The sequence below is a fragment of the Paralichthys olivaceus genome, chromosome 12 (assembly GCF_024713975.1).
Source record: "Paralichthys olivaceus isolate ysfri-2021 chromosome 12, ASM2471397v2, whole genome shotgun sequence".
Taxonomy (NCBI): domain Eukaryota; kingdom Metazoa; phylum Chordata; class Actinopteri; order Pleuronectiformes; family Paralichthyidae; genus Paralichthys; species Paralichthys olivaceus.
The window spans coordinates 2,482,380-2,554,468 of NC_091104.1; the positions used below are offsets into that span (position 1 = coordinate 2,482,380).

The window sequence follows — 72,089 nt, forward strand, 5'->3', positions numbered from 1 at the left end:
CCTTTTCCCTAACCCTAATGATTGACATTTTAAATTTAAATTTTAAAAATTTTAAAAAGGGGATGAAAATGATGACAAACACAGGACTAATGCTCAAGGCCGTAAGCCAAAGAATGGAACCAACAGGTTCTGTTCATGACTGTGGCCAGAACAAACCTGGAGCAGATTCTCCCCTTTAAACAAATAAAACAAAAATAGTTATGAAACAAGATGGAATAAATAAACATATTTTTTTATATATGTGTGTGTGTGTGTATATATGTACATATATAGTTGTATGTGTGTATACATGTACGCATACATTATTATTTTTTATTATTATTATCATTATCATTATCATTATTATTATTATTATTACTATTATTATTACTATTACTATTAATATTATTTATCCAATCTAATTTAAATCAATTGAAACAATTCCTAAAAAAGTTAGACATTTTTTAAAACAAAATCACTTTCCTCACCTCTCTTCCCTCATGAAAGTGAGGGAGTAGGGGGAGGCAGAGTTCACAGCCCGAACAGGCGGGGGAGGGCTTACTCTGCTACCCTTATTATATGAATGGTATAAAAAAATATGAAAAGGAGGATTCCAAACCAAATCACTTTTATGAATTTTTTTTTTTATATATACGAATTAATTAATAAGGAGATATTTTAAATTTTATTCCTAATTCTATTTTACAACTCAAACTAGATTGTAAACAATATTTTACATACAACAACAAGTTTTAAACTTGATAAAAATAACGTTTTCCTCTGATTGGCTCCACTACTCCCAAAGGATCAAGGGAGTTGATTAAATAATGAATTTTTCTCCATTCATTTCCCTTATATCAACCACCAATCCTAAAAAAAAGTTGGAATCATAAACAAATTACTATCCCAATAAGGATTTCCCTAAAATTAAAAAAAATATTTTAAAACATACTCAGAAATTTCAATTACTTATGAATTTTTTACAACTTTAAAATAATTTTTTCTCCTTAAAATACACATCCCACTCTCAAACAATAAGAATTAAACTTTACAAATATATTTTATCCACTAATTAACCAAAAAATGGTAAATACACTGAGATTCTCAGATGTTTTGTTTTAACCACGATAAATAGGAACACGTGTGAGCAAGACTTCCCCCCAAAATACATGACAAAACACAATAGAATGAAATACAACAATAAAATGAAATACTTGTTCTACTACTACTACTACTTATGGTGAGTATACTGATGACATGATGCTATTGTGATTGTTAACAACAGTATGTAACAATAATACTATATAATGATAATATTTATAATAATATATTAGAAATATGTGTTGTGCTTCTGCTGCTGCTTCATTGGAAAAAAAAAACATTCAGCCACTCGGCCCTGTCCATGATGAAACACTAAAACACTTGACTTCGGCTAACAATAGTCTTTGGCTTCCACTGACTGCATTTCCATTGGATTTGCACTCAAAATCAATGCTTTTTAATGCTTTATGAGTGTGGGAATCATGGGGATTGTGACTTGATCAGGTGGGTGCAATTGTTTTTTTTGTCCACCAGATGGAGGTCATTGACCACTGAGCACAACAGTTTTTTCAAGCTTCAACATCTTGAATCAACTTTATCAGTGTTCAAGTCAAGTCAACTTGTCACTTATCAATAATGCCATGTGTGCAGGACATACAGACAATTGAAATAGTGTTTCCCTCTTATCCCCGGTGCAAACAACATTCAACATGAAATATCAAATATCAAAAATACAAGTCATTCAAAGATAGAAACAGGCAGTGGCAAATCTAGATGATATCAAGAGTATAAATATTGCAGATATGGTGGGATGAACAGAATGAACGGTATAAATAGAAACAGAATTATCAGTGGAATATCAATAGAAATGTGGAAATATGAACAGAATTACAGTAGAAATAGAAATGGGATGCTCTCCAAATAAAATCCACCACCATGACTACAAATTACCTGAAACGTGCTCCTAACACTATTCTGGAGGAACGATTTCAGCCTCCACACTTTTTTCACTCCTGACCGTCGCATTCATTATCATGATCATTTATTGTTCACTTAGTTTGTTGTTGCTGCTGCTGTTGCTGCTGTTTGGTGTGATGTTTTAAATCCATGTTTTATTGTGCTACAAAGGACAATGCCTTGAATACATTGATTTTATTGCATTAAAATACAATACATAATACAATAGAATGAAATACAACAATAGAATGCAATACAACCATAGAATGAAATACAACCATAGAATGAAATACAACCATAGAATGAAATACTTGTATTACTACTACTACTACTAATGGCAACCGTACTGATGACATGATGGTCGTGTGATTGTTAACAACAGTATGTAATAATGTAATAATAGTAACACACTTTGAATCTGTCTGTGTGTATGTAATAATAATAACACTATATAATGATCATATTTATAATAATATAGTAGTAATATGTGTCTGTTGTGCTGCTGGGAACGTGGGTTTCATCTTTCTACGAGCTTCCTATCAAAAGCGGTTCACTTTGGATCTCTCTGTGCAAAGCCGCTACAGTCTGCACCACATGTGATGCTCGGTCTCAGGGAGGGCCGTGCCCGCCCTCCGGTGGCCGCTCAGAGACCCACTCCCGAGCTAATTTTTTAAATCAAGCCTCTCAAGCCCTTTAAGGCCTTATCTCTGATAACTCATGGAGGCTTCGGGCAGGGGATCTGAAAAATGAGTATGCTTGTCAGGGGACGGGGTCTGACCGCTGTGCCGAGTTTCAGACCCGTGCGACCTCCGCAAAGGTCAGACACACCCCTCTTTTTGTTCTATAAAGCCTCTCAGGCCCTTTAAGGCCTTATCTCTGATAACTCATCGAGGCTTTGGGCCGGGGATCTGAAATATCCGTATGCTTGTCAGGGGACGGGGTCTGACCGCTGTGCCAAGTTTCGGACCTGTGCGACTTCCGCAAAGGTCAGACACACCCCTCTTTTTGTTCTATAAAGCCTCTCAGGCCCTTTAAGGCCCTTATCTCTGATAACTCATGGAGGCTTTGGGCAGGGGATCTGAAAAATGAGTATGCCTGTCAGGGGACGGGGTCTGACCGCTGTGCCGAGTTTCAGACCCGTGCAACCTCCGCAAAGGTCAGACACACCCCTCTTTTTGTTCTATACAGCCTCTCAGGCCCTTTAAGGCCTTATCTCTGATAACTCATCGAGGCTTTGGACCGGGGATCTGAAATCTCCATTTGCTTATCAGGGGGCGGGGTCTGACCGCTGTGCCGAGTTTCAGACCCGTGCGACCTCCGCAAAGGTCAAAGGTCACATGATGGATGGCTTATCTCAGTGTTTGTGCCGTCTTCTTACCCCCTCTTGCCCCTATACCCTGACACCCTAACCCTTATGACCTGAAACATGCTCCTAACACTATTCTGGAGGAGCGATTTGGGCCTCCACACTGTTTCACTCCCGACCGTCCCATTCGCTTATCACGGGGAGTCGTTTTTCGCCCATATCTCCGCAACCGTAGGTCGTAGCTGCCGGCCACTGCCAGCAACGGAAAGAGCACCCCTAAAAATGGGGGGGTGGGGGTAGCCAATGTCCCGAGTCTCTGGCACCCCGGGAAATAGCATGTCTGCAGAGCCGGACGCGGACACGCTTTGTGAGTGTGAGAATCATGGGGATTGTGACTTGATCAGGTGGGTGCAATGGTTTTTTACGTCCACCAGATGGAGGTCATTGACCACTGATCACAATAGTTTTTTCAAGCTTCAACATCTTGAATCAACTTTATCAGTGTTCAAGTCAAGTCAACTTTATGATCAATAATGCCATATGTGCAGGACATACAGAGAATAGAAATAGCTTTTCCCTCTTATCCCCGGTGCAAACAGCATTCAACATGAAATATAAAATATCTAGTATGTAATAATGTAATAATAACAACACACTTTGGATCTCTCTGTGTGTATGTAATAATAATAACACTATATAATAATCATATTTATAACAATATAGTAGTAATATGGGTCTGTTGTGCTGCTGCTACTGCTGCATCATTCACTACTGACCGTCCCATTCGCTTATAATGGAGAGTGTTTTTCCCTGAATATCTCAGGGACGGAAGGTCGTAGCTGCCGGCCACTGCCACCAACGGAAAGAGCACCCCTGAAAATGGGGAGGTAGCCAAAGTCCTGAGTCTCTCGCACCCCGGGAAATTACGTGTCCACCGAGCCGGACGCCGACACGCTTGGCTATTATCCCCCTACCTAACCCTAACCCTAACCCTAACCCCTAACCCCTAATCCTAACCCCCCCCCCCACACACACACACACACTCATTTATTTATTTTAATAAATATCAATTTTTGTACAGTTTACTGAATATATTGCGGCCCAGATGGCGGCGCGTGTAGACGCAGCGACCACCCACGCTCCCGAAAAAGCGGTGTTTTGTTTACTTAATAAGTGTTTGTCCGAAAGTTTGTCTTGTTCGTCTCGTCTGTATGCGTTGGATTACAAGTACAGTCAACAGGCTCTGCTGAACATCCGTAAAAGCAACAATAACAACGTGTTGGACACTACAACAGAGAAAACAATCAAGGAGCTCGGACTACTTCGCCAGCCCTGGACTACACCGGACCCACACCGGACTACACCGGACCCACACCGGACTACAGCCCCGATCAGGAGACGTCGGAAGCGGTGTGCGAGAGTGCAGAAGAGGGGCAAGCGTGGAGGTATCCGAGCCAGGCTAGCGGCTAGCCCAACTCGCCCAGCCATACCATCCATCCTCATGGCCAACGTAAGATCCCTGGACAACAAAATGGACCACATACAACTGCTGAGATCAGCGAACCGAACAGTGAGTAACTGCTGTGTGCTTGTCTTCACTGAAACATGGCTAACTGACAACATCCCGACTCTGCTGTACATCTTGAGCAGCTAACATGCTATCGAGCGGACAGAGCCCACGTTAACGGGTGTAAACAACGCGGAGGAGGAGTCTGTGTTTACATTCGTGACGCGTGGTGCCAGGACATTGTGGTAGTATGCAGACACTGTTCACCACTGGCGGAGTTTATGATTCTAAAGTGCCGTCCTTTCTACCTGCCGAGGGAATTTACTGCGGTTTTGATAATCGCGGTTTATATCCCTCCAACCTCCAGCAGCAGTGACAGGAATGCGGCACTCTGTGAATTACATCAGGCCATCAGTGAACAACAGACAGCACACCCAGATGGATTCACTATCGTCGCTGGAGACTTTAATCATGCCAATCTGAAAACACTACTCCCCAAACTTCACCAGCATGTTAATTTCCCAACAAGGGAGAAAAACACCTTGGACTTGGTTTACACTTCACACAAAGGTGCATACAAAGCCTCCCCCCTCCCCCACATCGGACTTTCTGACCACATCACTGTTATACTAATGCCAGCATATCGGCCCAGAGTGAGAGTGGAAAAACCGGTTCGGAAAGAGATTTCAGTGTGGCCGGAGGGATCAATGAGTGCTCTTCAAGACTGTCTTGAGACAACAGACTGGGACATGTTCAAGCAAGCAGCCACTCACAACAACCTCATTGACAATGAGGAGCTCACAGACACTGTTTGCTCTTACATCCGCAAATGCATGGATGATGTGACCCACACAAAGACCATCATCACTCGGGCTAACAAGAAGCCATGGCTGACAGGAGCTGTCCATCAGCTGCTGAGGGCCAGGGACAAAGCCTTCAGAGCCGGGGATAGGATTGGCCTAAGAACAGCGAGAGCCAGCCTGTCCCGTGGCATCAAAACAGCTAAACAGGACTTCACAAAAAAGATTACAAGCCACTTCAAGGACAGCAGAGACACGCGCAGCCTGTGGCAGGGCATCCAGACCATCACGGATTACAAGCCTGCATCACAGACCTGCGACGACAACATCTCTCTGCTCAACGACCTCAACAGCTTCTTTGCAAGGTTTGAAGCAACCAACAACACAAGCCCACAGAAAACTCCAGCCCCCCCCCCCACGACCAGGCTCTTTGCCTGTCTGCAGAAAGTTTGAAGAGGGCACTCGCCACTATCAACCCCCGAAAAGCAACAGGCCCAGACAACATTCCAGGCCGTTTACTGAGGGACTGCGCAGAGGAGCTTAAGGATATCTTCACAGTTATCTTCAACACTTCTCTGAGTCAAGCTGCTGTTCCATCACATTTCAAGACCTCCATCATCATACCTGTACCAAAGAAACCGGCTCCATCCTGCTTCAATGACTATCGCCCTGTGGCACTTACCCCCATCATAATGAAGTGCTTTGAACGGCTAGTCATGTCACACATCAAGACCATCCTCCCCCCCACCATGGACCCCTTTCAGTTTGCATACCGGGCCAAACGTTCCACAGAAGACGCAATCTGCTCTGCTCTCCACCCAGCCCTCACACACCTGGAAAAAGCAGACTCACATGTGAGAATGCTTTTCATAGACTTCAGTTCAGCTTTTAACACCATTATCCCACAACAACTCATCTGTAAACTGGACCAGCTGGGGCTCAACACCTCCCTTTGCAACTGGGTGTTGGACTTCCTCAGCGAGCGGCCACAAGCAGTACGAGTCGGCAACAACATCTCGAGCAGCATCACACTGAGCACAGGGGCCCCACAAGGCTGTGTGCTCAGTCCCCTGCTCTTCACCCTGCTGACTCACGACTGCACACCTACCTACAGCACCAATCACTTGGTAAAGTTTGCGGACGACACTACTCTGGTGGGTCTCATCACCAAGAACGATGAGACCTACTACAGGAAGGAGGTCAACCTCTTGACCACGTGGTGCAGAGACAACAACCTCCTGCTGAATGTCAGCAAAACAAAGGAGATTGTGGTTGACTTCAGGAGAAGACACACTGAACACCCACCACTGACCATCGATGGTGCTGCTGTGGAGCGAGTGAGCAGCACCAAATTCCTGGGGGTGCACATCAGTGAGGACCTCTCCTGGGCCACCAACTCTGCATCACTAGCGAAGAAAGCCCAGCGGCGCCTCTACTTCCTCCGCAAGCTCAAGAAAGCAAAAGCCCCCACTCCCATCCTGAACACATTCTACAGGGGTACCATTGAAATCATCCTGTCAGGCTGCATCACTGTGTGGGGCAGTAGCTGCACTGAATACAGCCGAAAAGCACTGCAACGCGTGGTGAACACAGCTGCTAGGATCATTGGTGCACCACTCCCCTCCTTGCAAAGCATATACACCACCTGCCTCACCCGGAAAGCCACCTCGATTGCGAGGGACACCAGCCACCCCGCACACAGCCTTTTCAGCCTCCTACCCTCTGGAAGAAGGTATAGGACCCTCCGTTCCCGCACCACCAGACTCAGCAATAGCTTCATCCACCAAGCTGTCAGGAAGCTAAATTCTCTCCACTCACTCCCCCCAGCCATATCCGACCATCTGACAACAGGCTGAAATCCCCCCCCCCCCCCTCCAAAAATCACTCAGGACTCTGAAACAAACTGTCTCTGCACTTTATCACTTTATCACTTTATCACTTTTTTATCACTTATCACTTTTACCTCTTTTAACTTGCACTGCTGTAATGTAATGTTTATCTGTTGTTTATCTGTTGTGCCTGTGCACTTTATATGTTTCACTGTGGGGAGAGTGGGAAACGTTCTTTCGACTGCTTTGTATGTTTACATGTGAAATAGTTGACAATAAAGCTACTTTGACTTTGACTTTGACTACTGCTCAATTAATTACTATTATTATCCCATCACCTATTCAATTTGTAACCCATGTCAAGATATGATATAAATAAGAATAAATAGTTTAAAGGCTGCATAAATAAGTTTAAAATTAGTGATCCATTTTATGTAAGTCAATTCATCAAAGTTAATTAGAAATGTTCATACAACAATAATTTAATGTCTATTTAAGATTAAAAGTATGCTGACAGAAATTTCATGCCTGCCCCTTTAAGGGACTAGTGACACTCAACGCAGCGCCTGCGTGATGCTGCAGCAGAGACCATAGGGAGAGAGCAGAGGAGAAAACGGAGAAAAACGAGCTGCGATTAATAAGCATAAAAAAGAGTGAAAAAAGTTGATTTAGCAGTTGAAAAATATAACTTACCTGGTCGGGAACTGACGGGGATTTTATGAGAACTAAGTCACACCGGTTTTGGTGAGTTTTGTGTTTATTTTCTTGCAATTTTGCTGCGTTGTACCTTTTTAGCGGAAAGCTAATGCTAAAAACGTAGCTATTCACAAGGAAATGCTCCGTCATAACCTGTTTATCAGTTATTTTTTTGGGTTTATGAAGACTGTAAATGTTACAAAAGTGTGTGTAAGCTGTATAAATGAAAGGTATGCGCTGTAGTTTGTGTGGGAGACGGAGCCGTGAGTTGAAAGAGACCGCTCCGCTGCCATTTTGAGACGAAAAAACACCGCAGCAGTAACGTTACAACTCAGAAACTGTGAAACATTTAATTGTGTGATTTGAGGATTTAAAAAGAGATTATTTGTGTTTATGACATGTTACACAGGTCAGGGTTTTTGCTCGGTTTGAAGCTGGGTCGGAGCAAGGACTGTGCACACACAGACGGGATTCAAGATGGCGAGCCAGACCCAGACCTTCACCTTCAACTCATCTACTCCTTCGCGCCAGTGAGGAAATCTTCGGCGTATGGTGACTCAGTGGTAGGAGTATCAGGAACTAGTTTGAACTGAACTGATTGATTTGTTATTTTTTTCGGACTAAATTGAACTGAGGAGAAAAAAGACTGGTCTAACTTAACTTAGATTAGCTACGAAAGGAAAAAGTGAAATACTCTTTTCAATTATACTTGCCTTAGTATTAGGAACCTGCAGGGTATTTGTTTTGTTTTGTGTACTGTATTTTATATGTGTGTTTTGCATTCAGTAAATTGCCGGCCTTTTGTACTTAGAGCAACGGTCTCTGGTGTGATTAGTCTTGCTTCCCACTCCTTAGAACAGGGGTGGGGAATCTTTTTCACATCAAGGGCCATTTCAATTTTTCCAAAGTCCTCAGAGGGCCATACCATTATGAACACATAACTAAAGATGAAAAAAAAGACAAAAAAAGTCTATAACTGCTGCGTTACTAAGCCTCATGTTTGCTGCATGTCTAGACTCACCTAATGTGATGGCTGGAACTGTTTTTCTCTAGCAAGGCGTCTGATATTAGCTGGCAGTGATGATGATGCTACTCGAAGCTGGTTTTCCAAGTTTGAGTCAGTCAGTCTTGAGCGGAAGCAAGTCTTTGCAAGAGTCAGTTTTGAAAAGAACTGTTCACAGCGATACGTTGTCCCAAACAGAGATGCAAACTTCAGGGCATGTCTCCTCAGGATGGGAAAATCCTCAGCACGAACATACAGTTTGTAAAAGTCCAGCAGAGAAAGGTTGTGGTACTTGGCTTTGAGCTCGTTGTTGTTTTGCAGATCAATTATTTCCATTTGGAGGTTGTCTGGCACATCAGACGGTTGCACATTAAATGGTGTCGCAAACACGTCGAGTTCCTTTTGTATATTTTTCACATCATGAAACCTCTCATCAAGTGCCTGGATGAGTTTTGCACACTCACCAGCATATTCAGTCGTAACATCAGGCTTTTGTTCTTGTAGGGTGGGAAAGTTCACAGTGTTTCCCCTTTCCAGCTGTCCTTGCCACAGCCTTAACTTCACTTCAAATGATTTCACATTTGAAAGCAGAGAGCTGATGAGCTGGTTGGGACCTTGCAGCTTGATTTTTAGCTCTGACAGGTGCTTGCTGATGTCCACCATGAAGGCCAGATCACGGAGGAACTTGCCATCACTGAGCTCCATGACAGGTCCACCCTTCATCTCCATGAAGCGTCTGACTTCTTCCCGCAGTGTATAAAACCGTGCGAGCATATTTGCACGACTCAGCCATCACACTTCACAATGATAAACCAGATCACCATACTCTGACTCAAGCTCGCTGAGTAACTCCTTGAACTGGCGGTTGTTCAGCCCTCTGCTTTTAATGAAGTTTATGGTGGACACAACTGTTGTCATCACATTGTTAAGCTTCAGGGAATGTGCACACAAACTCTCTTGATGTATGATACAGTGGCATACAACTAAATCACTTGGATCCAGACTCAGTCGGCTCATTTCTTTTTTGACTAAAGCAGTCAATCCTTTTTGCGCGCCAACCATTGCGGGAGCTCCGTCAGTGGCGATGCCGCTCAACTTCTCAAATGGCAGTTCAAAATTGTTCATGGCCACAATAACTTGATTGAACAAATCCTCACCTTTAGTAGTGCCATGCATGGCTTGCAAAGACAGCAACTCCTCCTTTGTTTCAAACTCAGACGTAATCCCACGCAGAAAAATGGCAAGCTGCGCTGTGTGTGTGATGTCTGTTGTCTCGTCACAGGCCAGAGAAAAATACTCGAAGTCTCTTGCAGTGTTCTTGAGTGTTTTTTCAATATCTTGCGCCATATCAGTAATCCTTTCTGAAACGGTTCTCCGGGACAAACTGACGCTTTGAAATGATTTCACTTTGTCGGGGGCTAGCAGCTCCGCGGCGGCTACGAGGCACTCCTTCACGAACTCTCCTTCAGCGTGAGGTTTCAGCTTCGTGGCTATCAGTTCACTCACCACAAAACTTGCACGCGTAATATTCTCTCTGTCAGTCTGTGGCCGTGTGATAGCTGCCTGTTGAGCACCCAAACTCCGACGAAGAGCGTTAATTTTATCCAAACGCATTTGTCCTTTCAACTCGTCGAGTTTAGCATGTTTCGAGCTGTAATGGCGCTCGACATTGGCCTTTTTCATCACCGCAAGCGCCTCGCCACAAACAAGCAACACTGGCTTGCCTTTCACTTCAACAAAGAAAAAGTCATTTGTCCATTTTTCCTGAAATACGCGGCATTCTCCGTCCACCTTCCTTTTCTTGACAGTCGCCATGATGCATCACTTGTTTGTGTCGGTACTTGTCATGTGTCAGTCACTCCGACCCAATGCAGTGGTACGTACATCACATGCTGTGTTCACTGACCCTGACGTTGACTCGGACATAGGACTCTCTCTCGGAAAACTAATGACGGGCGATATTTTTTTTTTCCTGATTTTTTTTTTTATTCATGTATGCATATATGAAGATATAAAATATAAAAATTGTATTGCATTGCGGGCCAGTTGAAATGGCCTCGCGGGCCGTATACGGCCCGGAGGCCGGACGTTCCCCACCCCTGCCTTAGAACCTAGAACTGGTCCAGTGGCGCAGTAAGTGGTGTGATACCGGTGCTACAAATTCAATTAAATTTTATTTGTATAGCACCAAATGATAATATACATTATCTCAAGGAGCTTTACATAGAAGGTCAAGACATTAAAATATTGTTTAATATAGAGAAACCTAACAGTTCCCACAATGAGCAAGCACTTTGGTGACTGTGAAGAGTAAAAACTCCCTCACATACAGGGAGAAACCTCTAGCAGAACCAGGTTCAATGTGGACGGTCATCTGCCTCTACTGGTTGGGGTGAGCAGAGAAAAATGGGGTGAGCAGAGAAACAGTGGGGAGGGGGAGGCGAGAGACCAGAACACTTGAGCAACATCAGGTAGCAGCTCTGACTAGTTAAAATGTAAACGATAACAGTGTAAAGAAGTTATTGATTATTAATGATAGCAGCAACAATTAATATAATAATTAATTAAGTATTGTTGTTAATAATAATAATGATAATAATAATAATAATAGTTGTTCTCCTTCAGTTCTGGAGTCAGAGATACCTGCAATGAGAGAGAAACAGAGAGAGGGACATGGGAGAAAAAAGACACGTCAATAACATAGTTATTGACATTTATTAAAATAAATAAATGAGTGTGTGTGTGGGGGGGGGGGGGGGGGGGGGGTTCAGGACTCACCTGATCCAGCCAGGCTTTATCAAAAAGGAATGTTTTAAGTTTAACCTTAAATGCACAGAAGGTGTCTGCCTGGTAGCTGAATGCTCTACCTCATGTTCTACTCTTACAGACTCTTGAAACCACAAGAGAGACTGTGTTTTGGGAACGAAAACACCTACTGTAGATGCTTGAGAGAGAGTCTGAGCCAGGGACAGTAAATATGGTTGAGGTTCCATCAATAAGGTGAGTAATAAAAAATGTGATACCTTACTCTGATGTAAACTGTGTTCTGAGAATGTTTTGTAAATCTGTGGGGATTTATGTAGGTAACATTAATTTGACAACTTGTACCATTTCTATTGGGGAGCCAATTTCACGGCTATGCTCAGTATCAAATTCTAAATCCACATTAAAAAATTGGGGAGTAAAAACATATGAAAAGATGAGGAGGGCAGTTGATTTTCATGTGATTTTTACTATGTTGTAGACTGGTTTGTTTTAAATGTCCCCATGCAAAATGGAACGTGCATAACTTGTAGGTACTACAGTACCAGTATAGTGCCTGGAAAAGATAATATTGGATACATGCATGATGCCTCGAGCTGCAACTGACAAGTAACACAGAAAGTGAGGGTAAACAAATGCACGTAAGAGGCATTGTCATCATCCACAGGGTCTTCTCCTGTGTCTTTTCACTCTGTAATGTGTATACTGATGACTGCCGCAGCTGGCATGACAACAGATTACTTTTCAAACTTGCTGATGACTCTGTGACAGTCAGTCTCCTCCATGCGGATGAGAACAGCCATGGTCCCATTGTGGATTGTGAATCTGTATTGCTGTGACTGCATTTTTACTACTAAATGTGACAAAAACCAAGGACATGAGTTTTAGGCATCAGCCCTCAAACTCTGAGTACTATCATCAAGGGGCAGGTGATAGACTTTGTAAAGAACTACAAGTACCTTGGGATGAACATTAACTATGATCTCTCTGATGACTATGTCCCTGATGATGGCTGTTTGTATTACGGATAGCATGTGGCTGATCCCTTATTCAGTAGAACATGTAGTAACATGTCCATGTTCCATGCTGTTTATTTAAAAATAATTTACTTGTCTTCTTGTACAATGCTCAATGATATAGATATCCATTCCAGATTTCTGCAACATACCTTGGAATTGTATCCATAATTAATTATGAAAATAAATCCAGTTTATGATTTGTGATATATGACAATTTGATTCTGACTGATCATAATTCAAGGTCAGCTTTAATTTGCCTCAATTCAAGATACCTTAAATGAAGTTTAAAGTTAGAATGTCATTGTGGAAATCCTAAACTAGAATTGTGATTAATGAAGCATTGTGTTAGTTCATGCAGGACACGGAGTCATGTGCTCAGCTATACCGATAGGTTTATGGGTGCTCGTCAGTCACCCACCAATCACAGCCCATTCTCTCACCAAAGCGGTCCCTTTAAATACAACCTCATCCTCACTGATCCCTGCTAAGCTATAACACTTTTAGCACTGTAATGGAAATTTTACATTTGTGTGTGTATAAATGCATAAACAGACATGTATGTGGAGGACTGACCAAATGGTTGACCAAATTGTTCATCTAAAAGGGCAACTTTAAGGTTTACGGTGATGGCTTAAGAAACTTGAGTTTTATGGCCTTGAGAAACCACAACTTTATGGTATCTCGTATCTCTGATTGGGATCAAACAACTGGGATCTCACAGGGGGGGGGAGTCATCCACAGAACATGTAAACAAAAGGACAGGATGTCTCCTCCACTGAGTGAAAATACAGAAGGGTAATATATACCTTTGCATGCTTAGTGGGAGGGGGCTGTGATTTATAAGAACACAGATTCTCCTATGTTCTTTGCTTATTTGTGCATGTCATTAAGGTGATGTGTACCAATGAGTCCATCTGCAGATGCTGAATTAAACTTAAAGAAAGAAGTGTTTGACTTTGTGCTTGTTTCACAGAAACTGCCACCACAGCACCAAGTCCAAACACGGTTGTGGTAAATCATCTTAAACAAAGGTACCTTGCCTGCTACGCCCACTGGGGGCTCTGCATATGTTCCCTGTTTTATCTCAGCACGCTGCTCGGCTAACCAGGGAACATCCATAGAATGGAGCCTTCAGCGCCAATCATAACTGTGTCCCCATTTGCAACAAATGGGTAAATCATGACAAAGAGTTCCTGACTGAACTCGGAATAAAATGAATTTCTGAAACTATAATAGTTCAAATGAATTGTAGATATCTAATGTTATTTTAATTCTACCATTACCTGTCTTGACATGTACTGTAGATGCTTGAGAGAGTGTCTGAGCCAGGGACAGTAGACATCACTGAGGTTCCATCAATAATGTGAGTATTGAAACGCATGATATTTTACAATATACTGTGATGTAGATTCTCAGAAAGTTACAGAAATTTGTGGGGGAAAATTGTTTGCAGATGCTATGAATGTCGTGTTAATTTCTGACACTCAGTTCACATTTATAGAGTTGGCTTGTTTTGTCAAGAAATCATCCATGTAAATTAAAAGAAAAGGGAACAAATTATTCATCATGTATTGCTATATTTATTTCTTTACCATTTTCACTTTCAGTGTGGCCAGAGGCATTATGTTTTCAGCTTGTCCATCCATCTGTCTGTCCCATTCATGTGAAAGCGATATCTCATGAACAACTACATTATGTAAGTCAAAGGTCGAAAGGTCAAGCTCACTTGACTTTGCATTGTTTTGAATACAAAGGAAATATCATTACATGTGGCACAAACATTCACTTGGACTCAATGATAACTTGAATAGAATTCAGTTGTCAAAGATCAAATGGCAAGGTCACTAGGACCTCACAAAACACACTTCTTGCCTTGTAAATGCGATATATCCGAAATGCCTTGAGGGAATTCTTTCACATTTGGCACCAACATTCGCATGACATTGGATTCAATTTTGGTGGCCAAATGTCACAGTGTTCTCACAAAGTATGTTAATATTTTTCCTGAAAATGATATCTAAAGATCAGCTCATGGGAATCTCGTCAAACTTGGTAAAAACACTAACTTCAACTCAAAGATGAACGATTTTATTCCCTTCGAAGTTAAAGGTCAGAGTAACCTCAAGTCACTGTAAATGTGATATGTTAGGACTGTCAGTAGGGAATTTCATTATATCTGGTAACTTGGAGTCACTGCTTGAGGGAATTTCTTATCAATGTTACATGAGTTGTCTCTTGGATTTTAGCCCTCTACCTGGTCAGGGGCCTAAACAGGGGCCAAAAAGACACGACTCAGAAACTTGTAGGCATTTTACATCTAGGAAAAGTGCCACCAATTGTCCAGCAGGCATGCCTCACAAGGTGCTTCCAACTTGGGTAGTGTGACTGGGTTGGCAGCCTCTTGGTTCTGGAGCTTTTGGGAAAATTAGGATCCCTTTCGGGGCCTTCCCAAGGGCCTAGGAGCCCCATATTTGACCCACTGGTCACGAGAGGCTCTTTGAGCCTGCATTACCCATTTTCACCAAAACCGCAGAGGGGCCCAGGTGACCTTTGTGACCTTTGGTATCAATTAAGCCAATTTTTGAAGTTCCATTTTGACAGCAGTACCTCAAAGTAATGGTTAATATTTACCAGTGTGTTAGGTGAATGTGTATATGTGCTCAGGAAACTATTTGTAATACGGTCTGTTCGTGTAGCGTGAAGTAATATTGATAATTACATGACGACGATTAAGTCAACATAAGGCACATTAATCTCCTGCAATGCTAACTGTGCGCCGTCTGTGGAATAGTAGTACACCGTGGCTGTGGAAAAACTATATGACTAGTGTTGTTGCAAGCAGGCTATTTTAAATTTATTTTTTCAGAAATATTTGCGTTACTGAGTGAGTGTACTGTTCTAAATTGTGAGTTGCAATATATTATCAGTATATTAGAAGTAAGCCGAGTTAAAGAATATTTTGTGAAATGCTGTATTTGTTTATCTTACATGCTTATGTTTACTTTATTACTGGTATCCAAAGTTGTTTGATGAATGCAAGTGCTAGGTGACAGATAAGACATGTTAAATGTCTGTCTGGATGTACATTGTCTATAGTAATATTTCAGTATAGTCTATTGACGTATGTAATATTTCAGTTCGGTAGATATTCAGCAGTAATTGTACACATTGTGGCATTTGTATTTACGGTAGGTGGTTACCCTGATAATGAGTCATAATACACATGATCTGAGAAAGGTATGTGTCCATTTATCGTTCACTCAAATACTCCCTTTTTCAGGTATTTTACACTATAAAAACAACTTCCGGCTACGGCGACCCGAATGTAGTTGTGCTTCCTGGGTCCCCGGGGGAACCTCTACTGAAAACTTGGGGCCCCTGGGTGGTTTTGGGCTCGAACTGAGGTAGGAGGTAGGTGGAAAAAATTAGATCTCTTGACCTGCAACACCCAGAGCTTTAATAACACATATGGAGCCTTCTGGGGTGAGAGGAGATCCAGTGTGCAAAATGTCAGAGCTCTAGCTGGTCAGGGGTCCAAACTGCGAATCTTTGATATCATCTAGATTTGCCACTGCCTGTTTATATCTTTGAATGACTTCTATTTTTGATATTTTATATTTCAAGTTGAATGCTGTTTGCACCGGGGATAAGAGGGAAACACTATTTCAATTCTCTATATGTCCTGCACATATGTCATTATTGATCATAAAGTTGACTTGACTTGAACACTGATAAAGTTGATTCAAGATGTTGAATCTTGGAAGAACTGTTGTGATCCGTGTTCAATGACCTCCATCTAGTGGACGGAAAAAACCATTGCACCCACCTAATTAAGTCACAATCCCCATTATTCCTACACTCACAAACCATTAAAAATCAATGATTTTGAGTGCAAATCCAATGGAAATGCAGTCAGTGGAAACCAAAGACTATTGTTAGCAGAAGTAAAGTGTTTTAGTGTTTCATCTTGGACACTGCCTTTGTTATTTGTCTGTAGCCATGTCCAAACTATTCCATAAAGGGCAGAGTGGCTGAATGTTTTCTTGCCAATTCAAGATGCAACAATTTTTACTGTCAAATACACAGCAGAACACACGTTCCCCTGTGAATTGAAATTCTTGTGCTGTCCTTTCTGGAAAACCAGCTGACCAAAATTGACATTCAAATACAATATTGACATCAAATACAATAAGAATATGAAACATGTTTAAGAGTAAGGTGAAAACAAGGGTAATGAGGTGAATAGGGTGAGGATTTTGCAAAACTGAGCAGTGCAAATGTATGCAATGTAAATGTAAACAGTACAAATGGACATAGTTTAATAATGGAGGCAGCTCTCCTGTGAACCCTGCCTGCGGTGGTAAATGCTCTGCAGAGAGGGCAGTGAGTTCTTGATGATTTTTTCTGCTGTCTTCACCACTCTCTGCAGGCGTTTGCGGTCCATAGTAAATGTGCTGTCGTACCACACGGTGATGCAGCTGGTCAATATGCTCTCAATGATGCAGCTGTAGAAGTTGCTGAGGATCTTAGGAGTCATCCCAAACTTCCTCAGCCTCCTCAGGAAGTACAGCCGCTGTTGAGCCTTCATGACTAGCTGTGTGGCGTTTAATGTCCAGGTGAGGTTGTCACTGAAGTGGACCCCGAGGTATTTAAAGCTGAAATGATTGAAGCAGCAGCAGCAGCACAACTGACACATATTACTACTATATTATTATTAGTTTGGCAAACCCCCCCCCCCATTTTCAGGGGTGCTCTTTCTGTCGGTGGCAGTGCCCGGCAGCTATGACCTTCGGTCCCTGAGATATTCAGGGAAAAACACTCCCCATTAAAAGCGAATGGGATGGTCAGTAGTGAAAGTTTCACCAAGTGTGGAGGCCCAAATCGTTCCTCCAGAATAGTGTTAGGAGCACGTTTCAGGTTATTTGTAGTCGTGGTGGTGGTGGTTTGTAGTGCTGGACTTTTTTGGGAGAGCATCACATTTATATTAGTACTGTAATTCTGTACATACTGCCATATTTATATTCCACTGATAATTCTGTTTATATTTATACCATTCATTCTGTTCATCCCGCCATATCTGCCATATTTATACTCTTGATATGGTCTAGATTTGCCACTGCCTGTTTATATCTTTGAATGACTTCAATTTTTGATATTTTATATTTCATGTTGAATGCTGTTTGCACTGGGGATAAGAGGGAAAAGCTATTTCAATTCTCTGTACTTCCTGCACATATGGCATTATTGATCATAAAGTTGACTTGACTTGAACACTGATAAAGTTGATTCAAGATGTTGAATCTTGGAAAAACTGTTGTGATCCGTGGTCAATGACCTCCATCTAGTGGACGGAAAAAACCATTGCACCCACCTAATCAAGTCACAATCCCCATTATTCCTACACTCACAAACCATTAAAAATCAATGATTTTGAGTGCAAATCCAATGGAAATGCAGTCAGTGGAAACCAAAGACTATCGTTAGCAGAAGTCAAGTGTTTTAGTGTTTCATCTTGGACACGGCCTTTGTTATTTGTCTGTAGCCATGTCCAAACTATTCCATAAAGGGCTGAGTGGCTGAATGTTTTCTTGCCAATTCAAGATTCAACAATTTTTACTGTCCAATACACACGAGAACACACGTTCCCCTGTGAATTGAAATTCTTGTGCTGTCCTTTCTGGAAAACCAGCCGACCAAAATTGACATTCAAATACAATATTGACATCAAATACAATAAGAATATGAAACATGTTTAAGAGTAAGGTGAAAACAAGGGTAATGAGGTGAATAGGGTGAGGATTTTGCAAAACTGAGCAGTGCAAATGTATGCAATGTAAATGTAAACTGTGCAAGTGGAGATAGTTTAATAATGGAGGCAGCTCTCCTGTGAACCCTGCCTGCGGTGGTAAATGTGAGTGAGTTCTTGATGATTTTTTCTGCTGTCTTCACCACTCTCTGCAGGCGTTTGCGGTCCATAGTAAATGTGCTGTCGTACCACACGGTGATGCAGCTGGTCAATATGCTCTCTATGATGCAGCTGTAGAAGTTGCTGAGGATCTTAGGAGTCATCCCAAACTTCCTCAGCCTCCTCAAGAAGTACAGCCGCTGTTGAGCCTTCATGACTAGCTGTGTGGCGTTTAATGTCCAGGTGAGGTCGTCACTGAAGTGGACCCCGAGGTATTTAAAGCTGAAATGATTGAAGCAGCAGCAGCAGCACAACTGACACATATTACTACTATCTCACCAGTTACAGTTAAAGCTGTAAAGTTACCCAGATTAACTTCATTATTTTCATTTAGTCAATCCAAACAGTAAAGTGGACAGAATAACCCTAACCCTAACCCTTTTAGCAGGGAGATAACACAATTTCTATGCCAAGATAGAAACAACAATAAGTTTTCACAACTAATATTCAGCAATGAGATGGTCATGATCACCCATGGGCATCATGTAAGAAAACCAAAATACAAATACAAAGTAGAAAAGATAAACCATAGTCTTTTACAAATTTGGGTAAATAACCAAGAATTAAGAATAGCCTTGTCCATGCCTACAATATGAAGAGCCACAGTGAAGGTAGAGGTAATGAGGTAGGATAGTAATCAAAGGAAATATCGTGTTTCAGGGCCATTCTGCACCCATCAATTAAACCTCAAATGAAACCATTTGTTACATTCACAGACTGACATTTCTACAGATAATTACATCTTGATGCCATACAATATAATATGGTTTACGGCAAACAAAAGAGAAGTACTTAAATGTCTCAGAGAAACATTGTCTGAACCATAGACTGTATATAAAGAGGTCTGAACCCAGTTATCTTGCATGGCTTAAGCCTGGCCCCCAGCTTTACTGTGGGGAACCTTGGAGTTACATGAAAACAAGCCTCTGGGACAGCCTTCTTCCACCTACAAAATATGAAAATGAGAAACATCTCGTCTCAAAGAATGCTGAAAAAGTAGTCCATGCATTTGTTACCTGTCGACCGCTTGGGGAATTCTGTGAAAGAATAAAAATGTTGTGGCTTGTTCAGATGTGTTTTACTCACTGCAGAGTGGGGAGAGACATCACACAAGGCGGTACAATTCTTTCTAATGGACAACATTCAGAGTTTAGGTTTTTGTATCATCACTTAAATGGATAGTTCAACGCAAAAAGAAAATTCACTCATTATCTACTCATCTCTTTGCCGATGGAGGGGTCTCTGTGAAAATAAATGTGAATACAACTCCAGGAACTCCTGGACAGGCTAATTTATTATACAATTATGCTCCAATCATTCACTAAGTCATGTGATAAACACCTTCACCACCCCTGCTGATGTGGCATATCTGTATGCATTGGGGGTTCAAGTAAATTGAATTCACACTGTGATGTGAGAGCTTGTGAATGGTTTGTATTTATATAGCACCTTTCTAGTCTTGATGATCACTCAAAGCACTTTACAATACAGTTTGCAATTCACCCATTCACACACATATTCATACAGTTTTTTTTTCAATGAAGGGCAATTTGGGGTTCAGCATCTTGCCTAGGTATACTTGCTTGTGTGTCTTGTGTTGCAAGATCCTGCTTTGGCTGGAGCTGGGGGCCATCAGTGAAGTAGAGGTAGCTGGCCACTGCCTCATATAATAATAGCCATGCTCATCCTGCCATTCAGATGAGTTTTGATTTCTGTAGCATTAATTTGATCTTGTTTTGGTCTGGAATTCAGTTCCTGTCAGCCTTATCAGTTGAATTTCTTTTTTGTTTTAGTTCTTTGAAAATTACTTTTTGTTAGAAAAATCTGATCCATCATGTGTCTTCCCTTATTTAGTGCCAGATGACTCTGATGCGCCAAACCAAGTTATAAATTGCCTGTGAAAATAAAACTGAAAATCTTGTAATGTTCAAGGACAAAAGATTATCGGCAAAGTTGGAGCAGCAAAACAAATCAAAAATAAAGAACCTGGGTGTTACTCAGGACTAGATTTTAATCCACACATAAACAATGTCACAAAGATTGCCTTTTATCATTTAAGAAACATTGCAAGAGTAAGACTGTACCTCACTTTGGAAACTGCCAAAAAGTTGATTCATGCTTTTATACTTTCTCGCCTGGACTACTGTAATGCACTATATTCAGGATTACCGAAAAAATCCATCGATCGCCTACAGTTTTTGCAAAATTCAGCAGCCATGGTTTTAATGAGAAATAGGAAAAGATTCCATATTACTCTTATTTTAGTGTCTTTACACTGGATTCTAGCATCACTGAGGATTGATTTTAAAATTATTTTGCTTGTTTTTAATTCTCTTAATGGTACAGCACCGTCATACATCTCTGACTGTTTATGGGAATATGTTACGAATCATTCCCTCAGGTCGTCTACAGCGGGCTTGCTCAATGTCCCCAAAACAAACTATAAAAGGTTTGGGGAAGCAGCTTTCTCTTGCTTCTCTTTCCTATGCTATGCTATCCAAAGGTTTGGAACAAACTCCCACCACACATCAGACATGCTTCTTCTGTTGATAGTTTTAAGAAACAACTCAAGACTTGTTGCTATGATAATACATTTTAGCTGCATTTTATGTATAAATACATTTATTATTATTATTGTTATGGTCTCAGCCAGCCAGGCCATAACAACATGTAATCAGGAAAGCTGTCTCAAAAGCCATCCTCCTGGGAAAGTAGATACAGTAAACACAAAGATCGATGTCATGAAGAAAAGCAGGAACTTGAAAGGTGCATAAAAATATCAAAAGAAATAGAGAAAACAACAACAATTTTCTTCTACAACTCCCAACATGCACTGAACTGTGCCTGTGGCCCCATATTTTTATCATATTACTTCATGTAACTAAAGTCCATTGTTTGTGCTTCCATCTATCTATCTCTCTCCCTCTCTCTCCAAATTTCACTACTAATACTACCACCATATTATGATTATGATGATGATGATAAACTGTTATTATTAATAATATAATTGCATCTCAATGTATCACTATTCATTATATTTATATTTTTATGACAACAACAGTCTCTCTCTGTCTCTCTCTTCTCTCCCCTCTTATCCACTCATCTCTCCTCTCCTCCATTATTCTCCTCTAGTCAAGGCAGATGGGCGCCCACACTGATTCCAGAAACTTGTTGTAGTCACTCACTCATAGTAAACTCACTTGAATACTATAATAATAATAATAATATTGATACTACTAATACACTTTATTCATATAGCACTTTAAAAAACGGAAGTGCTTTGACTGAAAAGCAAGCAAAGTAAATACAAACTTGAACAAATAAAAGCAGTAATATGACAATCAAATATTAATTTGGTCCAATTTTTTGTGAAAATGGCAGAGCAGATGTTTTGGTTGCAAACCTAACAATGCTCTACTTGGCTCTACTATTGCTCTACTACTTACTTGTATGCAAGTAGAGCTATATTTTATCCTGCACATTGAGGCCTCCATCATGAAATACAATGCACAACAAAAGACATAAAACAGTTTGTATTTTGTTACATGTGTCAAACATTACATACAGTACAAAATACTATGAATATATCTTAATATATACACATTTCACTTAATAGTAACATGCCATCGCCCAAAGATATCAGTAATCATATCTTCAGTTTTAGAGCATGCCATTACTTCTGACTATACGTGTTGGCAGCTCTGTGCAGTAAACACATTTCCCGTTAGTCTGCATGAAGGTGACTGTCATCTTATGCTCAGTGACCTGGAAGTAAGCCACGCCTCCTATTGTGTGATTGACAGGACTGGAGTAGAGCTGCCAGGACTGAGGAACACTGTCCTTGTGAGTGGTGTCAGGATCGCTGACCACCCCACTCCCACTGACTACATATGAGCTCCCATCATCCTCTCTGATGAACTGTTAAAAGTACAGAGACAGACAGCATTAAAGGCATCAATGTTGTGCTCAATTAGACCAAGATACAGCGACAAAATTCATTAAAGGTTCAGTGTGTAAGATTTAGGTGAAAGGGAGCAGAAAGTGAATACAAAGCAATCCTAGTGATGTTTTCACTAGTGTGTTTTATCTAAATTGTATGATTGTTGTTTTCTTAGAATGAGCCATCTATATTTAAATACTTTATATTTACATGGGGAGCAGGTCCTCTCTACAGAGGCCGCCATGTTTTTACAGTAGTAAAAACTGGACAAACTAAACGCCTCTTGAGTTTTTATGACAAGTGAAGGCTGCCACAGGTTCTCTTTCATGTTTGGAAGAGGAGGGTAAGATGAGGGGTATTCAGCTGCAACATGAAGCTGCACAGTATAAGTAGGAAGTATAATTCAGGAAAACTTTCTCATAAACCGTTCCTGGCAGAGGCCGTCCACAAAGAGCCCAGTTCTGCCGGAGGTTTCTTACACCTGGGAGTTTTTCCTCCCCGCTGTTGCTCATGCTTGCTCGGTGTGGAACAAGTTGGATTTTGTGTTTCTTCTTGGACTTGGACTTTTGTGCAGCACCCTTAGACAACTGCTTGTTGTGATACCATGCTATATAAATTTGAAATTTGAAATATTCAATTACTCACAAATCTATCTCTCTATATATATTTTTTCTTATTAATCAGCTGATTGTGGGCATTTTGAATGCCCATTCAGATATTGCCGCAATCTCATCCAGCCAGTCGTGCGGTTGTGATCAAATTTGAAATCCTTTCTCCTCTCTCCGGCAGTCAGCTGTCATTAGTGATCCGCTGTAACTCCCCTTCAACCCAATCTCCTCCGGTTTAATCCGAAGCCATGGTCCAGTCCAGCAGAGTCATTCATAATTATTTCTCCATCAACCCCTCTGATGCCAATGACATCACATAGGGGTCAAAATGCCAAAAGTCTTAATTGCATAGAAATAAAAAAAAATATTCAACTGTCAAGTTAAAGTCTCTCCTGATTTAACTGTTCTCATATCAACCACTTGTTTCCAATCTTACTTCATTGTAGGGCTTTATGCAGCACATTGATTCCCTCTTACACTGACACACACATATTGACAATCAACACATCTGTATGCTTAGACTGCAACACTCACATTGCACAGTAGATTCCGCTTGCTCCAACGTGTTTTACAGAGACACAGATGACTTCATAATGTTGAGGTAATTATAAAATTAAATATAAAACCATATCATACAAGTGGTAGATGAAGTTACCAGATATTCCATCACAGTGTATCATTCTATGGTATTGTTTCCATCTTTTCAATCCCCCCTCCCTTTCTGCTTCTGTTGTGCAGTGACTTTAGTTTTTTTACGGTCATTTTGTGCCATACAGACTTGCATAGTGAAGATAAGGCTTACAGTGTACCATTCTTAAGGCTGTCTTTACTCAGTAGCCATCACATTGTGCAATCATTTACTTCATTGAGATAAGTTGAAGCCAATTGTTGGACTGTAAGTTATACTACTGCAGGAAAAACAAATGCTCATCTTCCTGGAACAATATGTCAACACTGTGCTCATATAAAATAAATAAGATTTCATCTTTATGACTAATTATATTGACCAGTAATATCCGTTGAAACAAAGTATCATTTAACCCAATAACTATCTGGATGGTTTCTAATTTTTGGAAATGTATAAAACCTGTGACATGCCAGTCTTGGTGCCAGAAAATGATGCCAACTAGCTTTGAACTATCAACAAGTACAGTCTTTGTAGCACCCACTAGTGAATGCCACCTCCTGTACAGAGAGGGGCAATCTTGCACATGCTCTTCTCAAACACATTGTGATAAGTGGGATATGAAAAAGAATAAATAACTGTCAAAGAGACAGACAGACAAATAACAACACACTGAGATACACTTCCTTGATGTGTATCATTTACACATGATATTTTTTATGATTGAGCGTGCACTCACTTACATACCTGCAGATTGTGGTCATGGCCAGACAAGTACACAGTGACGCTGTATTTCTTCAGCAGGGGCCTCAGTCTGTTGACCAGACAGGATGTTGGTCCGTGATGGCCGATGGACCAGACAGGATAATGACCAGCCACCACAACATAGGCTGATCTGACACATGTCATACATACTGGCACTTCAGTTAAAAGGCAACAACAGAACAAAATGTAACTGTATCACATCTTAGAGAACAACCACAGCTCTGTCTCATTTGCTTCTGTTTCTGTATGTTAATTGAAAGTGGCATGATGATGCAGAAATCGTTTGTATTTAGTGCCGTGCAAAAATATTATAATTAATAACATGCATAATACAATCATGCACATAGCAATGACTCCAAACATATAGCCTTATAAAGATTTATCAAGAACTATCTTCACAGATAAGAGAAACAAATAGGTCTTCACATCATCAAGTTATTTTTTGACAGCATGACGTAACAGAGGAATGTTTTTCGAGCAATGTTGCAGATCATCAAACACATTTTAATATAAGGTAAAGACAATGTGAGTATATCATTGGATTTATTGAAAGGAAAGAGTTAATCTAAATCCCCCATTAAAAGGTAATCCACCCCAAAACCTAAATACTGTTCTATTTGCAATAACTTTAAGTCTTTTACATCCCTGTGGAGGAATTTTTGAACCATTGCCATTGCAGGACTTTTTAAAATCCAGCACATAGGTTTTTGAGCATGAACTGTACATTCATGCTGTACTCTAAAGTCTTGCCACAGCATCATAACCGGGTTCAAGTTGAGAGCTAACATTTGGTGTTTGTCCTGATGCCTATGTAAGTACGTGCTCAGGACATTATGTGTTGCTCTGCAAATTGTTTGGAGTGTCCAGGCAGTTGTTATTGACAGTTTGCTACTGCATGGCGTGAGTTTGGTTGCTTTGCAGCTTGTTTTTTCGAATTTAACTGTTGCTTGTGGGTATCGTTGTGTTATTGTGAAGTTGTGGTCTCCCTGTTGTTAAAAAAAATCCACTGTGTGTGTGTATGTGTGTGCAGAGGTGATAAAAGCACACACATTCTTTACTCAAGTAGAGGTACAGATACTTGTATTAAAAATAAAGAAGTTTAACCACTTTTTCGGCTTCTTTAACCAAGTAAAAGTATAAAAGTACAGGTTCTGAAATGTACTTTGACTTCTTTAACTGAACTACTCTTACTTCAAATAAAGTAAAGAACAATTCACTTAAACGGAGGGTTAAAGCAAAGATTTTTGAGCATGAAAAACTGTCCACAAGAAAATGAGTACAATGTATTGAATGAAGTATTTTCTTAAAAGGTCCAGTGTATAAGACTTAGGAGAAAGTGATCTATTGGCAAGAATTGAATATAAAATAATCCACCAGTGGGCAATCGTCAAAATTGTACAGATTGAACAGAATGGGCCCTGCTAGATTTAAATACTTTATATTTACATCAGGAGCGCGTCCAAACTGGACAAACTAAAGCTTTTGAGTTTTTATGTCAGCTGAAGTTCACCACAGGTTCTACTACCCACCTCTGAGAGTGTTTATGTACATATGATATTCATTAGCGATATTCACTGCCACTAGATGTCGCACTAGCAGCAGTATCTCAAACCATAGCAAATGTGGAGGTAATCCTGTAATTCTCCATTTACTTTATTTAAATCTCAATAGGTATATGTTTATATCAGTGATGTAAGTGTGGATATTTCAGTGGATAAGATGCATGGTGCTAAAAAGGGAACATTTTTATTAAGAGCACCTGCTGAAATGCAGAAATTAGACTTTTTTTCTTTTAAGTTTTTCTTTGCCCAAACAACACCTAGCATAATATTAGGAGATTCACTTGGGGGTTGGGGGTTTACAGATAGCAAGTGGCTGATCCCTTATTCAGTAGAACATGTACTTGTACAATGTAACTTGTACAATGCTCAATGATATAGATATCCATTCCAGATTTCTGCAACATACCTTGTAATTTTATCCATAATTAATTATGAAAATAAATCCAGTTTATGATTTGTGATATATGACAATTTGATTGTGACTGATCACAATTCAAGGTCAGCTTTAATTTGCCTCAATTCGAGATACCTTCAATTAAGTTTAAAGTGAGAATGTCATTGTGGAAATCCTGAACTTAAATAGTGACTAATGAAGCATTGTGTTAGTTCATGCAGGACACGGAGTCATGTGCTCAGCTACCGATAGGTTCATGGGTGCTCGTCAGTCACTCACCAATCACAGCCCATTCTCTCACCAAAGCGGTCCCTTTAAATACGACCTCATCCTCACTGATCCCTGCTCAGCTATAACACTTTTAGCACTGTAATGGAAATGTTACATTTGTGTATGTATAATTGCATGAGCAGACATGTACTGTATGTCGAGGACCAACATATTGTTAATCTAAAAGTGCAACTTTAAGGTTTACGATGGTGGCTTAAGAGACTTGAGTTTTATGGCCTCGAGAAACCACAACTTTATGGTATCTCGTTGTATCTCTGATTGGGATCAAACAACTGGGATCTCACGGGGGGGGGGGGGGGTCATCCACAGAACATGTAAACAAAAGGACAGGATGTCTCCTCCACTGAGTGAAACTACAGAAGGGTAATATATACCTTTGCATGCTTAGTGGGAGGGGGCTGTGAGTTATAAGAACACAGATTCTCCTATGTTCTTTGCTCATTTGTGCATGTCAATCAGGTGACGTGTACTAATGAGTCCATCTGCAGATTCTGAATTAAAATTAGATAAAGAAGTGTTTGACATTTGCTTGTTTCACAGAAATTGCCACCACAGCTCAGAGTAAAAACACGGTTGTGGTAAATCATCTTAACCAAAGTACCTTGCCTGCTACGCCCACTGGGGGGTTCTGCATATGTTCCCTGTTTTATCTTAGCACGCTGCTCGGCTAACCAGGGAACATCCAAAGAATGGAGCCTTCAGCGCCAATCATAACTGTGTCCCCATTTGCAACAAATGGGTAAATCATAACAAAGGGTTCCTGACTGAACTCGGAATTAAATGGTTAATATCTGAAACTATAATAGTTCAACTGAATTGTAGATATCTAATGTTATTTTAATGCTACCATTACCTGTCTTGACATGTACTGTAGATGCGTGAGAGAGTGTCTGAGCCAGGGACAGTAGACATCACTGAGGTTCCATCAATAAGGTGAGTATTGAAACACATGATATTTTACAATATACTGTGATGTAGATTCTCAGAAAGTTACAGAAATTTGTGGGGGAAAATTGTTTGCATATGCTATGAATGTCATGTTAATTTCTGACACTCAGTTCACATTTATAGAGTTGGCTTGTTTTGTCAAGAAATCATCCATGTAAAATAAAAGAACATGGAACAAATTATTTATCATGTATTGCTATATTTATTTCTTTACCATTTTCACATTCAGTATGGCCAGAGGCATTATGTTTTCAAGTTGTCCATCCATCTGTCTGTCCCATTCATGTGAATGCGATATCTCATGAACAACTACGTTATATTAGTCAAAGGTCAAAAGGTCAAGCTCACATAACTTTGCATTGTTTTGAATACAATTTATCAAGATTGTCCAAAGGAAATATCATTACATGTGGCACAAACATTCATTTGGACTCAATCAAGTTGTCAAAGATCAAATGGCAAGGTCACTAGCACCTCACAAAGCACACTTCTTGCCTTGTATATGCGATATATATCCAAAATGCCTTCAGGGAATTCTTTCATATTTGGCACAAACATTCACATGAATTTGGATTTCATTTTGGTAGCCAAATGTCACAGTGTTCTCACAAAGTATGTTAATATGTTTCCTTAAAATGATATATCAAGATCAGCCTATGGGAATGTCGTCAAACTTGGTAAAAATATTAACTTCAATTCAAAGATGAAGGATTTTATTCCCTTCGAAGTTAAAGGTCAGCGTAACGCCACTGTCAATGTGATATGTTAGGACTGTCAGAAGGGAAATGTCATTATATCTGGTAACTTGGACTGCTTGAGGGAATTTCTTATCAACGCTACATGAGTTGTCACTTGGATTTCAGCCCTCTAGCTGGTCAGGGGCCTAAACAGGGTTCGCAGCCTCTTGGTTCTGGAGATTTTTGGGAAAATTACGATCCCTTTCGGGGCCTTCCCAAGGGCCTAGGAGCCCCAAATTTGACCCACTGGTCATGAGGGGCTCTTTGAGCCTGCATTACTGATTTTCACCAAAACCGCAGAAGGTCCCAGGTGACCTTTGTGACCTTTGGTATCAATTAAGCCCATTTCTAAGGGCTCCATTTTCATAGCCGTACAGAGTACATATGGGTATGAGAGGGAAGAATGTTGATCGGGGGGCCTACGTGATCGCAAAGGTGTAACTTTCAAACAGTTTGAGGCTTATTTGGCTGAAATGAGGGGCCAGCATATACTAGGCATTGATAATGGGATTTACACTAACTTCTGAATCCCCTTTCATTATAGATTGCAATTTGACGGGCCTCCAGCAAATGCCAGAAAGCATGGAGAGGTTTGAAACCACAACAGGAGCCTTCTTTACAGAAAGCCCATCCACCTATTTCGGCCTGGTGTCCTCAGGCGCGAACGAAAAAAAGTTGTAGCTGGTTGAATTAGGCAGTCAGACAGGTTCTGACACGTGTTGCTTTTGTGACACAAGGAATATTGTGCTTCACCAGCAAGTTAGCTGAAGTAGCAGAGTAACATTAAATTTCTCATATTCTAATACTTGAGCATATTCATGTTATGGTTATAATGTTTACTGTCAGTTGCAGCAGTTAGAGAACAGTATTTTTGTGTATTCTTGTGTTTTATTTTCAACAAGTTATTCTAACACCAGCAGCAGTAAGAGCAGGTGTAGTTACCAGAGGGATCCAGCAGAGGGAGCATGTAGCTTTTGAGGAACGTTAAGAGACACCTTGCTTACTCCCTTCAGTCATAATGCACATGATTTGAGAAAAGTTTGTGTCCATGTATTGTTCATTCAAATACTCCCTTTTTCAGGTATTAGTTCCTCATAGTAATGGTTAATATTTACCAGTGTGTTAGGTGAATGTGTATATGTGCTCAGGAAACTCAGCCCACAGTTAAAGGTTGGTAAGTGCATAATATGAAATGGAAAATATGTTCATGAAAGAAAAAAAAACATTATTTTTGAAAAGTCTACTGAATATATTGCAATAGTACTGTTCAATTAATTATTGTTATTATCATCCCAACACCTATTCAATTCAATTCAATTTTATTTGTATAGCGCCAAATCATAATATACATTATCTCAAGGAGCTCTGTGGATGATGGGAGTTTCCCCTGCAGTCTAGACCTATAGCAGCTAAGGGATGGTTCAGGACTCACCTGATCCAGCAAGGCTTTATCAAAAAGGAATGTTTTAAGTTTAACCGTAAATGCACAGAAGCTGTCTGCCTGGTAGCTGAATGCTCTACCTCCTGTTCTACTCTTACAGACTCTTGGAACCACAAGAGAGCCTGTGTTTTGGGAATGAAAACACCCACTGTAGATGCTTGAGAGAGAGTCTGAGCCAGGGACAGTAAATATGGTTGAGGTTCCATCAATAAGGTGAGTAATAAAAAATGTGATACCTTACAATATACTGTGATGTTAACTGTGTTCTGAGAATGTTTTTGAAATCTGTGGGGATTTATGTAGATAACATTTATTTGACAACTTGTACCATTTCTATTTGGGGGGGCAATTTCACGGCTATGCTCAGTATTAAATTCTAAATCCACATTAAAAAATGGAGGAGTAAAAAAATATGAAAAGATGAGGAGGGAGGTTGATTTTCATGTGATTTTTATTGTGTTGTAGACTGGTTTGTTTTAAATGTCCCCCCAGGCAACATGCGTAACTTGTAGTGACTACAGTATCAGTATAGTGCCTGGAAAAGATAATTTTGGATACATGCCTCGAGCTGCAACTGACAACTGACACAGAAAGTAATGCATGTAAGACATATTGTCATCATCCACAGGGTCTCCTCCTGTGTCCTTTCACCTCCCCTCTATAATGTGTATACTGATGACTGCCGCAGCTGGCATGACAACAGATTACTTTTCAAATTTGCTGATGACTCTGTGACAGTCAGTCTCCTCCATGCAGATGAGAACAACCATGGTCCCATTGTGGATTGTGAATCTGTATTGGTGTGACTGTGCATTTTTACTACTAAATGTGACAAAAACCAAGGACATAAATTTTAGGCATCAGTCCTCAAACTCTTAGAATACTATCATCAAGGGACATTAAGTTTAAAGTGAGAATGTCATCGTAGAAATCCTGAACTTGAATTGTGACTAATGAAGCATTGTGTTAGTTCATGCAGAACACAGAGTCATATGCTCAGCTACCGATAGGTTTATGGGTGCTCGTCAGTCACGAACCAATCACAGCCCATTCTCTCACCAAAGTGGTCTCTTTAAATACGACCTCATCCTCACTGATCCCTGCTCAGCTCGAACACTTTTAGCACTGTAATGGAAATGTTACATTTGTGTATGTATAATTGCATGAGCAAAGATATATGTGGAGGACTGACCAAATGGTTGACCAAATTGTTAATCGAAAAGGGCAACTTTAAGGTTTACGATGGTGGCTTACTGACTGACTCCCAGCAGACCTCAGTTTACACACTGTCTCCTTCCATTAGACAGACAATCCCCATTCCTGCAGCTTGTCAATATTATTCAAAGGTTTATTGTAAAGTTGTTTAATGTTGTCAATAGATATTTAAGGACCCGTGACTTGCCAATTCATTTACATGAAATACTAAGATGACCACATCCTCTCTTAGAGGATGCAGGCTTATGCTCCTGGTAAATATGCCATAAGTAACAAGTTTGCAAAACAGGAAGTGCTGGATGACGCCCAGCCTCACAGGCCTTTGTCTTTGACATTTCCTCAATAGAATAACAGAAGAAATTTGAATATCCTTTTATCTTTCAACAACATAAAAAGAGAGGATGGCACAGTGTTAAATAAACATCTGCCCCCAGCTGGTAAATTTAAAGAGAACAATTAATCCTGATGACTTTGTGAGAATTATGGTGTTAGGTATCGATCTTCACATTTTATCGGAGGTGATCATTTTTGTCAGTGAATAATTACTTAAGAAAGAGTAATTGTTTTCTTATTGTCTTGAACTCTCCCTCAGCTCTCTCTCTCTTTCCAATTCATGTCCATTACTGTGGTGTAAAGGCAATTTCATTATTAACTGAACATAATAACAAATCCATGTTGCTGTTTAAACTCTGCAATAAATCTGCAGAAAGAGCATGGCCAGTGTAGTTCATTGTGAAACCTTTCACTGAACTTCTCATCTCGGGACAGTAGCTCAGGTTGTCACTGCATATTTAAGCATTACACTGTGTTACTCAGAGGTGGCAAAGGTACTCACATTCTTTACTAAAGTAGAAATACAGATACTTGAGTAAAAAAAGACTGGTAAAAGTAAAAGTACTGATACAACTCCTTAACTCAAGTACAGGCTCTGAAATGTTCTCAAGTATATGAGTAAAAAGTAAAAATGAATTTTTAACTTCAATGATACACAATGCTTTTTCTAGGATATAGGATAGTTTTCCTCTTTTGGTATCAACCTACACAGAACTGGTACTGAGAAAAAAAATCACTGGACACACATCTAGTTTTGCTGCCAAATTTCAGACAGAATAATAAAGACTACAGGGAATAAATGGATGTGGAATGTGTTCGGGTTGATTAAGTCCCTGCCCTTTGTACACACCACCTGTCACTACCATAGATTGGATGGTTTAGTGAGGTCCTCTCTGTGTTGATGTGTTTTCTTATGTCGTGTTGTCATCCGTGGAGGTTGAAACAAGTAACGAGCCAGTTTTGAGAATTTAAGGAGTAGATACCTGAAAAATCTACTTAAGTACAGTAATGAAATATTTGTACTTTGTTACTTCCCACCTCTGGTTTTACTCATTTGATAAACTGATAAATGGATGAGACATTGGCTGTGAAAGGATATTCACTCTAAAGACCATTTGGAGAAACTTTCTAAAGCATTATTCAGATTCAGAAAATAAAAGTAGTCTGCAATTGGTTGATTATAGTAACAGGGACTTAAGGGATGTAAAGTGTCCCAGAAAGAGTTGTTGTTGGATTTGTCTGTACTGTATATTGAGATAAATACCTCTATTGTGTTGGGGGGGGGAAGCAGAACCCTCAGAACCCAAACACACTTTGGCCCAATGGGCTGCAGTTGAAAAGGACTGCTGAAGATTATACACTGAAAATAAAAGGAAAATAAATCTCAGGTGGATCCAACAGTGTTTGACACCCAGATATACTGTATGGCTGCACCTCCCCCTTACCACTTTTTACACTTTGCACTTTTCCGTGTTGCATCTTCATTATAGCCCCTTGATAACATACCTCAAAATTTGAATAGAAGAAGAAAAAGAAGAATTACTTTTATTGTCATGAATACACTCTGTCACACTGTGAATTTCATTTTATTTTCATTTTATTTTATTTATTCATTTATTTTTTCTTATACAACTTATAGGTCCATTGTCTGTTTGACTTGTTGTTGTTTGTTTGCACTATTTGTTGTTTGTTATAAGTTGTGTGTTATATATTACTTGCACATTTGGAGTATGGGGAAACGCAATTTGAATCCTCTGTGACCTGTTGCATTGTTTGGTTGACAATAAAGTTCACTGAGACTAAGACTAAAGAAGCAATGGACCACAGAGCCAAGTGAATGCTTGATTGCTGCACTGAAGTCAGTACTATAAAGGTAAGATTTTTTGGGGGGAGAAATTGAAATAGAATTACATAATTCACCAGGGTCTGGGAGCATTAAGCTTTTCTCTGGTATTTAAATTTAATCTCACCCATCAACACAGATCACTAAACTCTGCTGTTGTTGCTTTTCTTGACATGTGTGCGTGTGCAGGTATGTGTGCATGTGTTCCTGAAGCTTTATCCTGTGTAAACAGTTGGTGGACTCATTTAGTCATTTGGATTCAGTCCTTCCCTTCGGAGTGTTCCTTGGTATTCAAGCCACGGTGAAGTGTAATACAGCCAGGCCCCTCACTGCCAGGGGTGGGGGGGCTTGTCGGACTAGAAGGATAATGGGGCAGGGGGAGGAGCTCTGGCAAAGTGCCACATGTGCCAACTCCATGGGAAGAAAAACTGCCGTCTACATTAAACAACCACTGTCTCTGCTTTGAAATTTGCTACAAATCATTGACAGTCCTTCCTAATCATCTCACAAAGCTATAGTGTTGTACATGCATTCCAACCTTCCTGCTGCTAGTTTCACTTGATTTAATCTGCATGTGAAACTGAATTTGCAGAGATTTTATTACAGTTACATTGTTGAACAGGTTACCGTGTGTGGTGAAGTAATGTAGTAGTAAGACTGATTTGAAAAGGCTGGCCACCCTGTACATATGAGAGCAAAGACAAACAACAGAGGGCTTCCCTTTCAGTAACGTGGAATATTAACTGTGGTTAACACAGTATAAACCTCTCTATTAACATACCACAGTCCAAACTCACTCTCAGTGTCTCTGTATGTCTGGAAGCATAACTCTAAACCACTCAGTCTATGAATAGACCTCCAGATCACCCACTTGAGCTCTTAGTGGAAGTCCTGACTAATGTCCTCTGCAGAGACATGATGATGCCATCGACCTGGTCAGAGCTTGTAAGCTTCTAGAATATTTAGGTTCTCTCACGCTGTAGTAAGGGTTGTATGGTCAACATACCATCGGGAAGCATGTCATCCATTCCATTCCCACTATGACGACACTGAACCTACTATACCTCTCGGTTTGAGTCACATTACCAACATCTTTGTGTCTGTTGAACATTGACCAACCAAATTAAAATTTTTATAAATCTGTCATGAAACATATTCACCACCTGTTACATCTTTTTAAAACTTCTTGTGGTAATTAAAATAATAAGCAAATATATGAATATTGAGCCAAATGAAAAACTCATTTTGAGATAAATAAGTCTAATGAATTATTTTGCATACAATAAATACTGGGGGGAAACTATTGTGTTGTTTATCACAAACCACCTTTTTTAAAAAAAAACCTGGATTTGTTTTTTTAAACAGTGGAATATAATAGCATCTGATATGTTCCTGGTCGAACTCAAGTGTAATAGTTTCGTCAACTTGGAAAATACATATGATTGAATTATTAACACTTGGAAACTTAATTCAATCACAAGATTGAATCATGTTATTGAACATTACACCGCAACAGTGTCACTGTAAATAACAAGTCAACCATTACAAGGTTGCAATATGTAAGTTTTTGCATGTGCCTGATTATTTGATCTCTTTTGTCTGTGAGGGTTGTAGAGCAGCGTGGAATGAATGTTGAACTGTTGAATACTGAAGAAGAGTTCAGGTGTTGGTAGCAGAAATATTCACAGAAACCACTGCGACTCAGGTGGACTATTGTTTAACGTTGGCCTATAAACTGTCTCTCACCTTCACAGAACAAGAAAACTTGTTATATCAGGCCTTTTGTATTGAGGTAATAGAAGCCCTTAATTTGGAGCATGCATTGTAATTTGAGGACTTTGTTGCAACAATGGTTTTTCTGAAATCAGCCTCAGTTACTTACTTGGAATTTGTTACAGATGTTCCATGTTTCTTTCTTTCACTTGATTTCAAAGAATCTGCCAGGTGAAGTGAGAGAATGAATGAATGAATAGAGCTGATTTCATAGCTGTGATTGGTTGGTGTCCAATAATTATATGCTGACTGACTGTAATGGAAATTTTACATTTGTGAATGTGTAATTGCATGAGCAGACATGTATGTGGATGACTGACCAAATGGTTCACCAAATTGTTTATCTGAAAGGGCAACCTTAAGGTTTACGATGGTGGCTTAAGAGACTTGAGTTGTATGGCCCCGAGAAACCAAAACTTTATGGTGTCTCATGGTATCTCTGATTGGGATCTCACACCTGGGGTCTCACAGGGGGGTCATCCACAGAACATGTAAACAAATGGACAGGACGTCTCCTCCACTGAGTGAAACTACAGGAGGGTAATAAATACCTTTGAATGCTTAGTGGGAGGGGGCAGAGAGTTATAAGAACACAGATTCTCCTATGTTCTTTGCTCATTTGTGCATGTCATTCAGGTGATGTGTACTGATGAGTCCATCTGCAGATGCTGAATTAAACTTTCAGAAAGAAGTGTTTGACTTTGTGCTTGTTTCACAGAAATTGCCACCACAATTTTGGCGTTGTCGGCAGGATCACTCGTGTGAGAGGACACTCTGGATTTGACAGACGTGTGTGACAGACGTGTCTGCATGGCAAGGTTTGGAACCGATGTAGAATCAAGGAAGCTTCGGGTGATCTTGGAGGTCACGGGTGGTCTTGGAGACCACAGAGTTAATATAGAATAAGCCTGTTGATGATCTTGGAGATCACGTAGTTATTAGAGTAAACAGGTTGGTGATCTGAGAGGAGGTCACAGAGTTAAGGAGTAGTGTTTGTTGATTTTAATACACTTGTTATATTGGGTTCTGACGTCGAGCTCATGATTTAACAAACTATGATATAATATAGTAAATAGAGTTTTGCACTGGAGATGTGACTGGGACTGAAGGACTGAGACCTGAGCCAGGATAATCTCGACACTGCAATGAATCTGCTTTAATAAGAGAAAAAAAAAAAGAGAGAGTGAGAGAAGTTCTCAACCGCCAAAGGTAAGTAAAGGTAAGTAAATTTAAGTAAACTTAAGTATATTAGGGGTATAATTGGTTTTTTGAGGTTATTAAGAAAGACTTAAATCCTAAAATTAAAATCCTAAAAACAAATTTTTAACAAAAGGAAATTAAAAAGAAAGAACGGATTAAAATAAATTAGGGAATTTCTAAATGTCTTTTCCCATATCAGCATAACTTTGGTCTTCCAAATTTTGTATTTTGTTGAACAAATTGGGAGTTTAAATTGATAAATAAGAGTTGTGTTAAAACTGCTGAGACAACCTACTAGAGAAATGGGTTTAAACATCTGTAAAGGAAAGAAAGATAAGGAAAATGCTAATCCACTTCAGCTTTCTTTTCTTAATGTTCAGTATATGTTAATAAGTGATGGTAAGCGTAGAGTTAGAGAGGAAAGAGTTAGAGAGGAATGAGTTAGTGGGGACAAATTAGAAGGAAAAAAGAAATGTAGGGATATTTGTACTGGAGCGTGTGAATTTTGGTTAACTGAAGTGAATATCAGGGACAGTTTGCAAAAGGTAGGGATTGAACTAATCTCCAAGTCTCAGTGTGTCCGACTAGACCCTGATCTGGACTCAGCTCCACCAAGAGGACAACCACAGCCAGCAGCGGTGCAGTGTGATGACCAGCAGGACACTCAGCTGCTACCGGTGCAGAGGGCGCAGGCGGCAGCTCCAGCCGTCCCTAACCTCCATCCAGACCTCGACCTTGTTGCAGCAGAGGAGGTGGACAGGCCTCCATCATGCACCACTCCATATGTGGCAGCACATACTCCACGGCGCACCGGGAAGGAGGCAATTTATGATTTGAATGCAACCCCGCAAGCACCGATGGTGGAGGTGGCTGCAGGAGATGGAAACACTCAGCTGATCTATAGACCATGGACATTCACCAATATGAAAGAACCTACCATTTCATCTCTCCCACAAGTGTTAAGTGGGGGAGCGGTATGCAGTGCAACTGGAACCAGCACTGAACAGCAGAGACTGCTGATGACTGAGATGGGGACTCAGTATTCGAAAGTGGCAAGATCCGTCTCTGCACAGGAGCGGAGAATGGTGAATCCAGCATGGGGTCATGCTGATCATGCAGAAAAACTCTTGAACAGCAAGAAAAAGAAAAAGGCAACGCAGTTGACAGAGGGACTGCAGTGGCACAGCTGACAGCATATCGAAACCAAGTCTGCGGGCACAAGAAAGGTCATGGAGGGAGAGGAAGGGGACGTGGAAGAACTGACGCTTGTTTCAAATGTGGCAAAATTGGACATTGGATCAGGGATTGCCCTGAGAACCAATACACATAGTGCGATTGAGTAGCGGTGGAGCTGGGGACAGTGAAGGATTCATCTGGTGCAGACGCGGAGACAGAGAGAAAGTTTCAACCTACTCACCAAATTCGTAAGAGCACTGTAACACGCACACCATGTGAATTACTGTTAGAACTTATGCATATATGCAAAAACACACAATCAAAGTAAATGGTAAAGACACCACATTTTTGGTAGATTCAGGTGAAACAGAATCAGTCATTTAATGTGAAGAGTTTAATATAACTCCAAAAATGAATGTTAGAGATGTTTTAAAACAATTGAAGCAACAGGTACGACAGTGCTAGAGAGATACACTGTACCATTGTTTAAAAAAAAAAAAAAATGAGGTTAAGGAAATTTTAAACATTAATTTTTGTTGTCACCACGCTGGCTGATAGATATTATTGGTAGAGATTTGATGTGTTCATTGAGTAATATGCTAATTTTAACATCACAAGGCGTAGATGTAACTAGAGGATTTGATATATGCATATCAATTGAAGATTCTGAACTCTTCCCTCACCTCTCTAAGTAACACTTGTGAGATGCTGAGGTACTCACCCAGATGTAATTACAGATGTTATGCTAACACAAAGGATGGTAGAGAAGGTTAGAGTAAGTAGTTAAAGAATGTGATAGAGAAAGTTAGATTAAAGATTAACGATAGGTTAGGTTGGTTATACTAGAACAGTAATCACTGTGTTGTCTCAGTAGCTTAGATTGACTCACTGGACAAATTGTTTAAGGTATCAAATTCTGATCTCCATGTTCTATTAAGCAAAGGAGAACAAAAACAATTGGTATTGAAAGTTTTGGAACTTTGGACCAAAAGGGGTTATGGGAAGGGAAAAAACATCAGATCCCAATAATAAAAATAACTTAATCAGAGGTTTAGAGGTAAATCACAAAAGATTTCTGCAGTGATAAATGCAATTAGGACTGTGGAATTTATTATTGTCAGACTGAACACTTTTCAAAAGCTAAGTGACTCAGATACAGTACAGCTGATAAATGCAGATATGAAGCTGTTTGTGGACAACTCAGCATTAAAAGATCCAGCAACTGGTAGAAGCCAAGTGGGTTTTGACGTTACAACTTTGTATGACAAATTTGGCTGAATCACTCATTACATTATTCTGCAGAAGCTGCAGAATTGGTTGCATTGATTGAGAAATGCAAATATGTAAGTGACAGGTGTCAACATATACACTGGTAGCAGGTATGCATTGGGAGTGGTATATGATTTGGCAGATTTTTGGCTAAAGGGAAATTCTCAAACCCATTACCTACCATACATTGGTTGCTGTTCTGATTGATGCTGTGTTGTTATTCAAACTAATTGCGTTCTGCAAATGTGAAGCATTATTTTTTAAAGACTTTTCAGTTTCACAGGGGAATGTGAGAGCAGAAGCTGCTGCAAAAGCTGCAGCAAAGCACAGTCTGCTTGTCCGAGGCGTTTCTGAATCTGATAGGTCATTAACACCTAATGTATTTGATGGGTCATTAACATTTAAATACAGATTTACAGGAGCTGCAGATAAGGGCAGCTCAGTTAAAAACAAACAAAAAAACAGTTTGAAGGAAAGTGGATTGTTTGGTGGCTATACATTTTGGTCTGGAACAAATAGGAAATCCTGTTTAGAAAGATATCTGTTTCCTCATAGTTGACACATGGTCAGAACCAAGTGTCAAAGGGGGGATGCCAAATGTAGGAAGAGATACAGATATATTGGTTTACAAAAGAATTGTCAAACTCACAAATTACTCACAAATTATTTTAAAATTTTCATTAGAGTTATATAATTGGTACTATAATAATATACAAAGAGGAATCCAGATTATATAAAGTGAACTGTTTGAGGGATTTTATGGAAGAACAAAGTGAGGGAAAGCAATACTGTCTTGGTTTTATTGACATGTGTGTTTCTCCACATTTAAACAGGACTCTTCAGCAGTTGCGAAGGCACTGCTCAGGGAAATGTTTTATTGTGCAACCTGTCCCCTATGCTTTTTGAGATCCACAGATAGGTGAAGGAAGCCCTACCAAAATCCATAGATGGCAGTGAAGGCTGCTGAAAGATCAACTTGGATGTTTGCAAGCCATTGCAGGGAGGTTCCTGAGCAAGGAGTGGATTCTTCAGAACACAGCGTGCATTGATGTCAGTGAGTGCACCTCAGCCTTCAACTGCTTTGTGTCCGCGAGCAAGGAGGGGGTGGAAATCTCTAGGTCCACACGTCTCCAATCTCACGAAGAGGCGGCACATTGATTAGGGGGTTGGCTAGGGTGACGCTGCTGATAAACGATGACGCCGACAGACAAAAAGTGACACCTGATGGGACGACTGGGATGCAGTTCGAGGGAAAAGATGTGTTCCCTGTCCTTGCTCACAGTCATCATCGTCCTGCCAACATTGCTATGGCAGGTGAAACCTTGGCAGGAAGAACAACACCAAACTAAACTGAGCATCATAAGCAAAAACAAAAAATGGAAACTCTTGTTTGAACTGACAAAGCCTGAAGTCAATTCATGGTATGCAGCCATGAAGACAACTGCGAGGAAAGATCATCAATGAGAGACCTAACCTCACTTACTTCCATACAGATTGCACTCACTATTATGAAGATTTGAGTGTTCCACATTGAAAGTGTCTCCAAAGGATTTGGGGGACTCTTCCCATGGTGGGGAAATGTGCGAACAACACACACAGAATAGATGGGAGTGTACTTAGTGGGGGTTGGGTTTTCATTTTTGTTTCTCCCAATATTCAGGGCCTCAGAAATGTGGCTCTGCGAAATAGGATGGCTTTGGACATTATGCTCACCAGCCAAGGAGGTGTTGGTCACATAATCTGATCTGATTGCTGCACATACATACATACATACATCTGACAATTTGATGCATACTGTTTTTCATTTAAATTGCCTATTGTTTGAGGAAAAGAACAAGGACACACAGATTCCTGAAGCATGGAATTGGTGGTCATAGTGAATTTTAAATGTGAAAAAATGTGTCATTGGAATTTTTGACATCGATTCAGATTTTTGTTTGTATTTAAGTGTTGTTGGTCTGGTGTATTGATTGTGTACTATTTGTGTACTTTAATCAAGAATGCAATTGGATATGTTAAATTTCCGGGCCCTCATCTAGAATGAAATTCTCAATTTCAAGATGATGCGTTTGTCTAAAAATGATTGTTGTTTAGTGAGCATGAAATGCTCAAAGGGGGGAAATGTAATGGAAATTTTACATTTGTCAGAATCAGAATCAGAATTCTTTTATTTGCCAAGTATGTTTGCACATACAGGAAATTGCCTTGGTGTCATTGGTGCACTACTTATGTACATAAAACAACAATATAAAAAAACAACAATATGTAAGAAATTGAATAAAATAAAATAGAATAAAATAAAATAAAATAAAATAAAGAATATACATATATACATTAACAGATTAACAGGGTTATGGGCACGTGCTGTGCGAAGGTGCAGAGATTGGTGATAGTGCCAGTGGTATATAAGTAATAAATTATAAATTATGTGCAGGGGGTGGGGTGTGGTGGGGTAGAGTCAGTGCGGTGCAGAGTCAGTGTGATGCAGGGGGCTTGTTTGTGAGCCCCACTGCTACGGGGAAAAAACTGTTCAGATGGCGAGAGGTTTTAGTCCTGATGGCCCGAAACCTTTTTCCGGAGGGAAGTCTCTGGAACAGGTGGTGACCGGGATGTGAAGGATCAGCAATGATCTTGCCTGCTCTCCTACTGGTCCTGGAGTGGAACAGGTCTAGGAGGGCCGGCAGGTCACAGCCGATGACCTTCTCAGCTGACCTTATGATCCGCTGCAGTCTGCCCTTGTCCTTGGCAGTGGAGGCAGCGAACCAGACGGTGATTGATGAGGTGAGGATGGACTCAATGATGGCTGTGTAGAATTCAACCATCACTTTCTGCGGCATGTTGAATTTCCTCAGTTGCCGCAGGAAGAACATCCTCTGCTGGGCCTTCTTGGTGACGGAGGTGATGTTCTCCGCCCACCTCAAGTCCTGTGCAATGATGGTCCCCAGGAATCTGAAGGACTCCACTGTTTTAACTGGGGAGTTGCACAGGCTGAGGGGGGCAGTTTGGGCTGGGCTCCTCCTGAAGTCTGCCACCATCTCTACAGTTTTCAAAGCGTTCAGCTCCAGGTGGTTCTGGCTGCACCAGGAAGCCAGGCTGTTAACTTCCTCTCTGTAGGCGGCTTCGTCCCCATTGGTGATTAATCCGATGAGGGTCGTGTCGTCTGCAAACTTCAGGAGTTTGACAGAGGGATGGCTGGAGGTGCAGTTGTTGGTGTAGAGGGAGAACAGTAGAGGGGAGAGCACACAACCTTGTGGGGCTCCAGTGCTGATGGTCCGTGACTCCGAGACAAGCTTGCCCAGCCTCACGCGCTGCTTCCTGTCAGTCAGGAAGTTAGAGATCCACCTACAGGTGGGCTCAGGCACGCTCAGCTGTGTCAGCTTGTCCCGGAGAAGAGCTGGGGCGATGGTGTTGAATGCGGAGCTGAAGTCCACAAACAGGATCCTGGCGTAGGTGCTGGGGGAGTCGAGGTGCTGGAGGATGAAGTGGAGTCCCATGTTGACTGCGTCGTCTACGGACCTGTTGGCTCTGTAGGCAAACTGCAGTGGGTCGAGGAGGTGGTTGGTTATTGTCTTGAGGTGGGTCAGCACGAGGCGCTCAAAGGTCTTCATTACTACAGAGGTCAGGGCGACCGGTCTGTAGTCATTAAGGCCTGTGATCCTCTGCTTCTTGGGAACGGGGATGATGGTGGATGTTTTGAGACAGGCGGGTACAGCACATTCAGCCAGTGAGGTGTTAAAAATGTTCGTGAACACTGGCGAAAGCTGGTCTGCACAGTGCCTCAGTGTGGAGGGGGAGACAGCGTCGGGTCCAGGTGCCTTGCGGGGGTTCAACTTCTTCAGAAGCTTGTTTACATCTCTCTCCTGAATAGAGAGAGGTGTGATGGGGGGGAGGGGGGTTGAGTCTTTGTCCAGGCTGGGGTGAAGAGGTGTAATAGCTGTGTGGGGGGGCTGGGAGTCTGGGTTAGAACTGGTCCATTGTCTTTCAAATCTACAGTAAAAGTCATTCAGTTCGTTTGCAAGTTTCAGGTCTTCCACAGAGTGGGGGTTTTTGGTTTTGCAGCCGGTGATCACTCGCAGCCCCTTCCAGACTGACGAGGAGTCGTTGGCTGCAAACTGTTGTTCCAGCTTCTTTGAGTACTGTCGTTTGGCCTCCTTAATCTCCTTGCCAAACGAGTATTTTGCCAGTCTGAAACTATCCATGTCCCCACTCTTGAAGGCCGCCTCCTTCTCCAAACGAAGCTGTTTGAGTTTTGCAGTGAACCAGGGCTTGTCGTTGTTATAGCTCACCCTGGTGCGTGTTGGGATACATCTGTCTTCACAGAAGCTGATGTATGACGTCACTGCATCTGTGTATTCATCAAGGCTGTTGGAAGCAGTTCTAAAAATGTCCCAGTCAGTGTTATCCAGGCAATCACGCAGCTCCTCCACAGCTTCTCTGTTGCTCCAGTTCTTGGATCTCAGCACAGCAGGTTTAGAAAGTTTGAGTTTCTGCCTGTAAGCTGGGATCAGGTGAATAAGAGCGTGGTCGGACAGGCCCAGAGCAGCGCGGGTAACTGCATGATACGCCTTGGTGATGGTGCTGTAGCAGTGATCAAGAGTGTTCTCCCCCCTGGTCGGGCATTTGATCAACTGTTTATATTTCGGGAGTTCCTGAGATAAGTTCCCCTTATTAAAGTCCCCGAGGACAATAACAGGGGAATAAGTGTTCTCTCTCCTCCTCTCCACCCCCAGTACCTGCTCGGCGAGTTGTCTTTGTGCTTCGCGCACGTCAGCTTGCGGGGGGATGTACACGCCGGCCAGGGTGAAAGAGGTGAACTCACGGGGAGAGTAGAACGGTCGGCAGGTAATGAAAAAAGTTTCCAGGTCCGGAGAACAGGACTGTAAAATGACTTTCACGTCGCTGCACCAGCCCTGGTTTATATAAAAACAAATCCCTCCGCCTTTTGCCTTGTGTGAGAGGATCGGGTCGCGGTCCGCGCGTAACAGCTGGAAGCCGGTCATCTGTGCGGCGGAGTCCGGTGTGGCTTCAGTCAACCACGATTCCGTGAAACACAAGACAGAAGTAAGGGAAAAGTCTCTATTTGTCCGGATGAGGAGGCGCAGTTCGTCCATCTTATTGCACAGCGAGCGGATATTGGAGAGGAGGATGCTCGGGAGAGGTGAGCGTAGTCCCCGCTCCCTGAAGCGCACCAGGGCCCCAGCGCGCTTCCCTCGTCGTCTCCGTCGAAGTCTCACTGCGTGTCCGAGGACCGCCGCACCTTTGATGAGTAAGTCCACTAAATCCACGGAAGAGGCGATAAAGTTGGGACATAAATTGGATGGTGTTGTGTCCCTGATGGAAAGAAGCTCGTCCATCGTGAAAGTAATCCGAGTAGGGTCGCAGTAAACAGAATTAAATACTAAAAACAAACACAAAAGTGCGCACCAACACACCGAGGCGACCGTTCGTGGCGCCATCTTGGTATTGTGAATGTGTAATTGCATGAGCAGACATGTATGTGGATGACTGACCAAATGGTTCACCAAATTGTTTATCTGAAAGGGCAACCTTAAGGTTTACGATGGTGGCTTAAGAGACTTGAGTTGTATGGCCCCGAGAAACCAAAACTTTATGGTGTCTCATGGTATCTCTGATTGGGATCTCACACCTGGGGTCTCACAGGGGGGTCATCCACAGAACATGTAAACAAATGGACAGGACGTCTCCTCCACTGAGTGAAACTACAGGAGGGTAATATACCTTTGAATGCTTAGTGGGAGGGGGCAGAGAGTTATAAGAACACAGATTCTCCTATGTTCTTTGCTCATTTGTGCATGTCATTCAGGTGATGTGTACTGATGAGTCCATCTGCAGATGCTGAATTAAACTTTCAGAAAGAAGTGTTTGACTTTGTGCTTGTTTCACAGAAATTGCCACCACACTGACCAAAACGTCGAAATAATAATAACAATAACAACAACAATAATAATAATAACAATAATAACTAATAATACATCAGTAAGGTTGATTGCGTGGCGGATGACCTCAGCAGGACAGCATGCTGTATAGTAATTTGCAATACTGTGGCTGTGTCAGTCTGGTGACGCCACGGCCGGACGCTCCATATTTGGCTATGCCCCGCTTGTTGCTAAAACCACTGGTTTCCAGCAAGAGAGTCAGACGATCGACAGACTGCACAGGGTACTCGCTCAGTAGCAGCACAGACACAGAACAGAACCTTTAGGAATACATCAGAGGAGATGATGTCAGTCACAGCAGCTCTCGTCTCTACACTCTTCTTTCTCTCCACACGCTCCGCCTCAGGTGAGTCCACGCTGCTCGCCCTTCATTCCACGCGTTCTCTCAAATGACCTTAAAGTCAAATTGTAGTAGCGCGACATATGATATGTACATACAATATCAAATACTATGATTCTCTGTGTGGAGCAGTTTGTTTTGTAGTATTGTGAGTGTGAAAATGTAAATGTATAGCAAATGTAAAGTTGGATTCACATGAACAGATCTACATGAACAGGTCACTGGAGGAGCAGCATACAGTCATTCGTTTAGTGTTTATGTTTAGATTTCCGGCACACATAGAAATACTCTTTACATGTCTTATAGAGTTTTCAGTACAAGTCACTACACACTTTGCAGGATTAATATTTGAAAAAAAATGTTTGAACACCAGTGGACACTCGTGCTTAATAGGCTGTAAATCACATTTAAGAATTTAAGATTACCTGTAACAATTTAATGTTGAGGCATTTGTTAGTACCTAAAACATTATGTAACATGAGGGGGGGGGGGGGGGGGGGGGACTGCTGTTTCTTCTCAGTATTTGCTCATACTGCGAAGAAACAGCAATGACTTACCACACTGTATATAGCTGTTGTTAATAAGAAATGACTGAATGACTGATCTGACTCAGGTAAGGTAAGGTAACAGACTGCTGATATAAAAACAGCCCTTCTCTTATGTTCTTTGGGCGCCACACTTTCTACTGCTGCTTTGTAATCATAAAAACCACACATTTGTGGTTGTGACAGAACAGTCAGTCCAATAAAATATAGGACCAAGGATATTTTACACTGACAATCGCAATGTGCTCTATTCACAACATTATCTTATCTCACTGACAAAGTGCTGTATCTGAACTTGTGGCTTTTTTAATTATTTCTGGTCCACAGTGCCTCATTTGTGCAAAGCTTTTTTCTCTCTAATGAATGTGTGTAGTCCTACATATTGTGACGGGCCTCAATTAAGGTGTTAAGTGTTTATTACTTAAAAGTGTAGTTTAGTGTTAAATAGTGTTCAGTGTGTAGAATTTTGTGATATCTAGTGTTGAAATTGCATTTTGCAACTGATTACCCCTCACCTCACGCTCTCCTTCCAAACATGAAAAAGAAACTGAAGCAGCCTTTAATTGTCATGAAAACTCAAAAGGTGTTTAGTTTGTTCAGTCTGGACTAATGTAAAAAACATAGTGGCCTCTGTAGAGAGGGTCCCCTCGAAGTATTTAAATTTAAAGGGCCTTTTCTGGGGTAAGGAAACTACAATTCATACAATTTAGATGAAATAAACTAGTGAAAACATTATGAGAATTATTCTACATTAAATAATAGTTCCCTTTCACTTAAATCTTACACACTGGGCCTTTAATAGTTTAAAACTTATGGCACTAAGGCCCTATCACTGTGTGACAGTCCCCTGTACAGCTCACCTATGGAAATTACTTGTATAAGTTAATAAAGTATATAAAACACCTTTGGTGTATTGTTTTCTTTCATAATGACAGGAGTCAACATTTGTGTGTCACTATAACCTTCATTTAAATCATGTTAGTATAGTATCTTACACAAATTGTCTAATTTTCCAGGCTCCTATCCCCAAGCACAAAATTGGAAATCAACCAACTTTAAAACCATTTTGTCCTGGGAACCAAAACCATCAGCCACTTACAGCTACACTGTGGAGTACTCTACGTAAGTACCTGCATCCGAACCCTCACCCTTTAACTCTTTTAACAAATGGCATTTAATTCCCAGAAACATTCATCTTGTCAGTGTGTCCACGGAAAGCAAATGCCCTCACACTTTCCCGCTATGTGACCTTGCAGGAATGAGTCTTTCCATTATTGATTCAGTAAAAGCTTTTACTGGAATGTATATTTTAGGCCAGAGCTCTTTAAATAGTAAGATAACTAAAAGACAATTGACCTTTGTGATTCAATAAGAGAAAAATGAAAGAGGCAAGAGCAATGTCAACAATCAAATAAAATTAACAAATGCCAACAGCTGCAAACAGCTCTTTCAGCTCATTGTTCCACAGTATATTCACATCAATGTTATTTTGCACAGATAATAAATTATTTATTTCTGACTGTATGCGTTATAAATGATACCCAGACTAGACAGACTTAAGACCTAATTTATTGCTCATCTGGTGTCTATTATAGACTAAATAAGACTATTTTCATCCATCATTCATGTCCATATGAAACTTGTCAAATTTTACAGGGTTTCAGGGAACAATCAGAGGACTCCTCACTGTATCCAGACCACAGAAACAGTGTGTGATCTGTCCAGCTCTCTGACTGACCTGAACGCCTACTACACAGCTGACGTCCTGTCCGAAACCCCGAGGGGGCCACCACTGACCTCATTGAGTCCCCTCACACCAGCACACCACGGTTCTGCCCCTACAAAGACAGTACGTTCTTCTGCTACACTCGTGAAGACTTTTTTCTAATTGACAAAACGTGTTGGAAATAACAGCTGTTAAATTGTCCCAGAGCCTGTCAGTGCTCCGGTCCTTCCCAATGACCTCTTGTTGCAGCGCAGCTCTGTCTTTCTCAAGCTGCTTTCTGACATGCACCGAACTCAGCAGTTCCTCAGTATATTTGCCAGAGGAGGTGCATGTGTGAATGCAAATGTCCAAGTGAGACGCTCCCCAGTTTTTGCAGACTTTCTCCTCCTGGCCTCCTAGTATAATGTCCGTAGAATTTCAGGAGAATTCTACGGAAGTGTATTGCATTCACTTGAAAAAAAAACAAAACAGTTTTTTCTGAGTAATTTATTTTTTGGTTTGTTTTTTGAATATTTTTTTCTGTTTTTCTGACAATTTTTTTTTTCTGTTTTTCGCAGTAATTCTTATCTGTTTTTCGGAGTAGTTTTTTTTCTGAATTTCTGAATTATCGAGATACTTCGAACTCCCTCGGAACCTCCAACCTGCAAGTGACTCCCATGGACCTATGGTGACTCCTGCCCGCACATACATGCCCCATCTCAGCAGATCTGAATGGGCTTTCCTTCTGAGCAACCGCAAAGTCCTCAGGTGCCTGCGTAGATTCGACAAACTAATGATAATACCATCTATATGACTTAAAGACAGGACTATCTCCCAGTGTCTTAAACCCAGATCAAAGTAAAACTTGATTAAACTAAACAAGCAGGTCATGTTTGTTTCCATTACATCTAGCTCTCAATAAAGGAATGAAAGCGTCTATTGTTTCAAATGCTCTCTAAACGCAGAAAAAAAAAAATAGTCAGAAAAACAGAAGAAAAATTACTCCAAAAAATAGGGAAAAAAAAGTGAGAAAAACTGAAAAAAATATTGATTTAGACATGCATTGTAAACAGAGTTTAATTTTTTTTTCAAGTGAATGCAATACGCTTCCATTCAATGTGAAAGCACTGTGAGAGAGAGTGTTTGTGTGTGTGTTGCTGTTGTGAACATGTCTGTGCAGAGAACCTCCTGTTGTGTTGTGCATGTTTGAAAGTCAGACTATGGGTAAACTCTGTAGCCAATATTGCTCACTTTACCTGTCATATCTAAAAATGGCTTCAGCGTTGTCAATGCTCACAATTTTTTGGCCTCTAACATAATTAAAATGGTAACTTCCATGAGAGATACAGTGGTGTACATGCACAGGTGACAGTCTCCCTCCCTTCTCCATAGCTGAGATAGGCAAACCTGACTTCAAGCTGGAGGTGATTGAAAGCCAAAAGAAAACCACCCTGTATGTGACTGACCCACTCACCGCCCTGTTTAAAGATGGCCACCAGCTGAACATCAGGGACATCTTTGCTGACCAGCTGCACTATAAAGTCACCTATCGGAAAAACAAAAGCACTGGAAAGGTGAGTAAAAGGAGACATCTCGATATCGGTCTCAAACAGGCATACATTTTTACTCATTACATACTGCATGTTTTCCATTCTGTGTTTTCTGCAGAAAGCCCACATCTCTAAGACCAATTTAATAGAACTGACTGATCTGGACTTGCCTGTATGCCAGATGCGTCAGTGGAGAGCAACACACACAGCAGTAGTCTAGTCCTGACACTGAAGTTTTGGTGGCATTTACTTTTCATTGGTATTCTGTGTGAACTTACACACCAAATAAGACATTGTGAAGTATTTTTGCTCAAAACCAAGCATGCAGTTAAAATCTCTATAGCTTCTTGATGTCAACAGTGTTATTTTCTACATGAATAGACTGGAGCATCTAAATGGAATTGAAATGAAAGTTGTGCGAAAGGATGGAAACAGGATGTATCCCTATATACCCTGTTTTATTCGTGGCAAAGCAAAGAATCAGTTAAAGCCGGATCTGACAGGACACTGGGTGTATTGCTGTGTGTGTGTGGGTGTAGCTGAAAAAAAAGCAGACAATCGCAATGTCCCTTCTCGGGTTAAATAAAATGGTTGGCTGGTCTGGGAGTATGTCTAGATATACCACATGGCTCTCTTCAAAAGATGCAAGCATCATATGCAAATCAAAACTCGTAATTTAGTCATCTAAACATGGCACTGGTTTTTGTTATGTTGCTACGCACGGGTCCTTTATCTAAAACTCTCTAAGTTTTACATTAATTGGAGCTGGGGACCATCAGTGAAGTAGAGGTAGCTGGCCACTGCCTCATATAATAATAGCCATGCTCATCCTGCCATTCAGATGAGTTTTGATTTCTGTAGCATTAATTTGATCATGTTTTGGTCTGGAATTTAGTTCCTGTCAGCCTTATCAGTTGAATTTCTTTTTTGTTTTAGTTCTTTATAAATTACTTTTTGTTAGAAAAACCTGATCCATCATGTGTCTTCCCTTATTTAGTGCCAGATGACTCTGATGCGCCAAACCAAGTTATAAATTGCCTGTGAAAATAAAACTGAAAATCTTGTAATTGGTACTGATGTTCAAGGACAAAAGATTATCAGCAAAGTTGGAGCAGCAAAACAAATCAAAAATAAAGAACCTGGGTGTTACTCAGGACTAGATTTTAATCCGCACATAAACAATGTCACAAAGATTGCCTTTTATCATTTAAGAAACATTGCAAGAGTAAGACTGTACCTCACTTTGGAAACTGCCAAAAAGTTCATTCATGCTTTTATACTTTCTCGCCTGGACTACTGTAATGCACTATATTCAGGATTACCGAAAAAATCCATCGTTAGCCTACAGCTTTTGCAAAATTCAGCAGCCATGGTTTTAATGAGAAATAGGAAAAGATTCCATATTACTCTTATTTTAGTGTCTTTACACTGGCTTCGAGCATCACTGAGGATTGATTTTAAAATTATTTTACTTGTTTTTAATTCTCTTAATGGTACAGCACCGTCATACATCTCTGACTGTTTATCGGAATATGTTACGAATCATTCCCTCAGGTCGTCTACAGCGGGCTTGCTCAATGTCCCCAAAACAAACTATAAAAGGTTTGGGGAAGCAGCAGGAAAGCTGTCTCAAAAGCCATCCTCCTGGGAAAGTAGATACAGTAAACACAAAGATCGATGTCATGAAGAAAAGCAGGAACTTGAAAGGTGCAAAAAAATATCAAAAGAAATAGAGAAAACAACAACAATTTTCTTCTACAACTCCCAACATGCACTGAACTGTGCTTGTGGCCCCATATTTTTCTCATATTACTTCATGTAACTAAAGTCCATTGTTTGTGCTTCCATCTCTCTATCTCTCTCCCTCTCTCTCCAAATTTCACTACTAATACTACCACCATATTATGATTATGATGATGATGATAAACTGTTATTATTAATAATATAATTGCATCTCAATGTATCACTATTCATTATATTTATATTTTTATGACAACAGTCTCTCTCTGTCTCTCTCTCTCTCTTCTCTCCCCTCTTATCCATTCATCTCTCCTCTCCTCCATTATTCTCCTCTAGTCAAGGCAGATGGGCGCCCACACTGATTCCAGAAACTTGTTGTCGTCACTCACTCATAGTAAACTCACTTGAATACTATAATAATAATAATAATATTGATACTACTACTACTACTAGTAATACACTTTATTCATATAGCACTTTAAAAAAACGGAAGTGCTTTGACTGAAAAGCAAGCAAAGTAAATAAAAACTTGAACAAATAAAAGCAGTAATATGACAATCAAATATTAGTTTGGTCCAATTTTGAGTGAAAATGGCAGAGCAGATGTTTTGGTTGCAAACCTAACAATGCTCTACTTGGCTCTACTATTGCACTACTACTTACTTGTATGCAAGTAAAGCTATAATTCATCCTGCACATTGAGGCCTCCATCATGAAATACAATGCACAACAAAAGACATAAAACAGTTTATATTTTGTTACATGTGTAAAACATTACATACAGTACAAAATACTATGAATATACACATTTCACTTAATAGTAACATGCCATCGCCCAAAGATATCAGTAATCATATCTTCAGTTTTAGAGCATTCCATTACTTCTGACTATACGTTTTGGCAGCTCTGTGCGGTAAACACATTTCCCATTATTCTGCATGAAGGTGACTGTCATCTTATGCTCAGTGACCTGGAAGTAAGGCACGCCTCCTATTGTGTGATTGACAGGACTGGAGTAGAGCTGCCAGGACTGAGGAACACTGTCCTTGTGAGTGGTGTCAGGATCGCTGACCACCCCACTCCCACTGACTACATATGAGCTCCCATCATCCTCTCTGATGAACTGTTAAAAATACAGAGACAGACAGCATTAAAGGCATCAATGTTGTGCTCAATTAGACCAAGATACAGCGACAAAATTCATTAAAGGTTCAGTGTGTAAGATTTAGGTGAAAGGGAGCAGAAACTGAATACAAAGTAATCCTAGTGATGTTTTCACTAGTGTGTTTTAACTAAATTGTACGATTGTTGTTTTCTTAGAATGAGCCATTTATATTTAAATACTTTATATTTACATGGGGAGCAGGTCCTCTCTACAGAGGCCACCATGTTTTTACAGTAGTAAAAACTGGACAAACTAAACGCCTCTTGAGTTTTTATGACAAGTGAAGGCTGCCACAGGTACTCTTTCATGTTTGGAATTCAGGAAGACTTTCTCATAAACCGTTCCTGGCAGAGGCCGTCCACACAGAGCCCAGTTCTGCCGGAGGTTTCTTACACCTGGGAGTTTTTCCTCCCCGCTGTTGCTCATGCTTGCTTGGTGTGGAACAAGTTGGATTTTGTGTTTCTTCTTGGACTTGGACTTTTGTGCAGCACCCTTAGACAACTGCTTGTTGTGATACCGTGCTATATAAATTTGAAATTTGAAATATTCAATTACTCACAAATCTATCTCTCTATATATATTTCTTCTTATTAATCAGCTGATTGTGGGCATTTTGAATGGCCATTCAGATATTGCCACAATCTCATCCAGCCAGTCGTGCGGTTGTGATTAAATTTGAAATCCTTTCTCCTCTCTCCGGCAGTCAGCTGTCATTAGTGATCCGCTGTAACTCCCCTTCAACCCAATCTCCTCCGGTTTAATCCGAAGCCATGGTCCAGTCCAGCAGAGTCATTCATAATTATTTCTCCATCAACCCCTCTGATGCCGATGACATCACATAGGGGTCAAAATGCCAAAAGACTTAATTGCATAGAAATAAAAAAAATATTCAACTGTCAAGTTAAAGTCTCTCCTGATTGAACTGTTCTCATATCAACCACTTGTTTCCAATCTTATTTCATTGTAGGGCTTTATGCAGCACATTGATTCCCTCTTACACTGACACACACATATTGACAATCAACACATCTGTATGCTTAGACTGCAACACTCACGTTGCACAGTAGATTCCTCTTGCTCCAACGTGTTTTACAGACACACAGATCACTTTATAATGTTGAGGTAATTATAAAATTAAATATAAAACCATATCATACAAGTGGTAGATTAAGTTACCAGATATTCCATCACAGTGTATCATTCTATGTTATTGTTTCCATCTTTTCAATCCCCCCTCCCTTTCTGCTTCTGTTGTGCAGTGACTTTAGTTTTTTTACGGTCATTTTGTGCCATACAGACTTGCATAGTGAAGATAAGGCTTACAGTGTACCATTCTTAATGCTGTCTTTACTCAGTAGCCATCACATTGTGCAATCATTTATTTCATTGACATGAGTTGAAGCCAATTGTTGGACTGTAAGTTATACTACTGCAGGAAAAACAAATGCTCATCTTCCTGGAACAATATGTCAACACTGTGCTCATATAAAATAAATAAGATTTCATCTTTATGACTAATTATATTGATCAGTAATATCCGTTGAAACAAAGTATCATTTAACCCAATAACTATCTGGATGGTTTCTAATTTTTGGAAATGTATAAAACCTGTGATTGTGTAATGTGGGCACATGCCAGTCTTGGTGCCAGAAAATGATGCAAACTAGCTTTGAACTATCAACAAGTACAGTCTTTGTAGCACCCACTAGTGAATGCCACCTCCTGTACAGAGAGGGGCAATCTTGCACATACTCTTCTCAAACACAGTGTGATAAGTGGGATATGAAAAAGAATAAATAACTGTCAAAGAGACAGACAGACAAATAACAACACACTGAGATACACTTTCTTGATGAATCTATGTACACATGATATTTTTTATGATTGAGCGTGCACTCACTTACATACCTGCAGATTGTGGTCATGGCCAGACAAGTACACAGTGACTCTGTATTTCTTCAGCAGGGGCCTCAGTCTGTTGACCAGACAGGATGTTGGTCCGTGATGGCCGATGGACCAGACAGGATGTTGGTCCGTGATGGCCGATGGACCAGACAGGATAATGACCAGCCACCACAACATAGGCTGATCTGACACATGTCATACATACTGGCACTTCAGTTAAAAGGCAACAACAGAGCAAAATGTAACTGTATCACATTTTAGAGAACAACCACAGTTCTGTCTCATTTGCTTCTGTTTCTGTATGTTAATTGAGAGTGGCATGATGATGCAGAAATCGTTTGTATTTAGTGCCGTGCAAAAATATTATAATTAATAACATGCATAATACAATCATGCACATAGCAATGACTCCAAACATATAGCCTTATAAAGATTTATCAAGAACTATCTTCACAGATAAGAGAAACAAGTAGCTCTTCACATCATCGAGTTATTTTTTGACAGCATGACGTAACAGAGGAATGTTTTTTGAGCAATGTTGCAGACCATCAAACACATTTTAATATAAGGTAAAGACAATGTGAGTACATCATTGGATTTATTGAAAGGAAAGAGTTAATCTAAATCCCCCATTGAAAGGTAATCCACCCCAAAACCTAAATACTGTTCTATTTGCAATAACTTTAAGTCTTTTACATCCCTGTGGAGGAATGTTTGAACCATTGCCATTGCAGGACTTTTTAAAATCCAGCACATAGGTTTTTGAGCATGAACTGTACATTCATGCTGTACTCTAAAGTCTTGCCACAGCATCATAACCGGGTTCAAGTTGAGAGCTAACATTTGGTGTTTGTCCTGATGCCTATGTAATTACGTGCTCAGGACATTATGTGTTGCTCTACAAATTGTTTGGAGTGTCCAGGCAGTTGTTATTGGCAGTTTGCTACCGCATGGCGTGAGTTTGGTTGCTTTGCAGCTTGTTTTTTCGAATTTAACTGTTGCTTGTGGGTATCGTTGTGTTATTGGGAAGTTGTGGTCTCCCTGTTGTTAAAAAAAATCCACTGTGTGTGTGTATGTGTGTGCAGAGGTGATAAAAGCACACACATTCTTTACTCAAGTAGAGGTACAGATACTTGTATTAAAAATAACTTGAGCTGAAGTTTAACCACTGTTTCGGCTTCTTTAACCAAGTAAAAGTATAAAAGTACAGGTTCTGAAATGTACTTTGACTTCTTTAACTGAACTACTCTTACTTCAAATAAAGTAAAAAACAATTCACTTAAACGGAGGGTTAAAGCAAAGATTTTTGAGCATGAAAAACTGTCCACAAGAAAATGAGTACAAAGTATTGAATAAAGTATTTTCTTAAAAGGTCCAGTGTATAAGACTTAGGAGAAAGTGATCTATTGGCAAGAATTGAATATAAAATAATCCACCAGTGGGCAATCGTCAAAATTGTACAGATTGAACAGAATGGGCCCTGCTAGATTTAAATACTTTATATTTACATCAGGAGCGCGTCCAAACTGGACAAACTAAAGCTTTTGAGTTTTTATGTCAGCTGAAGTTCACCACAGGTTCTACTTCCCACCTCTGAGAGTGTTTATGTACATATGATATTCATTAGCGATATTCACTGCCACTAGATGTCGCACTAGCAGCAGTATCTCAAACCATAGCAAATGTGGAGGTAATCCTGTAATTCTCCATTTACTTTATTTAAATCTCAATAGGTATATGTTTATATCAGTGATGTAAGTGTGGATATTTCAGTGGATAAGATGCATGGTGCTAAAAAGGGAACCTTTTTATTAAGAGCACCTGCTAAAATGCAAAAATTAGACTTTTTTTCTTTTAATTTTTTCTTTGCCCAAACAACACCTAGCATAATATAAGGAGATTCACTTGGGGGTTGGGGGTTTACAGATAGCAAGTGGCTGATCCCTTATTCAGTAGAACATGTACTTGTACAATGTAACTTGTACAATGCTCAATTATATAGATATCCATTTCAGATTTCTGCAACATACTTTGTAATTTTATCCATAATTAATTATGAAAATAAATCCAGTTTATGATTTGTGATATATGACAATTTGATTCTGACTGATCATAATTCAAAATCAGCTTTAATTTGCCTCAATTCAAGATACTTTAAATTAAGTTTAAAGTGAGAATGTCATCGTAGAAATCCTGAACTTGAATTGTGACTAATGAAGCATTGTGTTAGTTCATGCAGAACACAGAGTCATGTGCTCAGCTACCGATAGGTTCATGGGTGCTCGTCAGTCACCCACCAATCACAGCCCATTCTCTCACCAAAGCGGTCTCTTTAAATACGACCTCATCCTCCCGCAAATTAGCTGAAGTAGCAGAGTAACATTAAATTTCTCATATTCTAATACTAGAGCATATTCATGTTATGGTTGTAATGTTTACTGTCAGTTGCAGCACTTAGAGAACAGTTCAAAAAGTTATTCTAACACCAGCAGCAGTAAGAGCATGTGTAGTTACCCTAACCAGACATTTGAACCCAAAAGGCCCCAAATTTGATCTTTTGACCTGCAACACCCAGAGCTTTTTTTTTTTTTTTCAGTTATCTTTTTTATTGATTCCACATATCAATATTCCATCAATATTTTACATAATGTGTATAATTTTACAACAGTATAAAACATTCCTATACTTCCACCGCAGAGCAGAGACATAATTGGACATGAATTCTCAAGTAAAGTTACAGTAGAGTAAATGTGAAGTAAAATGAACCGCTTTTTCACTCTTGTCCTTATTTTCACACCTCTCCTGCATTGTTCCTTGTCTCCTGATTGGGGTAAACAACTCTTTTCCCAAATATAAAACTTCAAATGAAAGTGGAATTTGCACTTTCAGAATTGTTTCCATACTCTTCTTTAACTCTTGCCAAAAAGGTATAATACAAGGGCATCCCCAAAAGATATGAAAATGGTTGGCCTTATTTTCCCCACACAGTCTCCAACGTCGTGTGTCTTGAGATTTCTGTTGTGTTGGTGTAATAAAGTATCTTACAATGTTCTTCCAACCATATTCTCTCCATGAGAGGGAGCATGTTGTTTTCCACTGTCCTTCATTTACCTTGTTCCATTCCTCCTCTGATAATTGCCACCCAGCCTCTTTTCCCCACTTTTCTTTTATATATGTCATATTGTTACCCTTTAATCTTTCCACTTCTTTATATAGTTTTATGATTAGTTTCTTTCCCTGGTCTGAATCATATGCTGAGATAAAGAACTTAATGATTCCTGACTCAGGCTCATCTGAATTAAACTTTTTTATAGTTTTCTCCATATAATGCCGCATCTGTAGATATCTGTATAAATCTTGATTGTTTAATCCATACTGATTTTTTAGATCCTGAAAACTTTTGATGGTCTTCTTTTTAAAAAGTTCCCAAAATATTTTTGGTCCCGCGTCCCATCTACTGAATCTACTATCTGCTGTGTTTGGTGTGAAGTCTGAATCATATGCGATTCATCTCAATACCTTACTCTGTTCAATCACTTTATTCTTTGATATAATCTCAAGAAATTCCCTCAAGCAGTCCAAGTTACCAGATATAATGAAATTCCCTACTGACAGTCCTAACATATCACATTCACAGTGATGTTACTCTGACCTTTAACTTCAAAGGGAATACAATCCTTCATCTTTGAATTGAAGTTAATATTTTTACCAAGTTTGACGACATTCCCATGAGCTGATCTTTAGATATCAATTTAAGGAAAAATATTTACATACTTTGTGAGAACACTGTGACATTTGGCTACCAAAATGAAACCCAAATTCATGTGAATGTGAAAGGCATTTCGGATATATCACATTTATTAGGCAAGTAGTGTGCTTTGTGAGGTCCTAGTGACCTTGCCATTTGATCTTTGACAACTGAATTCTATTCAAGTCATCATTGAGTCCAAATGAATGTTTGTGCCACATGTGATAATATCCTGGACAATCCTGATAAATTGTATTCAAAACAATGCAAAGTCATGTGAGCTTGACCTTTTGACCTTTGACTAACATAACGTAGTTGTTCATGAGATATCGCATTCATATGAATGGGCAAAACAGATGGATGGACAACCTGAAAACATAATGCCTCTGGCCATACTGAATGTGAAAATGGTAAAGAAATAAATATAGCAATACATGATAAATAATTTGTTCCATGTTCTTTTATTTTACATGGATGATTTCTTGACAAAACAAGCCAACTCTATAAATGTGAACTGAGTGTCAGAAATTAACATGACATTCATAGCATCTGCAAACAATTTTTCCCAACAAATTTCTGTAACTTTCTGAGAATCTACATCACAGTATATTGTAAAATATCATGTGTTTCAATACTCACCTTATTGATGGAACCTCAGTGATGTCTACTGTCCCTGGCTCAGACACTCTCTCAAACATCTACAGTACATGTCAAGACAGGTAATGGTAGCATTAAAATAACATTAGATATCTACAATTCAGTTGAACTATTATAGTTTGGTATATATTACCCTTCTGTAGTTTCACTCAGTGGAGGAGACGTCCTGTCCTTTTGTTTACATGTTCTGTGGATGACCCCCCCCCCCCCTGCGAGATCCCAGTTGTTTGATCCCAATCAGAGATACAACGAGATACCATAAAGTTGTGGTTTCTGGAGGCCATAAAACTCAAGTCTCTTAAACCACCATCGTAAACCTTAAAGTTGCCCTTTTAGATTGACAATTTGGTCAACCATTTGGTCAGTCCTCCACATACAGTACATGTCTGCTCATGCAATTATACATACACAAATGCAAAATTTCCATTACAGTGCTAAAAGTGTTATAGCTGAGCAGGGATCAGTGAGGATGAGGTCGTATTTAAACGGACCGCTTTGGTGAGAGAATGGGCTGTGATTGGTGAGTGACTGACGAGCACCCATGAACCTATCGTTAGCTGAGCACATGACTCCGTGTCCTGCATGAACTAACACAATGCTTCATTAGTCACTATTCAAGTTCAGGATTTCCACAATGACATTCTCACTTTAAACTTAATTTAGGTATCTCAAATTGAGGCAAATTAAAGCTGACCTTGAAATATGATCAGTCACAATCAAATTGTCATATATCACAAATCATAAACTGGATTTATTTACATAATTAATTATGGATAAAATTACAAAGTATGTTGCAGAAATCTGGAATGGATATCTATATCATTGAGCATTGTACAAGATGACAAGTAAATTATTTTTAAATAAACAGCATGGAACATGGACATGTTACTACATGTTCTACTGAATAAGGGATCAGCCACTTGCTATCTGTAATGCAAACAGTCATCATCAGGGACATAGTCATCAGAGAGATCATAGTTAATAATCATCCCAAGGTACTTGTTCCGTAGTTCTTTACAAAGTCTACCACCTGCCCCTTGATGATAGTACTCTGAGAGTTTGAGGGCTGATGCCTAAAACTCATGTCCTTGGTTTTGTCACATTTAGTACTAAAAATGCACAGTCACACCAATACAGATTCACAATCCACAATGGGACCATGGCTGTTCTCATCCACATGGAGGAGACTTACTGTCACAGAGTCATCAGCAAATTTGAAAAGTAATCTGTTGTCATGCCAGCTGCGGCAGTCATCAGTATACACATTACAGAGTGAAACGATCAGGAGAAGACCCTGTGAATGATGACAATGTCTCTTAGGTGCATTTGTTTACCCTCACTTTCTGTGTTAGTTGTCAGTTGCAGCTTGAGGTAACATGCATGTATCCAAAATTATCTTTTCCAGGCACTATACTGGTACTGTATTCACTACAAGTTACGCACATTCCATTTTGCCTGGGGACATTTAAAACAAACCAGTCTACAACACAGTTAACATCACATGAAAATCAACCGTCCTCCTCATCTTTTCATATTTTTTTATTCCTCAATTTTTTGATGTGGATTTAGAATTTGATACTGAGCATAGCCATTTCTATTGGCTCCCCAATAGAAATGGTACAAGTTGTCAAACTTATGTTACCTACATAAATCCCACAGATTTCAAAAACATTCTCAGAACACAGTTTACATCACAGTATATTATAAGGTATCACATTTTTAATTACTCACCTTATTGATGGAACCTCAACCATATTTACTGTCCCTGGCTCAGACTCTCTCTCAAGCATCTACAGTAGGTGTTTTCGGTCCCAAAACACAGGCTCTCTTGTGGTTCCAAGAGTCTGTAAGAATAGAAGAGGAGAGAGAGATATACTTAACACCTTTCGTCAAAAAGTGACAGTTTTACGACTTTGAACTTTTACCTAGTGAGGTCACGAGAAGAGGGGGGGGGGAGAGAGGGGGGAAGAGAAGAGGAGGAGAAGGGGGGTTTAGGAAGTGGGGGGTCATAAAAAAAATAATATATATATATATACAAAAGTGAGGGGGATTAAAAACCAGATACGGGGTGAGGTCAGAGAGCGCACTTAGCTGCAGGAGAACTCAGTATGTAAACATCCAAAGAATAACAACAGGTGTGATTGTATGGCTCCTCTCTCTCACAGACAGAGGCCCAAATGATGCAGAAAAATAAAAAACTAAATGGGTAAAACAGGAACAAGGGTCCAAGTTGACTTTCTATGGCTTTGACTGTCTCAGATTTGGTCAAGCTTGTCAGGGTGTGTTATCACAGATCAAAAATGTTATGACTTTTTATTTTAAGGCTGGAGGTTCCCTATCTATCTATCTATCTATCACAAACTGAACTAAATTCTCAAACACTTCCTGTGTGCTCAAAAGTCCTGTTCGTTTAATAGAGTCTAGAGCTCTAACTACTACCACAAACTAAATCCTCCAGGCTGCTCGTTTACCAGCCAGCTCACAGTATGTAATGTGTAAATCAGACAGTGTTAGAGTTTAAAAAAAAAAAAAATATTTACACTATGTAGCTAGGCTTGCAGTTCCAGTCTTTATGGTATCAAAGCTTATCATATCCTAGACCTGACACTGTTTGATGCACAGAGCTACAGTATCTTCTCATGTGAGTGACGTTGCTGCAAACTAGTACTTTTCCAAAGCTGTCCGTGATAATGTGGGGTGCAGTGTCATACTGTGCACTTCGAGTATTCTCAAAATAAATCCACTCAATTTACCAAAAATCTGATGAGCCATCAAATGCACTCATCAAACAGAATCAGAACAAGAGATTGATGTATACACAATGTATTTGTATCAGACAAACTGAAAGGACATTTTGTTACTTTCTAAATATTAAACTGTAAAACATTACACAGCCTTTTATCACTATACTTTGCTCTTAATTTCATATTGTTTCAAATAATTGTACATTTTATTTTCAGATATGTTGAACTGTTTTCTATTATTATTATTAACAACATTTTTTTTTGTGCTAATTAAACTCATGGATCTTGTGAAAGATCATGCTGATTACAGATAACCCCCTTCTGATGTATGTAGCAAAGGGCCAGGAGTGATTAGGCAGCCAACTAGTGTGGGAAAAGCGGTGACTCACAGGTTATGCAACTGAAAATCACCTGAAGTAGTGGTTTGAATATGATTATATATGTTATCTAAATGAATGGGACCTTTAGTCTGAGTTATTCTTTGACCCTAAATAATAATAAACCAAGGGTATGGAAGTGCCTAATCAATGATTAACTTATTTTAATTTTACTTTTACTTTAAAATTGATCCTTGAACACAACTTTTGTTCCAGGTGAAGACTCAGGTACAGTTTAAGCTAATTAATTGATTTTTATAAGGACATAGATTTTTGTCTGTGAGCACTGGATGTGTGCTAATTGTTATCTTGGGTTTCAATGAAACCTTATTAAACAATTGGACAAATCAAGTCTTATATTTATGTAACCCAGATCTCCTAGGCCTGAGTTCGTAAACACAAAAAAAAATGAATATGATCTCAGAAGAATATTTGAAACGAATCTTATGTTTTGTTTAAATTCCTCTAATTAATATTAAAGACCACCACAACTGTATTTTAAAAGTCAAAACCTTCACAGGTGTTTATTTACAATAGGAAATAAATGAAAAGGCTGTGAATTCCTCTCAGGAAGTAAAATATTTACAAAACAAAATAAATGCACAAAATAAAATACAGGGTCTCTTTAAATTGTTTAAACTGTTCCTTTGACTTCTCAATTTACCCTTTAATTCACTGGTTAAATAAAATCTTTACCTTTCACAGGTCTCTGAATAAAAACAAACACAATTCCTATTAACTGTAAATTAACTCACAAACATCACATGTGGGCCCACTTCAGAAATGATCAACTTGAAACTTAGTTGCAGGCCTGTAGTGATGCTCGGGTGCGGTGAGGCCTGAAAACTGAGTGGCCACTTCACTCAATCAAGAGCATAAAATAAAAGCACGTGCATTGTCATATCAGTTCGATACTCACAGGTCCAAAACGAGGAGCAATGGGGCAACGACAGTCACAGAAAGGGGTGATGGCAGTCACAATCCGAACACAGGCAGCACACACAGTGGCGAAAATCCAGGGAAGAATAAAACAGCAGGGTCCATCCACCAGCAACCATCTCAGTTTCTCTCTCTCTTCACAGACGTCCGTCTCCTTTAATTACATGAACTCTATTGAGCCATAATATCATCACGCTAAATCGTACTGACTTAACGTTAGCCCGTTTTAGCATTGAAAACAACAGTGCTAAAGCTAAGATATACAGACACATTTCAACCTTTAGAATTGGCTCTCCTACAACTGAACCAGAACCCCTCCCCTCCAATCCCCAGTTTGCCTCATCTGCATGCTGAAGTGTCCTTGAATAGAAAAAAAAAGTTCTGCTAATAGACGCACTGTATGAATGTGTGTGAACGACAATGAATGGCAAACTGTAGTGTAAAGCGCTCTGAGTGGTCATCAAGACTAGAAAAGCTCTATATGAATACAAACCATTTACCATCACTTGTCATCCTCTCCCTGTCAGAGGCCGGAGAGAAGTGAGGAAAGGCATGGGCACAATAAAGATAGGCATGCTGCAGATCATTGCAACCAACCTCCACCTACCATGGTAGTCAATAATTACCATCTCTCCTGAAGTACTGTGGTTTCATTTCTGTCCGGGTGTATTTGTCAACCTAAATGAGCTGAAACCAACACCAAGGTTACTGGCAGCACTGCTTGCACACAGCAACACAGCCATTCACCCAATCAAGTTTACCTGGGTTTTAGTCAAGGTATATATGCTTCAGTGGGATACAGCTGACAGGCCTAATGGTCAATTTCTTTTGAATTGACCAATTGACCTTAGGAACAAATCATTTAACCAGTACTTCACATACTGCGAAGTAACACTATGAACTTAAAAACATTAGATGCACAAGTTACCATGTAAAATAAACACTATATAAAAAGAAAACAATGGTAGCCTTGTCATAGCACCACATTACACCGCTTACACATATATAAAGTTTTACCTTAAACAGACCATTAGTTTTAGCCATTAATTTTCAACAATATTTTATAGTATTAAACAGTATAGTAGATTACATACAAATCATTAAAAAAAACAGTAATACAAAATCTGTCTGCAGGCAGAGCATTAATCATTAATCATTAAGGAATGATAAAGGAATGACAAAAGAAATGTAAATGTTTTCTTTCCAGTCACTGTGACCTTTGGCCACTGAAATCTAACATATTCATCTTTGAATCAAAGTGGATCAAATAAATTAACTCTTGAGTCCAACTAAATGTGAAATGATTCCCTCAAGGTGTTCCGGAGATACTGTGTCATGTTCACAAAATAATTTGCTTGTGAGGCTACAGTGACATTGACCGTTGACCACCAAAATCTAATCAGGTCACACTTAAGTCCAAGTGAATGATCTGTGCCAAATTTGTAGAAATTCTCTCAAGACGTTCTCGACATATATGACAAGAATGGGAAAAAAATACCTAAAACATATTGACATTGGCTGTCAGGACAGGAAAATAGAAATCTGAAGCTGTGAGATGGTCATTATTTATGAATCATCAAATGGCATTAAAAGGACATTAATTATCCCTTCTATGTAGTCTTATGTTTTGCTTTATATGTGGCTTTTAAGATGGGAGATGTTTGTACATAAATTTGCAGAGATAATAGTGTAACTTAAAAGATTACATGAGCTAGTCCATTCATGTGATAGATAACAAACTCTACAGAAACTCAGTCAATTCCCTTGAGTTTCAGTTCGTCTTCAACTCGGCTGAGGTAATCAGGATCTGGGTATCCATAGCTGCAAAGACAATGACAGAAAATAAATGACTTTATATGGACAGTTTCCTATCAATGAAAATCTGTACGCATGATTGGTGGTCATTAGCCCTGTAGCATGCTGCCAGCAAAAACACAAGACTTGTGTACAGATGATTACATTTAGGTCACATGAATAAGTTTCTCTTTTCACAAATACACAGATTATATACATTTTATTATATACATATTTTATATGTGATTTGCGGCTGTGGCTGCAGGGGTAGAGAGGTGGACCTCTAACCAGTAGGTCGGTGGTTCTATCTGCATGCCATACTGTCCTTGGGCAAGATACTGAACCCAGAATTACACACTCATAGAAAAAGTGCTGCCCCTAGATGCAGTGTATGAATGTGTGAATGGGTGAATGGCAATAAATTGTACTGTAAAGCTCTTTGAGTGGTCATCAAGACTAGAAAAGCTCTATATAAATACAGACCAATTACCATTTCTGTCACAGCCCTCTTACTTAGGCTCCGGCCATAATGAACTGATTACAGGGAAGGCCGTTTTGTTCTTGTGAATGTGTCTGAGCAGAGAATCTCCTGCTACGTTGTTTATATGTGGAAAACAAACTGGGGAATGTCTTTGCACATTCTAAGTGACAGTCTTGTGAAAACACCTCCTACTTTTCTCCATCTCTGTTGGTCGTTCGTAGTATTATAAGCAACCAAGTGCGGAGTAGACAATCTACTTCCTGTTCACACTGGCCTGGTGTCATGATAAACGTTTTTGTACCAGTCAGATACAGGCTACTTAACTGTTGTTAAATGTTTAAGATAAAAGTACTTGTTTGACCTATTATTCTATCATTTTATTCATCTACATTATGTCATTAGACCATTTATACTGAAGTAGCTGAGTAAGCAGCAAGTGAAGCTACAGTAAAATACATTATAAACTGTTTTATAAACAGAAATGTTAGATATATTGTGGGAGCTTGTTTCTCTTTGATTTGTGGTGAGTTACTGGATCATTTAAGCTTCTGAGAACTTCAGATGGAAAAAAAAAAAAAAAAAAAGCTTTAAACGACGAGAATTATTTTTCAGAAACAAAAAATGTTCAAAACCACTCGTAAAGTCTTTAACAACGTGTTTAACAGCTTGTTATATTGTTTGAAATCTTCATTTTAAAGTAAGCTGTCAAATAAATGCAATGCAGTATAACATACAATATTTCTCTCTGAAATGAACAAGAGTACAATTTTGAAGTAGTGTTAAGTGCTTTTATGTTGTGAAATAAAAAAGAAATATTGACAATGCACGTGCTTTTATTTTATGCTCTTGATTGAGTGAAGTGTCCACTCAGTTTTCAGGCCTCACCGCACCCGAGCATCACTACAGGCCTGCAACTAAGTTTCAAGTTGATCATTTCTGAAGTGGGCCCACATGTGATGTTTGTGAGTTAATTTACAGTTGATAGGAATTGTGTTTGTTTTTATTCAGAGACCTGTGAAAGGTAAAGATTTTATTTAACCAGTGAATTAAAGGGTAAATTGAGAAGTCAAAGGAACAGTTTAAACAATTTAAAGAGACCCTGTATTTTATTTTGTGCATTTATTTTGTTTTGTAAATATTTTACTTCCTGAGAAGAATTCACAGCCTTTTCATTTATTTCCTATTGTAAATAAACACCTGTGAAGGTTTTGACTTTTAAAATACAGTTGTGGTGGTCTTTAATATTAATTAGAGGAATTTAAACAAAAGATAAGATTCGTTTCAAATATTCTTCTGAGATCATATTCATTTTTTTTTGTGTTTACGAACTCAGGCCTAGGAGATCTGGGTTACATAAATATAAGACTTCATTTGTCCAATTGTTTAATAAGGTTTCATTGAAACCCAAGATAACAATTAGCACACATCCAGTGCTCACAGACAAAAATCTATGTCCTTATAAAAATCAATTAATTAGCTTAAACTGTACCTGAGTCTTCACCTGGAACAAAAGTTGTGTTCAAGGATCAATTTTAAAGTAAAAGTAAAATTAAAATAAGTTAATCATTGATTAGGCACTTCCATGCCCTTGGTTTATTATTATTTAGGGTCAAAGAATAACTCAGACTAAAGGTCCCATTCATTTAGATAACATATATAATCATATTCAAACCACTACTTCAGGTGATTTTCAGTTGCATAACCTGTGAGTCACTGCTTTTCCCACACTAGTTGGCTGCCTAATCACTCCTGGCCCTTTGCTACATACATCAGAAGGGGGTTATCTGTAATCAGCATGATCTTTCACAAGATCCATGAGTTTAATTAGCACAAAAAAAAAATGTTGTTAATAATAATAATAGAAAACAGTTCAACATATCTGAAAATAAAATATACAATTATTTGAAACAATATGAAATTAAGAGCAAAGTATAGTGATAAAAGGCTGTGTAATGTTTTACAGTTTAATATTTAGAAAGTAACAAAATGTCCTTTCAGTTTGTCTGATACAAATACATTGTGTATACATCAATCTCTTGTTCTGATTCTGTTTGATGAGTGCATTTGATGGCTCATCAGATTTTTGGTAAATTGAGTGGATTTATTTTGAGAATACTCGAAGTGCACAGTATGACACTGCACCCCACATTATCACGGACAGCTTTGGAAAAGTACTAGTTTGCAGCAACGTCACTCACATGAGAAGATACTGTAGCTCTGTGCATCAAACAGTGTCAGGTCTAGGATATGATAAGCTTTGATACCATAAAGACTGGAACTGCAAGCCTAGCTACATAGTGTAAATATTTTTTTTTTTTTTTTAAACTCTAACACTGTCTGATTTACACATTACATACTCTGAGCTGGCTGGTAAACGAGCAGCCTGGAGGATTTAGTTTGTGGTAGTAGTTAGAGCTCTAGACTCTATTAAACGAACAGGACTTTTGAGCACACAGGAAGTGTTTGAGAATTTAGTTCAGTTTGTGATAGATAGATAGATAGATAGGGAACCTCCAGCCTTAAAATAAAAAGTCATAACATTTTTGATCTGTGATAACACACCCTGACAAGCTTGACCAAATCTGAGACGGTCAAAGCCATAGAAAGTCAACTTGGACCCTTGTTCCTGTTTTACCCATTTAGTTTTTTATTTTTCTGCATCATTTGGGCCTCTGTCTGTGAGAGAGAGGAGCCATACAATCACACCTGTTGTTATTCTTTGGATGTTTACATACTGAGTTCTCCTGCAGCTAAGTGCACTCTCTGACCTCACCCCGTATCTGGTTTTTAATCCCCCTCACTTTTGTATATATATATATATATATATATATATATTTTTATGACCCCCCACTTCCTAAACCCCCCTTCTCCTCCTCTTCTCTTCCCCCCTCTTCCCCCCCCCCCTCTTCTCGTGACCTCACTAGGTAAAAGTTCAAAGTCGTAAAACTGTCACTTTTTGACGAAAGGTGTTAAGTATATCTCTCTCTGAGGAGGTAGAGCATTCAGCTACCAGGCAGACAACTTCTGTGCATTTACAGTTAAACTTAAAACATTCCTTTTTGATAAAGCCTGGCTGGATCAGGTGAGTCCTGAACCATCCCTTAAGCTGTTATAGGTCTCTATAGCATAGAAACTCCCATCATCCACAGAGCACTTCTCTCTGTCTCTCTGCCCCCCCCCCCCTCCCTGTAAGTGAGGGAGTTTTACTCTTCACAGTCACCAAAGTCTGCTCATTGTGGGAACTGTTAGGTTTCTTTATATTAAACAAGATTTGAAGGTCTTGACCTTCTATGTAAAGTTCCTTGAGATAATGTATATTATGATTTGGCGCTATACAAATAAACACTCTCGGACATGGAATATCGTGAATCGTCTCCATAAAAGTGACACTAAAAACTCAAAGTACTCTTCAAATAAAGTTTCTCCAAACGTGTTTGTTATTTTATGTAGTTAGTAACACGATATTCCATGTCCAAGAGTCCATTTCCCCGGATAAGATGGGTTTTATTCGTTATTTACCACTATAAACACACTCTGACCTCTTCGAGCTTTTATTTTGGGACTTCCTGTTACCGGCATTTGAATTTGCATATTAGTTAAATATTTAGTTTCACCCGAAACATTTAGATTTAACATTTAGATTTAACATTTAGATTTAACATTTAGATTTAGATTTATCATTTAGATTTAGATTCAGATTTAACATTTAGTTTTAGATTTAACATTTAGTTTTAGATTTAACATTGAGATTTAACATTTAGATTTAGATTTATTATTTAGATTGCACATTTAGATTTAGATTTAAATTTAACATTTAGATTTAGATTCAACATTTAAGTGTAACATTTAACATTTGGATTTAAATATTTAAAATATCTCTAAGTTGACAAATATTGTTGTAAATGTGCAAAAAAGTGACTCTCAAAAATTCACACAAGTTTTTTAAACATGGTTTGAAGCTAAATGTGACAAAATGTTGCTGTTATTTTCAGCGTGAGCTGCTTAACAAACTGCACCCCGTAAAAGAAGAGTTGAAGTAGCGTACAAAATTGCCGTGGTATTAATGATAAACTAATCGCATGAGGGATCGTCTCAGTTGTTAATTTGGAAAAAGGGAAACTGTAATAAAGTTATTGCATTACCTGAAAGGGACCTGTCTGCCCCTGCTGCCTTCTAGCCGTATAACGTTATTAAAAATTAAAAACAAGAAAGATCTTACCTTTGCACCTTTCCTGCCACACATGGAAAGACAACGCCTCCACGACACACACAAATGAAACTTATCTCTCTCTCACGTGTCTGTGTGTGTGTGTGTGTGCGTCGGGTCAGATCAAGGTGGTCAGCGGGGCCTTTCATGTGACTCCTGCATTTAGAGACGCGGTCTTTCCCTGCGTGGAGTTGGAGAGAGCGAGCGACCTTCGGTGACCACGGACAATGATATTCCGGCTGAAATCTTGATACGGACACACAGGGGATGCAGAGGACGCAAAAAACTACGGAGGAAAAGGGAGGCTGTGAAACAACAAAGACTTATCAAGAAGAGCTATAAGCCGAGTCTTCCCTCCATTGTCATGGGAAACGTGAGATCGCTGGGGAATAAGATGGACGAGCTGACTGCACTGGTCCAAAGTCAGAAGGAGTATCGTGAGTGTAGTTTAATATGCTTTACGGAGACATGGCTGCACCAGGATGTTCCCGACGAAAACACCACCATCAAGGGCTTCCATACTGTGCGCGTGGACAGAGACAGCATTCAGAGCGGTAAGTGCAAAGGAGGGGGTCTTTGCAGGCGACTGAAAGACCGCGTCTCTAAATGCAGGTGTCACATGAAAGGTCCCGCTGATCACCTTGATCTGACCCGAAACACACAGACACGTGAGAGAGAGAGAGAGAGAGATAAGTTTCATTTCTGATGAAAGTGTGTGTCGTGGAGGCGTGGTCTTCCCCTTTGTAGGAGAGGTGTATAGGCTGGTAAGATCTTTTTTGTTTTTTAATTTTTAATAACGTTATATGGATTACATTATAACGTAACGAGTTGATATGATGCGGAGCTCCCGTGTGTTGTTTTCCAATTGCTGGTGGAAGTGAAGAGGGTTAACCCCGCAGTAAGCAACATCACCTTCGGCCCTGGATGGAACACACCTCTGGCTACGACCGGTGAGCTGAAGCAGGAACGATTAACAAGAGGAAAGTGACTGAAGGAAAGTGTGAAAGACATTCACAGATTCAGACTTTTCGGATCAATAGCAGACTCGCAAGGGGATTCGTATCAAGTTACATTGTGAAACCTTTCAGGTAATGCAATAACTTTATTACAGTTTCCCTTTTTCCAAATGAACAACTGAGACGATCCCTCATGTGATTAGTTTATCATTAATACCACGGTCATTTTATACTCCACTTCAACTCTTCTTTACCCATCTTTCACACTTTACTGCAGTAATTTCCTCCTGTCCTCAACCAGAAATATGTCACGCTATAATGTGATCCGTATAATGTTATTAAAAATGTATAAAACACCCCACACTTGAGAACAAACACAGTTAAGATCTGTTGTTATATAGATAGTATGCTTGAATGTTGTTATATAGTATTGTTTGCAGATGCTATGAATGTGTTGTTAATTTTATGACACTCAGCCCACAGTTATAGGTTGGTGTGTGCATAATATGAAATGGAAAATATTTTCATGAAAGAAAAAAAAACATATTCTTTTTGTACAGTTTACTGAATATATTGTGATACTACTGCTCAATTAATTATTGTTATTATTATCCCATCACCTATTCAATTCAATTCAATTTTATTTGTATAGTGCCAAATCATAATATACATTATCTCAAGACCTTCAAATCTTGTTTGATATAAAGAAACATAACAGTTCCCACAATGAGCAGACTTTGGTGACTGTGAAGAGTAAAAACTCCCTCACTTACAGGGAGAAACCTCTAGCAGAACCAGGCTCAATGTGGACGATCATCTGCCTGGATCATCTGGTATCAGCTCTTACTAGTTAAAATGTAAACAATAACAGTGTAAAGAAGTTATTGATTATCAATGATAGCAGCAACAATTAATATAATAATCAATTAAGTATTGTTGTTAACAATAATAATAATAATAATAGTTGTTCTCCTTCAGTTCTGGAGTCAGAGGTATCTGCAATGAGAGAGAGAAAGAGAGAGAGGGACTATGGGAGAAAAGAGACACGTCAATAACATAGTTTTTGACATTTACTCAAAAAAATAAATGAGTGTGGGGTGGGGGGAGGCAGAGAGACAGAGAGAAGTGGAGAAGTGCTCTGTGGATGATGGGAGTTTCCCCTGCAGTCTAGACCTATAGCAGCTTAAGGGATGGTTCAGGACTCACCTGATCCAGCAAGGCTTTATCAAAAAGGAATGTTTTAAGTTTAACCATAAATGCACAGAAGTTGTCTGCCTGGTAGCTGAATGCTCTACCTCCTGTTCTACTCTTACAGACTCTTGGAACCACAAGAGAGCCTGTGTTTTGGGAATGAAAACACCTACTGTAGATGCTTGAGAGAGAGTCTGAGCCAGGGACAGTAAATATGGTTGAGGTTCCATCAATAAGGTGAGTAATAAAAAATGTGATACCTTACAATATACTGTGATGTTAACTGTGTTCTGAGAATGTTTTTGAAATCTGTGGGGATTTATGTAGATAACATTTATTTGACAACTTGTACCATTTCTATTTGGGGGGGCAATTTCACGGCTATGCTCAGTATTAAATTCTAAATCCACATTAAAAAATGGAGGAGTAAAAAAAATATGAAAAGATGAGGAGGGAGGTTGATTTTCATGTGATTTTTATTGTGTTGTAGACTGGTTTGTTTTAAATGTCCCCCAGGCAAAATGGAACATGCGTAACTTGTAGTGACTACAGTATCAGTATAGTGCCTGGAAAAGATAATTTTGGATACATGCCTCGAGCTGCAACTGACAACTGACACAGAAAGTAATGCATGTAAGACACATTGTCATCATCCACAGGGTCTCCTCCTGTGTCCTTTCACCTCCCCTCTATAATGTGTATACTGATGACTGCCGCAGCTGGCATGACAACAGATTACTTTTCAAATTTGCTGATGACTCTGTGACAGTCAGTCTCCTCCATGCAGATGAGAACAACCATGGTCCCATTGTGGATTGTGAATCTGTATTGGTGTGACTGTGCATTTTTAGTACTAAATGTGACAAAAACCAAGGACATAAGTTTTAGGCATCAGTCCTCAAACTCTTAGAATACTATCATCAAGGGACATGTGGTAGACTTTGTAGAGAACTACAAGTACCTTGGGATGATTATTAACTATGATCTCTCTGATGTTCCTGATGATGGCTGTTTGTATTACAGATAGCAAGTGGCTGATCCCTTATTCAGTAGAACATGTACTTGTACAATGTAACTTGTACAATGCTCAATGATATAGATAT

The 72,089-nt window shown here is 39.7% G+C and overlaps 1 long non-coding RNA gene and 1 pseudogene across 1 annotated transcript; both read left to right on the forward strand.

The window, feature by feature from the left end:
- The first annotated feature begins 13,910 nt into the window (after positions 1–13,910).
- On the forward strand, positions 13,911–16,720 carry LOC138412180 (uncharacterized). The gene is made up of 3 exons (XR_011244662.1): positions 13,911–14,263; positions 14,508–14,596; positions 16,181–16,720. It is a non-coding gene; the product is annotated as an uncharacterized lncRNA (long non-coding RNA).
- Positions 16,721–42,242: 25,522 nt separating this feature from the next.
- Positions 42,243–51,734, forward strand: LOC138412181 (tissue factor-like; annotated as a pseudogene).
- The last annotated feature ends 20,355 nt before the right edge of the window (positions 51,735–72,089 follow it).